Genomic DNA, 72089 nt, shown 5'->3' on the forward strand with positions numbered 1-72089 from the left:
AGATCACATCCTAATTTCTAATGTAAGATGTTAATGGCGTCCTAATTTTAAAGTAAATGCATGATATAGAGAAAATACATACAAATTAATGTTTTATGTCAAAAGTACATTTATTTTATTAATCAAAAGTGCATTGCCTATTGTAAGCAAATTTCATTCTTTTAGTCATTAGATTTATGTCAAAAGTACATTATGGTTAATCCATAAACAAAATACTAAATGTTATAATTACCATCGTTTATCTTTGAAATGGATTCTACTCTCAATGTCGGTGGCCCATTTAAATCCTTAGTGTTACCTGAGATTGCTTCTACTCCTATATTACCACTTAAAAAACACCTACTTTAACATTAGTAACACTACACCAGTTCCTTCAACGTATCTTTAACTTTTTCCAATGCTCCAATATCATCAAACGTTACCCCAATGTCACTGGGACGAATCACATCTGCTAGAAGCCTTTTCTCAAACTCATTTTCCATTACAACATCCTACATTATTATTAATATTATACAAATCAAAACTGTCAGCAAATTTCATATAAACTCCAAATCTTTTAAACAATAAGGTAAGAATAACATCACTTTGAGAGATTTCTTCAAGCTCTTGGATTCATTGTGAGCCGCTTGCAGATTTTCAATACCATATTGTATGCTGCCAAATTAATGGCATAAATTGACCCCCCTACAAAAACCGATAACAAATGAGAAAGAATTGCAAACACACTTATACACAGGGAGCCACTTTTGCCAACTCCTTAGGAATTTAATTCTTACCTACATCATTCTATCTTCTAATTACTATATATACTACTACTAAAGAAAAGGACAAAAGGGAATAACAGCTTAGCGAGGTGATATCCCCACTACTTTGAATCACTACTACCTCTAACCTGCAAAATAAATAAAAGACCAAACTGCCCTCCATACACCCATTCTGGAAGTAGGTTGCAGAAGATTAGACTTTGGGCCCCTTATACCATAAACTAAGAGCCCATGGGGCTTATCAGTCCACCATATAAGATCCAATTTATAATTACACAAAAAGTTTAATTCTTTGTACTTTTCAAATCTTTTCTTGTTAAATCAATATATTATCAAAAATCTATCCGGTTATAATTATTAATTGGTGATTTTTCAAATTAGAATGTTGTATTAAGAAAAAATGGAAGTGAAATGCTAAATAAACAAATTAATGAAAGTGAATTACGTTATTGTCATCAGATAAGCCATAATTTGAAGCTTCTCCTTCACTTATAGCCAACTCTTTTACCCCATCATGTAATATCTTTTTAACACATGACAAAATTCACATCAACATAATAGCCAAAGCATTTTCAAATTTCAACATTACAAAGATTCAAGCAATTTTTAAACTTTGAAGCGTGTACATAAACACACCCTTTCAAGTATTTCTTACTTTTATTGTCTGATAGAACATTTGCATTGATAACTGAGGTTTAGTTATGAAGCTCTCTCTTATCAAAGTTGGTTTGACCTTTGAAACAATAGTTTTATCTACCAAAAAAGTTTCTCCATTCTTAAAATAGAAAATTTAAGATAAAGATTATTGCATAATGATATGCTACCTGCTTGAAAATAGTAGAGACATCCCTGGCTCTCCCACAGGTAAGCATTTTTTTGTTCAGTCAAAGTGCAATTTCAACTCTCATCTAATACCCATGCATAAGCAAACGGATCTTTCTCCTGATTTTTAACACAAAATTAGCAACGTACTTTTGGTTATTTGTGTATTGTAGTAGCATTCTATATTCATACATGTAACTTAGCCTCCTTTTTAAAATTATGTATTTATTTCCGAGATATTTGGCCCAGAAGGTGTAGCAATCTTCCTGAAAGTGTCGATATTCTAGAATACACATGGCAAACCTGCAAATGCTAGATATAAATTGTTAGATTCATATTGGAAAATTATTCAATGAAAGAAAATAAAGTGTTACACTTACAATAGCAAGATTTAGCTGGCTCAGACAATCTTCTCTTCATTAAGTAGCATCCACTTCTCAGGTTTATACTGTGAGCGAGACATATTAGAATAAAAAAACTTATAAAGTAAAAAGAAAAGTATAACAAAAGGCAGACAACCGCTCAAGCATTTTAGCAAACAGATAGAGGGCAAAAAGTAAACACACAATACTGATGAAATAATAACCTAAACAGGAGAAACAACAATCATAAAACTAAAAATCTCGTACCCTACCAATCGATAACTTAAGAAAAAATTGGAAGAATCAATTTGAAGAAAGTATTTAACTGTAGGGAAGAAAGGGAAATCAAGAACAATTTTCAAAATATTAAGAAAGGGTACATTTGGTTGGGGTGCAGAAACAATATTACTTCTTCTAAGCTATCGGCTTTTGGAAAAATCCAAATTAAGCCTTCAATAAACCTCAAAATTGACGAATAGAAAAAAAATTCCAAAACTACCAATAGTAATCAAAAAGCAGAAGTCAACGCAAAGAAAACAAAGAAAACAACTACATACAATAATCAAATCGACATAGGAAAACCCAAAAGAACCCTAAACCAAACCAAGCATACGACACAATAGAAACAAAAATTAAACAACAAAAACCTTTAAAGAATGCAATGAAGAGCAGAGTAGTGGAAAAAAATGGTATAACAACACCCAATTTCGAAGAACGGGAAGAAAAATGTTGATCCAGAAGTCGAGCTGCCTACTGTTGTTCGTCTCTCTCACTGATAAGAAGGGTCTGAAAGTGAGAAACTGATTTCTTGGACTGAAATTAGATGGAATTCGATAAGGATTGCAAATAATGAAAAGGGAAGAACATGCTAGCGGAAGAGGTGGTCGGAGAAGAAACAAAGGAGAAGCCATTTTCAATATGTATAACTAAAATCACAATAAAGCCAAAATAGAAACCATACCTAGATGAAGGATCGGGTTGTCCCTGCCAAGTGTGACAACCCGAAATTTATTTCATCGTTGAAACTCACTTTCCGCTAATAAATTTTTTTTATTATTATTATTTCAATAAATTTTTGGGGTTAAACAAATAAAATAATGTTTTATTTTATTTATTGAAATAAATAAAACACGTGTAATATCTTTAATTTTGTTTGGGAAAAATCTAGTTTACAACGTAAGCCGGGTTACGACCGTTTAATCGGGTAAAACTTTAAACCTAGTTTAACATAAGTATCGGGTAGTTGTATACCGGGTACAACACTCAAGCCCTATATAAGGGTGAGTGGACATTCCTTTGGACCTTTTACCACCCTAGACACTCTCTCTACTCTCTACTCTCTCTCCTCAAGGCCGAATTTCTCCAAAAACCGCAAGTTTTCGCTCCAAATCATAAGTTCTCTCATCCTAGCTTGTTCTAAAAATCATTGCATGTTGATATGGCTTGGAAATCATCCAGGAAGGCCAAGGATAAGGATTTTACGGCCTAAGAACACTCTTAGGCCGTGAACCCCTAAAAGTGAGCCAAATATGCCTCAAATCTCCTCCTTGGGCTTAGAAATTAGCTTAGAACTTAGCCTTGAAGTATTTTAGACATTAAACACCAAGTTTAGGGGCTTGAAAGATGGTTTACGGCCCAAGAACATTCTTAGGCCATAAACTCCCTCAATCCATGCAAATCAAGCCTTAAACCCTATTTTGGCCTTATACTTTCACTTAGAAATTGTTAGGAATGAGCAAAGGACCTCAAAAACGAATTTTAAGGGTTGTCCAAGAGTTTACTACCATAAAACATGGGGTTTACGGCCGTAAACTCCCAAGGAGTGGTCCTAGGACCGTAAACTCCAAGGGAGTACCCTCCTTTAACCCTAAACACCCCTTAAGCCTCGAATTAAGCCCTAGAACTACCCCTAGTAGTGTATGAACCCTTTAAGCACTCAAACCCACTTCTTCCATGAGTTTACGGCCGTTAACTCATGGAGGAAATGGTCCCTCAGCCGTAAACTCACTCAAGGTGAGTTTTAGAAGAGTAAACTCCATGGTGAGGTCTTATACTCCTTTGTTTCAACCCAATAGCCTCTTAACACTTAACCAAAGCGTTTTCCTTCACATTAGGATGTCTATATGTGCTAAATTAGTGTTTCATCCACTAATTATATGAAAACATGTGCCTTCATATGTCACTAGGTTTCTAAAGTGTGTTCAAGTCCTCACTTGACACCAAACACACAACCGAGACTCCTATCCGATCCACTCGTTTCAGGTGAGTTTATACCCCTTAATTAACCTTTTTAAATGTTTTTACATGTTTTAGAGGGGGGATACAATTAAATGCAATAAGTTCTAGTTCCTGATCATATGTGATTTATAGCTTACAACCAAAAAGGATCTCTCTATACTTTTATCTAATTGTCAATAAAATTGTTTTAAATATTCATCAAACGGATTTTCTAAATTATTGTTGTTAAACTATTTTCAAATTGTATTTAAATTACTTTTCTTTTAAAACTATATCGACATCCATATATTTATATAAATAAGACTTGAAGGACTTAGGACCGATAGCTCACCTTATTTCCTGTTCTTGTTTGATTGTGGTCTTAGGGTATATTGTTATCCGTCCGACTGTCGTTGATTTCTTACTTATATATCATATATATTGTGTTGGATATGAAAGTCTTCATCTTATATAATACCTTTGTAAATCAAAGGCATGCGACTATACACTCTATATAACTATAATAGGTATAGTTAACATTACTGCTTGACACCTCTATTACTAGGATACCCGTTATAACTATTACTATCACGAGTTTAGACACGTTTAAGAGAAACCTCTCTATACTATAACTAAAAGTTACTATACTATAATCCAAGAGAATACACTAATCCAGGATATATCATACTATTCCTCTATACGACACCCTACTACGAAAATACCATGTAACCAGGGCTTCCCAGAAGGAAAGCAACACTACATGTATAGATCTATACAAGACGGACGCTATTACATCCCGACTGTTAAATTACAGTCCGAGCCGACTAGGCCCAGGGATGGCACTACAACACTACACTGCGGATGACCGCGAAGGTTATCGGAACCCCTATAATCACTCAGTTCGGTTACATAAGAAATCCCATCTATATTCAAATTAACACACTAAGTTTTAAAGTCAAATCTAATTTCCGGAAGTAAATGAATATATATATATATATATATATATATATATATATATATATATATATATAAGTTTGCAACACTACTACAGTCAACCAACAATACTTTTACTCATCTACGCTACTTGTATGAAACTTACTACTTTATTTTTAGCAATGATAGTTTCAATGAAAATACTTTTACGTACTCAAAGGATTTAACTTACACATATATAAATCTGGACAATATAGGATTTTCTAGGGATTTCTACTACTCTCAACATTCATTTCAACTCATATATTAATTAATTGTAAACACTTTTATGCAAGAAATGACACTAAAATCTTATGAACTCACCAGCTTTATGCTGATACTCTTTTTCAAAATAACTTGTATCCTCATGTCAAAGATAGACAGGTACTGGTGTAGCTTTTGAGAAGATGGAGCATATACAAGATCCATCTTTTATTTTTGTTATACTTTTGGTGTCTATTAACTGTACATGACACGTTTGTATTTAAAGCACTGTATTAATGCAATGGTTGTTGTCGCTTGTTTTTACTATTATACAATTGTTATGATATTGTACGTGACGTCCTCCACCCCAGAACGTTTTCCGCCATTCTCGGTTTTGGGGTGTGACAGATTGGTATCAGGAGCATTGTTTATATTGAATCAAGTATATCAACCCATAAAAGATATACAAACTATAAACACTTCGGGACTAAAATACTCTGACTGAGAATATATACTTTCAAATACTAAAATATTTAATTAAGTGTATATATATATATATATATATATATATATATATATATATATATTCACCAATACAAAGGGTTAGTATCATACTAGAACAGAACAAAAGTATTAAGATTGTTGAACAGCACAATTAAGCTTAGAGACATATAGTCACATCTGGGTGAATATAGCCTGATCAACTACATTTTTCCAGGAGTGACTAGCATGTGCCTAAGAATGATTGTGGTGTTGCAACAAGTCTAAAAACTTACCAACACTACCACAAGAACGTTAGAACAAGAACACTATAGGAGTATTCTGTATTCTACTAACTACATATGTGATAACTAAAAGGGTCGTTACTAGTAGGCCAATAGTTGCTAAATGGATACACCACGGTTACACGTGACTAGGAGGCTATAGACTTAGAATCTGTGTCCTTTGCTTCATTTCCTGTTCTTGTTTGATTGGGGATCTGGAGTTAGGGTCGCTTATTCGAAGGACTATCTTGCTTCGGTTACATGTAATCTGTATGCATTATGCAAGTATTGGGTCGACTAATAACGATCATCTTATAAGTATCCTAGATTAGTACGTCTATTAACCTTTCTTTCCCCATTCTCGCGTAGATAGCATGGCTGGCTTCCACCATCCTGGCGATCCGTATTATTCGAACCAAGGCAATGGAGGATGGCTCGAAGAGGAATCAGAAGATGATCACCCGATCCCGTTGGATGATCACCGTGCTAAAGGCTTCTCAGATAGCTCTGACTCCAAGCTAGAAGTCAACAACCTACCCCCTGTAGCTCCAAACCCCAACCCCCGTCTGGCATTTCAAGTTCCCACTCCCATGTGGGCAATAACCTTGAACCGATGGAGCGATGAGCAGGGTCAGCCCTTACCTTTCAATGGAGACCGAAGCTTCTACAACATAAGCAAAGGAGGATCAGCGGACCGAGTCTTGCCCATCATGGTCCGAAGGATTGCCAGGAATGTTGAGCAAGGTCAAGCAGTTATTGGCCGAGTTGTGGAAGTTGATGCCAACTCTAACCTCAACACTGTTCGCATCCGCCAACTGGAAGAAGCTATGGATAGAACGAGGAGGACCAATGAGGCTCTGCAGCAACAGCTAGCCGCATCCCGAGCCGAAGTTAGGGAACTCCGAGCATGTCAAAGGGCTCATGAACGACATCTTCAGGAAGTTATGCGCCAACTAGCTGATCTAAGGGTTCGCCCAATGGGTACCCATCGTCAGTAGAAGATGTCAAAATGTCTCACTCTTTTGTTTAAGGATTAGCCTTTTTCTTTTATATGCTCGGTAGAGAACTTGTCTGTAAACATCTCTAACTTTGAAAATACTCTAATTAGGCCTCTAGACTGCCAACATTTTCCCTTATGGTTTGATGTAGAACCTACTGTAGGGTCACTTTTCCCCGAACTTGTATTACATCATAAATAGCAGTAAAATTGGCAGTTAACTACTCTGTTGATGTGACTCTCTCTCTGATTATTGGGCTATGTTGATTTAGTCCATAAAACCCCCTTATCATACTTGCAATAGACTCTTACTATTGTCAACATCTCTATGAACTTTCAGAAAAAGATGCCTCCTCACAAGCGCCCGAATAGAGGCATACTTGCGACTCAAACCCCACCACCACCACCTCCTCCTCCTCAGTTCGATCCAGTGTTGTTTCAAACAGCTGTGACGGCAACCATGGCCCAAATGAATTATGACGATGCTAGTGGAGCCGGAATGGGCACCAACTCCAGACATGGTGAAATTCCCCCACGTACACATGGGTGTACTTATAAAGATTTTATGAACTGTAAACCAACATTTTTCAATGGGACCGGAGGAATCCTTGCTCTGTCACAATGGATCGAAAGAGCCAAATCCGTTTTCGAAATGTGCTCATGCCCCGAAGAGAGCAAAATCAAGTTCGATGCTGCCACCTTCACTGAAAGGGACCTGACATGGTGGAATGGCCATGTCAATTCACTCTCCTTAGTAACAGCCAATGCCATGGGCTGGGACACACTAAAGGACCTACTGAGAAAGGAGTACTGCCCTAGAGGTGAGGTTCAGAAGCTTGAGGAGGAACTCTGGAACCTCAAGATGAAGGGGACAGATATAGTGGCTTATACGGCCAGGTTCTGCGACCTGGTGGCTATGTGCCCTAACATGATCCCTTCTGAGAGCAAGAAAATCGAACGATAAATCTGGGGTTTAGTGCCCCCGTATCAAGGAAACGTTCTATCTTCACATCCTGCAACCTTTGACAACGCCAAGGAGTTGGCCCACAGGTTGATTGATCATGAAACTCCTTCCACTCCAGCAACAGCAACCACAACTGCCACTGCACCACCCAAATCAACTGACAAAAAGAGGAAGCGTTGGGATCAGAAGAAGGGCAAGAAAACTCAAACCTCCTCCAAAGACCAACAAATCGTGGTTGTCCATGCCACCACCACTCCTGCTACCCCAGTACCAGCAAAAACCTATGTTGGGAACCTGCCCAAGTGCCCCAAGTGCCCCTTCCATCACAACGGTCCCTGTCGTGAATTGCACTGCACCAACTGCGGCCGGAAGGGCCATACTGTCCGGTTTTGCAGATCCCAACCCAAACCCATTTCTCAGGTATCCGGTTTGGGAGTAAGCTCGGCCTGCTATGGCTGCGGCGAGCTTGGCCATTTCAAGAAAAACTGTCTGAAGGCCGGGAATACGGGAGGAACGGGAAGACTACTCGCTATTGGCCACAACGAAGCAGTAGCGGACCCCACCGTAGTCACGGGTACGTTCCTTCTCAACAACTCTTATGCGTGTGTTTTATTCGATAGTGGTGTAGAAAGAAGATTCATAAACCAAAACTTTAAACACTTACTTAAGCAAACCCCCAAACCACTAAAAGAAACATTCGTCATAGAAATGGATAACGGAAAGACAGAAAGCTCTAACGAAATCTACATAGGTTGCACCCTTGCATTAGATGATCATTCATTCCCAATCGACCTCATACCAGTTTCAATCAAGAGTTTCGATGTCATTGTGGGCATGGACTGATTGAGCCTTCATCACGCAGATATCCTGTGTTTCGACAAAGAAATTCGTTTAAATCTATCAAATAACGAAACTCTGTTAATCTACGGAGACAAACCCGATACAAGCCTTCGTATCATCTCAAGTATTCAAGCCCAGAAGTACTTGCGTAAGGAATATTGCGCATTCCTTGCCCACGTCGTCGGCACGAGTCAGAAAACAAAAGATCTAAAAGACATTCCCATGGTATGCGATTTCCCCGACGTCTTTCCAGAAGAACTCCCGGGTTTACCTCCCAAACGTCAGGTTGAGTTCAGAATCGACCTAGTCCCAGGAGCTACCCTTGTAGCTAAATCGCCCTATCGATTAGCGCCTGCAGAGATACAAGATTCGTCCGGTCAACTTAACGAGCTGCTCAGCAAGGGCTTTATAAGACCGAGCTTCTCACCCTGGGGAGCTCCGGTCTTGTTCGTGAAGAAGAAAGACGGATCATTCCGTATGTGCATCGATTATAGGGAGCTCAACAAACTCACGCTCAAAAATCGCTACCCTCTTCCCCGTATAGACGACCTATTCGACCAACTGCAAAGGGCGAGTTACTTTTCCAAGATTGATCTTAGGTCCGGGTATCACCAGTTACGAGTGCTTGAGGAGGATGTTCCGAAAACAGGCTTCCGAACTCGTTACGGACACTACGAGTTCGTAGTGATGCCCTTTGGACTGACTAACGCACCCGCAGTATTTATGGACTTGATGAATAGGGTGTGTCGTCCATACTTAGATCAATTCGTCATCGTCTTTATTGATGACATACTTGTCTACTCTCGGAGTGAGGAAGAAGATAACAATCATCTACGATGAGTCCTAGAAACCCTACGATCGGAGAAGTTATACGCGAAGTTCTCTAAGTGCTAATTTTGGATCCGAAGAGTCGAATTCTTAGGACACGTGGTTAGCGAGGAAGGAATCCACGTGGACCTATCTAAGAGTAGAGTTATCGAGAACTGGTCAGCACCAAAGACGCCTATAGAAATTCGTCAATTTCTAGGCCTCGCTGGCTACTACCGCAGATTCATTCAGAACTTCTCTCGAATTGCGAAACCCCTCACTACATTAACTCAGAAAGGTGTGACATTTAACTGGGGAGAGAAACAGGAGAAGGCATTCCAAACCCTAAAGCGATCCCTATGCACCGCACAGATATTGTCCCTTCCCGAAGGGACAGATGATTTCGTGGTGTACTGCGATGCATCAAACCAAGGGCTCGGTTGTGTCCTGATGCAACGAGTTAAGGTCATCGCCTATGCCTCGAGACAACTGAAGACACATGAGATTAACTACACCACGCACGACCTCGAGTTAGGAGCGGTCGTATTCGCCCTAAAGATCTGGAGACATTACCTGTATGGTACGAAGAGCACAATATACACTGACCACAAAAGCCTCCAACACATACTAAACCAGAAGGAGCTCAATATGAGACAACGACAGTGGGTCGAACTACTCAATGATTACGACTGCAAGATTTGTTGTCACCCGGGAAAAGCCAATGTAGTAGCAGATGCCCTAAGTAGAAAAGAGTATTCTGGTCGAAGGGTCAAGTCGTTAACAATGACTATCTATTCGCATCTAACCGCACATATTAAGGAGGCTCAGCTCGAAGCTCTAAAGACTGAGAATGTGACGGGAGAATCCTTACGTGGAATGGATAAGAACTTGGAGGTCAAGGGTGACGGAGCCTATTATCTCATGGACCGAATCTGGACGTCGCGTCACGGTGGTTTCAGAGACTTGGTTATGAAGGAAGCACACAACACTCGATATTCCGTTCACCTAGGTTCGGATAAAATATATCTGGATCTCAAAAGTTATATTGGTGGCCTAACATGAAAGTAGAGATTGCTACCTTCGTGAGTAAATGTCTTAATTGTGCAAAGGTCAAGTTCGAGTACCAGAAGCCATCAGGTCTTCTTCAACAACCGGAGATACCGGAGTGGAAGTGGGAGCGGATCACTATGGATTTCATAACTAAGCTACCCAAGACAACGGGTGGGCTGGATACCATATGGGTAATCGTCGAAAGATTGACCAAGTCCGCACACTTCCTACCTATCAAAGAAACAGACAAGATGGAGAAACTCACAAGAATATACATTAAGGAAATAGTACGGATGCATGGTGTCCCTAAATCTATTATCTCTGATATAGATAGTAGGTTTACTTCGAGATTTTGGCAATCACTGCAAAGTGCCTTAGGGACGAGGCTGGACATGAGTACAACCTACCATCCGCAGACTGACGGGCAAAGTGAAAAGACTATCCAAACCCTGGAGGACATGCTGCGGGCCTGTGTGATCGACTTTGGTAAGGCATGGGATACCCACTTACCCCTTGTAGAGTTTTCTTACAATAACAGTTATCACACGAGCATCGAGGCAGCCCCGTTCGAAGCCCTCTACGGCTGGAAGTGCAGATCCCCTCTGTGTTGGGCTGAGGTGGGTGACACTCAGTTAGCGAAAGGACGATTTCCTGACAGCGCTCTCACGGGTCCGGAGATCATTCGAGAAACGACCGAGAAGATTGTACAGATTCGCGAACGATTAAAAGCTGTCAGGGATCGACAGAAAAGCTACGCAGACAAACGAAGAAAACTTTTGGAATTCCAGGTGGGAGACCGAGTCCTTTTGAAAGTCTCACCCTAGAAGGGCGCAATAAGCTTTGGAAAGCTGAACCCAAGGTACATAGGGCCTTTCGAGATTTTTGCAAGAATCGACCCCGTAGCTTACAAACTCAACCTACCCCGCGAGCTTAGTAACATACATCCTACCTTCCATGTCTCAAACCTGAAGAAATGCCTATCCGACGAGACTCTCGTAATCCCACTCGACGAGATCGAGGTCAAAGAGGGCCTCAACTTCGTGGAAGAGCCTGCCGAGATTATGGACCGAGAAGTCAAACGAACGAAACAAAGCCGCATCCCAATTGTGAAGGTTCGCTAGAACGCCAAACGAGGACCAGAGTTCACTTGGAAGCGCGAGGATCAAAAGAAACTCAAGTATCCCCATCTCTTTGGTTAGTTGTATTGTATAATTCAGCTACCTAAATTCTAAATTTCGGGACGAAATTTCCTCTAACGGGGGAATGATGTGACAACCCAAAATTTATTTCATCGTTGAAACCCACTTTCCGCTAATAAATTTTTTTTATTATTATTATTTCAATAAATTTTTGGGGTTAAACAAATAAAATAATGTTTTATTTTATTTATTGAAATAAATAAAACACGTGTAATATCTTTAATTTTGTTTGGGGAAAATCTAGTTTACAACGTAAGCCGGGTTACGACCGTTTAATCGGGTAAAACTTTAAACCTCGTTTAACGTAAGTATCGGGTAGTTGTATACCGGGTACAACACTCAAGCCCTATATAAGGGTGAGTGGACATTCCTTTGGACCTTTTACCACCCTAGACACACTCTCTCTACTCTCTCTCCTCAAGGCCGATTTTCTCCAAAAACCGCAAGTTTCCGCTCCAAATCGTAAGTTCTCTCATCCTAGCTTGTTCTAAAAATCATTGCATGTTGATATGGCATGAAAATCATCTAAGAAGGCCAAGGATAAGGAGTTTACGGCCTAAGAACACTCTTAGGCCGTGAACCCCTAAAAGTGAGCCAAATATGCCTCAAATCTCCTCCTTGGGCTTAGAAATTAGCTTAGAACTTAGCCTTGAAGTATTTTAGACATTAAACACCAAGTTTATGGGCTTGAAAGAGGGTTTACATCCCAAGAACATTCTTAGGCCGTAAACTCCCTCAATCCATGCAAATCAAGCCTTAAACCCCATTTTGGCCTTATACCTTCACTTAGAAATTGTTAGGAATGAGCAAAGGACCTCAAAAACGAAGTTTAAGGGCTGTCCAAGAGTTTACTACCGTAAACCATGGGGTTTACAGCCGTAAACTCCCAAGGAGTGGTCCTAGGACCGTAAACTCCAAGGGAGTACCCTCCTTTAACCTTAAACACCCCTTAAGCCTTGGATTAAGCCCTAGAACTACCCCTAGTAGTGTATGAACCCTTTAAGAACTCAAACCCACTTCTTCCATGAGTTTACGGCCGTAAACTCATGGAGGAAATGGTCCCTCAGCTGTAAAATCACTCAAGGTGAGTTTTAGAAGAGTAAACTCCATGGTCAAGTCTTATACTCCTTCGTTTCAACCCAATACTCCTAACACTTAACCAAAGCGTTTTCCTTCACATTAGGATGTCTATATGTGTTAAACTAGTGTTTCATCCACTAATTATATGAAAACATGTACCTTCATATGTCACTAGGTTTATAAAGTGTGTTTAAGTCCTCACTTGACATCAAACACACAACTGAGACTCCTATCCGATCCACTCGCTTCAGGTGAGTTCATACCCCTTAATTAACCTTTTTAAATGTTTTTACATGTTTTAGAGGGGGGGGGGGGGGATACAAGTAAATGCAACAAGTTCTAGTTCCTGATCATATGTGATTTATAGCTTACAACCAAAAAGGATTTCTCTATACTTTTATCTAATTGTCAATAAAATTGTTTTAAATATTCATCAAACACATTTTCTAAATTATTGTTGTTAAACTATTTTCAAATTGTATTTAAATTACTTTTCTTTTAAAACTATATCGACATCCATATATTTATATAAATAAGACTTGAAGGACTTAGGACCGATATCTCACCTTATTTCCTGTTCTTGTTTGATTGTGGTCTTAGGGTAGATTGTTATCCGTCCGACTGTCGTTGATTTCTTACTTATATATCATATATATTATGTTGGATATGAAAGTCTTCATCTTATATAATACCTTTGTAAATCAAAGGCATGCGACTCTACACTCTATATAACTATAATAGGTATAGTTAACACTACTGCTTGACACCTCTATCACTAGGATACCCGTTATAACTATTACTATCACGAGTTTAGACACGTTTAAGAGAAACCTCTCTATACTATAACTAAAAGTTACTATACTATAATCCAAGAGAATACACTAATCCAGGATGTATCATACTATTCCTCTATACGACACCCTACTACGAAAATACCATGTAACCAGGGCTTCCCGGAAGGAAAACAACACTACATGTATAGATTTATACAGGACGGACGCTATTACATCCCGACTGTTAAATTACAGTCCGAGCCGACTAGGCCCATGGATGGCACTACAACACTACACTGCGGATGACCGCAAAGGTTATCGGAACCCCTATAATCACTCAGTTCGGTTACATAAGAAATCCCATCTATATTCAAATTAACACACTAAGATTTAAAGTCAAATCTAATTTCCGGAAGTAAATGAATATATATATATATATATATATATATATATATATATATATATATATAAGTTTGCAACACTACTACAGTCAACCAGCAATACTTTGACTCATCTACGCTACTTGTATGAAACTTACTACTTTATTTTTAGCACTGATAGTTTCAATGAAAATACTTTTACGTACTCAAAGGATTTAACTTACACATATCTAAATCTGGACAATATAGGATTTTCTAGGGATTTCTACTACTCTCAACATTGATTTCAACTCATATATTAATTATTTTAAACACTTTTATACAAGAAATGACACTAAAATCTTATGAACTCACCAGCTTTATGCTGATACTTTTTTTCAAAATAACTTGTATTCTCATGTCAAAGATAGACAGGTACTGGTGCAGCTTTTGAGAAGATGGAGCATATACAAGATCCATCTTTTATTTTTGTTATACTTTTGGTGTCTATTAACTGTACATGACACGTTTGTATTTAAAGCACTATATTAATGCAATGGTTGTTGTCGGTTGTTTTTACTATTATACAATTGTTATGATACTGTACGTGGCATCCTCTACCCCATAACGTTTTCCGCCTTTCTCGGTTTTGGGGTGTGACACCAAGAAATAGAGAAACGAAGTCGCTAAAAAGAAAACCGGAAACATGTGTTATCTGAATCTGAACATCAACGTACTGTTCCTCCGGTTACTCCGTTATAGTAAAACAAACAAAATCAAAAACCACTGTGTAATAGAGCAGCAAAATCAAATCGGTATTGGTCTGCACCTAGGTCGATGTCGGGAGAGAGAAGGGAAGCAATTGGAGGCGGTGAGATGTTGAAGATAGATGAGTCTGATATTGAAGAGGTTATGAGGCGGTGGGTTTCTGGGATAATGTAATGAGGAAGAATCGAGATGAGACGGTGGGTTCAACCGGATGAAGTGGGGGCGGTTAATGGAATAAAAACGGTGATAAGAGAGGCGGTGGGAGGATGCGATAACCATGGTATAGAGTAACATGAGGAACAGTACCTGAGATACCTGTTCCTCCTGTTACTAAGGATAGGTATTGTTCTTAAGGATTGTCCAATTTTAATATATATATATATATATATATATATATATTTTTTTTTTTTTTAATTTTGAACAAGTTATAAAGATGCCACTAATGACTAAATAACTTGTTGGACTACAATTCTCGACAAATAAGTAGTTTATTTTAAACACCAAACGTTTCAGTTAATTGTATTGTTTGATATGTAATCAATTCGACTCAAGGTACGACTCAATCCTAACGCTTAGTAAAGTCATTAGGACAAACCAATAACTGGTTTCTAACTCAAATTGGAATCGGATCGGATATTTTCATAATCCAAAATTGCATTTTTTTTTCACCTCTACCCAAATTAAATAAGACCCATTACCCAATGGCCCACCATTTCGATATATTTATTTGATCAAATAAAGACTGTGTAATATGAGCCCAGATAAGCCCATTTTATCTCGGAAACCCTAGTCCTATAAAAGTTTTCCTTTTCCTTTCAAACTCTAGTTCCTGAATCCCACACGAAATCGCCGACGATGCAGATCTTCGTGAAAACCCTAACGGGTAAGACGATCACGTTGGAGGTAGAGTCCTCTGACACGATCGACAATGTGAAGGCAAAGATCCAGGACAAGGAGGGCATCCCACCAGACCAACAACGTCTCATCTTCGCCGGAAAGCAGCTCGAGGACGGCAGAACCCTAGCCGACTACAACATCCAGAAGGAGTCAACTCTTCACCTTGTCCTCCGCCTCCGTGGTGGCGCAAAGAAGCGCAAGAAGAAGACCTACACCAAGCCAAAGAAGATCAAGCACAAGCATAAGAAGGTGAAGTTGAGCGTTTTGCAGTTCTACAAGGTCGATGATTCAGGGAAGGTGCAGCGGTTGAGGAAAGAGTGCCCTAATGCTGAGTGCGGAGCTGGAACGTTTATGGCGAACCATTTCGATAGGCACTACTGTGGTAAGTGTGGACTTACCTATGTTTACCAAAAGGCTTGAGTTTTATTCAATTAGATAAGTATCGATCTTTCTTTTACATGTTATGTATTTCTGTAGTTGATCTGTTTCTAACCTTGATTTTGGAGGTTTGTTTTTGAATTCAACATCTTGAATGCTTTACATTTTGGGTTATGGATGTGTTCTAAAATTAATAATCTTTGCTGCAGTTAGTAAGATTATTCAAAACTATAATCATCTTTAGTGTAGCTATTAAGATTTTATTCAAAAGGATAATTTAATACGTTAATAATCTGACATGAACACTAGTTGCTGCTTTTATCTATATGATCCCTCTATAGGATTTCAATGATTATTTGGCTACTATCTGTTTCGAGATATTGATTATGATTTTTAATTGAAGCTGAACACTACTCGCTGTTTTATCTACTTGAATCATGATGATATTTTGATACACTTGTTATTGCTGTTGTCGTAATTTTTTTTTTGGTTACAGTTCACACACTTGAATATTTTTTATTGAAAAACGTTTCCTCTATGAAAATGGGTGCATGCTTTTTTGTGGGTTGTGTCATGTGTGGGTTTATTACCAAATTCTAAGTTTGTTTGCACCACATATTAAATCATTTTGGTACAAAAATGTTTGGGATGAGATAGCATCTCCAACCCCAAAATAAAACATATACTTTAGTGTTAACATGCTCCAACCAAAAATTAAACCTAACATTAAATAATAGTTAAGGGGGAGTTTGGCTAAGCTTATTTATGATTTATTTTTCGAGCTTTATTTTTATAAGTTCATTTTTTCTAACTTATTTTTTACTTTATGAGCTTATTATGATTTATAACTTATTTTTTACTTTATGAGCTTATTATGATTTACACTAAGAAAAGAAGCCGAACTCATGCAAAATAAATAAGTCAGAAAAAATGAGCCATAAATAAGGTCGGAAAATAAGCTATAAATAAGCTTAGCCAAACACCTCGTAAAGTTTTTTTTGCTAGTATAAAAAAGGTAAATCGGCTCAAGATTTATTTTTTGGTATCTTTTTATCTAATAAATTATAAATTATAAACCCAAGATTATGTAATAAATCAGAATACAAGATATAAAACTCAAATAGAAAGACAATCAAACAAAAATTCAAGTTTGGAGCCGGTGGTTTTCTGGTTTGGCATTTTTGGCTGGTATTACATGTAATTTTTTTTTTATTAATTTAAAGATTAGAAAAAATAAAATGATACCACCATCTTTATCTCTGTTGTAGATGCTTCCTTTTAACCCTCTGTTTCTTCTTTTGAGGCTATATCTCCTTTTCATTTTCTTGCAGTATGTTAATATTCCGAAGAAAATATGTAAAAAATAAGGAAAAACATAAAACTAAAAGCATAGCTAGATTCATGCAATTGGTTAACTCATTTTTACAAATAAAAAAAATGCTATTTCTTTTTTAAGGAAATGTAAGGAACAACAAAAAAAATGATAATCCATTTTCAAATCGTTTTATCAGATTAAAAAATAATAACACGTTTTTAGGGACAAAACAAATTCTACCTTACCAAATATTTGATTCCCAGTTAAGTAATTTTCTAAACCATCTTTTGTGAAAAACAATTATGTTATAAGTTTTAAAGCAAAGCTAGATTACACAATAACATATATGAACTTAAAAAGCTCGACTGGAAAGATAATCACTAAAATAGATTTGAAGTGGTGGCTGTGATATTGCTTACTTTAATCCAATATCTAAAAAAACAGATCATTGCAGAAAAATGGAAGTTAAACGCTTGAATCATTAAAAGCATTCAAAGTGGAAGTTAAATCAAAGAGAAACTGATCATTGCGAAAGGGTAATATCAGAAATTGTCAAAACAGGAAAATCATCAAAATGTTGAATATAATTTTTGAAAGCGAAAATCCGTGAACCGATGTGAAAATCATGCATACCTGTTATGTATACCTACCGAGCACCCTATCATTTTCTTCCTAGCCTTCCATATCTCTATCAAGATCAACACATAATAAATCACATAAAAGTCCCTGGGACATCAGGAGGTCCTATATTCCTAATTTGGTCCATGTTTTTTAAGTCATGGGACAATACTTTGTGTATACAAAGAATCTTTTCATGAATAAGAGCATAAACATGGAAGCAGTTGAAACAATCGGTGAATGTCCTACATAAATGGACATTGAACCTTCTTCGCCTCTTTAAGCGAGTTTGCATGATATTTCGTTTTTTGCTCACCCACCAAATGAAGAGCAGCATTCGCTTGTACGCAAGGGAAAACCTCCAAAGGCATCCCGTTGGGGTCACAAATATTCTCCTACAGGCGTCTTTTAAATATGTGAAGAACACTTTCCGATGAAAACCCACTTCAATTAATCATAACCCAAATTCATTAATTACTAACACAGCTTCAATCGATCGAAAAACAAGTGTTTTGTGCTCGAAATGGACGTGTTCTAGCCTGATTGAAGTGTGTCGACTATTCTTTCAAGCATTTCATCAAGCACTTAATATGCATCTTCAAATCTGCCAAGTTTAAACAACAAAAACAATATAATAAGCCCCAAATTAATTTATTTTTAACAGAGCATGTTTGTCTGAAATTCGGAGCATACAATGGATTTAAGAAATTCATAATCAAAGTTCAGCAAGCAATCATAATTATAGAAGAAAGAAACCAATTTCAAGGAGAATGTAGAAAATGAGAACATATACGATAGATGTTTGGAGAAATAAATAGATTTCAGGGAAGAGAGTTGGAAGCTTACCTGTGACACTGTTGGTGGAGGAAGACGCTAGATTGGTCGAGGAACTCGCAAGAGTGCGAAGGTGGAGGTGGAAAGCAGATAGAAGCATAGAAGGAGGCGATGGTGAACTGATATTAATGGAAAGGAACCGAGACGAGGGAGCCGGTGAAAAGATGAGGATGCATAGAAGAGGAACACGTAGATTGCATCCTGATGAGTCGCGTTCCTTTAACAGTTGACCTTTGACCAAAGATATTGACGACACTTTTATCAGATGATTAAAAGTGATAAAATTCACTAACATAAAAAGTCCAGGGGGGAGAAAACTGAAAACAATACCAAAATGGTAAATAGAGAAAATAAGAGGACCAAAATAGACAAAAAGTGGGCAGGTTAACTGTTACTTTCCTTCAAAACTTTAATATATATATATATATATATATATATATATATATATATATATATATATATAATAATAATAATAATAATAATAGGGTTTATATAATAATTTCTATAATAGATATTCACTTATATATAATTTATTTCTTTTAGTTGTATTTCTATAACTATATATTTATGAAACCGAGTAGTAGGAAGATACGAAACATGTTTTTAAAAACCTAATAAATATAAGCGTTGTTTCTGTAAAAAAATAATATACCTAGTGTATGCACTTTAGTGTTACATATAAAATGTAATGAATTGTAGAATGTTTAATGATGCATCACTTCTCATGTCATTATTATCATTCTAGTTAAAACGATAGTGTTAATTGTTAAAGGTTGAAGATCGTTATAGGCCATACTTTTGCACATAAAAAAGACATGTCTATAAAATAAATAATTTTGCATGTTTGTTTGGCAACCTAGATATGAAATGACGATAATAGTTGATGGATCAAGGTAACTGTTCATATTGCCACGGTGCATCACAACCATGGAGAACCACACTCTATGGCTTCTGGATTGGTAATCAAGACACCGATTGGTAGTCAAGACACGAAACGGACATGACACGAGACCTAGCATGAAATCAACACGAAATAAACGCGTTTCGGTAAAATGTTTCAACTTGTTTATTTAAACGGGTTGACACGACATGAAAATTAAACGGGTAAGGTTATGATTGAGAATTTCAACTCGAATATGACTCGAAAATAACCGTTTATTTAAAAGTAAGTTTTTTTGATCTCATTAAATAAACCAGAAAGATCCAAAACCAATACTATAAGTAAAAGAAAATCATTAGGTTAAGTCATTTTCTAATGTGTAAACGATATTTTTGGCTTATCAAGACTTTATTTTCAATATTTTTATTATTTTTCAAACAACATAGTTTCATCGACCACCCCTCCTCTTCAAGATCATGTCCTCTGCCTCCCAACTATTATTTTTTCATTTCTAGCAATCCAATGCATATTTTTTCAACATGTTTAGTGTTTTAATTTCACGACGTATTTCAAGGTAAATCCCTAACCCGAAACCCAACATGAAATCGATATAAAAATAAACGGGTTGGCATGACAAAATATGTTAATTAAACGAGTTGGGTTAGGATCGAGCTCTATCAACGAGTTTACTGTTTTGACATACATGATACGGACACGACATATTTGGCGGGTCTATACTAAGCTGTGTTTTTTTATTACTAGGTAGTGTACATGTAAATGAATAATTAAAAAAGGGGTTAATATATCCTTATTTTACAAAATACAATTGTTTTAAAAAGTGTTATGAGAAGATAAGCACTTGTTTTATGTTTAGATAAGCACTTGTTTTAAAAAGTGTTTTGTGAAAATAAAAAAAATTAGTTTGATATCGTTTTTAGAACAGTATTTTATATAAAAAAAATTGTTACATGTTTATTGTATTAACCCTACAAAACTAGATCACCCTTCATTTTAAACATCATAACTAGTAAAAAGTTAAAAACTGCATAGTAATTAATTCTTTTACACAAATTTACAAACGGATTTTTTTTTAATTTGGAAAGGTTATGTCAATAAGTCATTCAGTCAGTGTATGCATAAAATTGTTCCAATGTTGGAGATTTGAGAAACTCAAGATGGGAATGGGTGGTCCATGTAAATGATTCCTTTGTTTTAATGGGCCAAGCTTGAGCTTATTTTTAACGCATTTCAAAGTCCTGATTAGTCTTGGTCTCCTAAGGATTAGTTTCTATCACTCTATTCTGTCCGGCCACCTGGGGAACCCCATGGCCCATACCATTAGGGGATCAAGTGAATTGTTTGGAGATTATTTCTTTTTAAGGGGAAAATTGTTAATACGACATGATAAACGATATGAAACGAAATTGATATGAAATTTAAATCTGAATTCGTTTTGTTTTAGGTGTAAAAAACATGATTTCGTATCGTGTTATGCTTGTGTTTAAATTTTTTCAAGAAACTGACACGATTGAACATTTATTTGTCGTGTTTTTCATGCTTATGTATGATTAAATATTAATTAAATAAACTAATTGGTATATATTTTTGTCGTGTTTGTCATTTTTAATCGGTTCGTTTGCATGTTAGTTAAAAAAACACGTCATCAAACAAAAACACGACACGACCACCCGATTTGTCACCCTTATATTTTTCTCTTTGTCTATTTCATTTTTGGGAGCCTATTAGCAAACCACCGGTCTCGTTTGCCTCATTCGGTCTTCGATCTCCGGTCTTAATTTGAATCTCCGATCATTTTATTCAACATGTCGGTCTTCACTGCAATTTTCTGATTTCTCTCTTGCTTGCTTGGGTTTTGCTTCTTTTCATTCTACCTCGATCAAAAATTGATCGCTCTTGCTGCTTGCTTTCTCCCTCTCGACCTGCTTGCTTGTTTTCTTCCTCAACAGTCGTCTGTTACCATCTCCAGGACCGGACACCTTCATCTTTCAATACCCCTATCAGCCGTTAACGTCACAACAAAATTGAGAACCACCATGGTTAGCTCTAATACCAAGTGTTGGAAATCAGCTTCTCCGGACCCGGAATCACACGCCCTGAACACCTATCAAAACAACAATTTGTACTGACACTAGCAATATTACTTTCAAAAGGAAACTTCTTCTATTAATCTTCTCTTCTAAAAACAATGACTACAACTATTTAAATAACATAAATTCCAACTTCTTATCCTAAAAAGACTGCAACTTTTACCCACTAAAAACTCTAATACCAACATGACTATTTACTTGGTCATACTCCTAACAAAAGACTAAAATGCCACTGAATGAACATGTGGCTTTGATCTGGTTTGGACTAACACCAACAGTTTGATCATGGATGACTCTTTGATAGTGAATGTTATTGTTGATTTGTGTAAGGTTTCTCATAAAAAACTAAGAATCTACAAAATAAACATTAATAAAGCCTTTGACTCTCTTGATTGGACTTACCTTGATGTCGTGATGAGATTCATGGCGTTTGTAGATAAATGGGAGAGGTGCTTCAATGCAGGTTTTACTTATTCCATGGCAGCATGGTTTATGTTTTGATCACGGGTCTCTTACTACTGAGTTCTCTATTAAACAAGGAGTCAGACAAGGTGACCATTTGTTGCTCTCTCTTTTTTTTTTTTTTTTTTTTTTTTCATTCTTGCTTGTAAATGGCTACACATAGATTACGAGGAAGTAATCATGTAAAATATTAATAAAGGGGATCTAATACGAGACTCAAACTAGATTATTTTCCATTTTTTCTTTGCTGGCGATGCTGTAATTCTAGGCGATTGGTCTCAAGAAACTTCATTCAGTTTCATGTCTCTTTCTTGCTTCAAGGCTCAAAAAATCAATTTAGCAAAAAGTAATATCATGAGTATTAATGTTTCTTTGGAGGAATTAACGAGATGCCGAATATTATTGGGTGCGAATCGGCTAATTTTCCTTCTACGCATCTACTTTTTCCGATTGGATGCAATATGTCTAATATGGATGGTTGGAAAACTATTACAGACGGATTTTTTAATAAATTATCCCGATGCAAAGTGAAGTAAGTAATTGATGGAGGTTGATCAACTTAAGCCTAATCAAACAATTCGCTATCTAATTTCTCTGTCGTGTTTATTATGTCTTCTTTAAGTTTAGTATTGTTTTCTAATGATGTACCTCTTTTATACGTTTAGGTATTCGTATTGTTCATTATGATAAATCAATAAGAATTCTATATTATTCAATGAAAATTACAAACCCTAAAATTTTGGCTTTGATAAAGTGTGTTTTAATGCAATCAACGTCGTGATTATCACGTGAATCTTCATATTCACATGATTTTTGGTTCTTTTGATAGCTCCAAATATTACGTTTGTTAGGTTAGAGATGGGCCTAACCATTAAAGTCATTAAAAGTAGCCCTTTTACAACATCCTACGATAGTACGACCAAAGTTATAATTTTTTAGGATGCAAATTTGGTTTGTTTTACCTTTTTATTAGTAAAAAAAGTTATAACTTTTGTTTTGTTAATATCACTCACAATCTTTACTCAATATATATATCAAACATATATTAAACTATCATGTTTTGTCATGTATAACAAACTAGGCTTAAAAGGAACACATGCTAAAATAGAATATTAATTCAAAGAGTATCCTACATCGAAATAAGAAATTTTGGGCATGTTTAACAAAACTAGTTAGTAGCTGGAAGTTGGAGCTTTTATTTATACAATTTTTATGATTAAACTATCATGTTTTGTCATGTTTAAGAGGAACACAACACCTTACAAGTTTATTATTATGATTTGACAAGGGTATTTGTAAGCTTTTAAATGCATAAAATTAATTAAAATGATTTTTGTTCTTTCGAACTTAAAAAAAAAACTTTCAAAAGCTATGTACCAAATATGTCGTTTATCTGTTGTAGAATGGGATATGAATTTTTGTTACAAAACGATTTCTTATAATAACTTGTAAATTTTAATAATTACAAAGGGAACTAATATTAAACTATGGAGTAAAATTTCCTCCGTATGGCTTTTTCAGTGGGTGGAATATTTTACACAAGATACTCCATGGACTAATCTAGCTCGACTTTCGTGTGATGAGATCAAGATACTACATTTTTCTTCGACCTTTATTTTGGATTAAGATCTAATATTATTGTATACTTTTAATAAAATATGTGAAGATATTTCAAGTCAAGGAAGAACAAAGAGTGAAATAACAAAAATAATGTCACATTTACCATTTCAAGAAAGGTGCCTGATAGACACCGTTTACTAACAAATAAACCCCTTGTTGTTTTTTCTTTTATTATAAATGCATCGTTGACAAACAATTGTAATTGAAACTACATTGTTTTGTATATGATCGAGCCAACAGTGCTAGCAATTAATGAGTCCAAGATGACTACATACAAACGTATCTAACAATTTTATTTATTTATGTAATAAAATGTTTTTCTAGTACGAAGTATCTAACAACATTTCAAGTTTTTACTAAAACTTCACATATTTATATATGTATATACAAGTAACAATATTTAACTTTAGTTTGTTTGGCAAAACTAACCGCTAACTGAAAATTAAAAACAAAGAAACTATAAATTTATTTGTGTAGAAAATTGGTGATGTTACATGCTGCCTACCGGGATAGGTATAATGATGAGTTGGGGGAGAGTTGATTGATTTCTTGTAAAAGAGAAGACAAGAAAGATTAAGAGTATTACCATGATGCGTCTTTGGTAATACTCTTTGATGTCTAAGTTAAAATAATTAGATCTTAATATATTACTATATGGGATGAGTTAGAATAGATATATTGTCTTGCATTAGTGAGTTCATCTCCTCCTTTTATAGCCTTGCCAAGATATTTGAGGTAATGTGTGCTTGTACTATTACTAATATTTTATATATAGGGCTTGTTCTATAGTTCTAATATTTTATATATAGGCTTGTTCTATAGTTGATGAGAGCTTTTCATATAATAATGTTACTTTTAATCCTTGCGCTTGTTTTATGAGTTTTGATTTAGTCATGCTATAATTTGATTCTGGTTAGGCGTACTCTCCTTTTCTATCTGTTACATTACCATGTTTGATATATGTTATATTTGATATTCTGTGGATGAGGTCCTCATTGTTCAACAAAAATAGTTGTTATTTTAAATGTATAAAATTATATTAAAACCAAAAAACTAAAAGCTTCCAACGAAAAATTAAAAGTAATTTTTGGGTTAAGAGATTTTTATTTAAAATAAAAGCTAAAAAATCTTACTGTCAAATAGTTTTATTTTTTCTGATTTTTCACTAAACCTAAAAACTTAAACCTCTCAAAAGTTCTAACGAACATGTCTTTTTTATATATATATATATATATATATATATATATATATATATATATATATATATATATATATATATATATATATATATATATGCTAACAACAAATTAAAATATTGTTACACATATTAAGAAACATATATATATATATATATATATATATATATATATATATATATATATATAGAGAGAGAGAGAGAGAGAGAGAGAGAGAGAGAGAGAGTTATATGGAAAATGAATGATTAGGGCAACACATATTTGAACCAATGAAAACATGACAACACATCACTTCCACGATAACTTCTACAATACATTACTTGTGAAGAAAGAAATGGACACGTGTAATTTGATTATTGGTTCCGGTAGATGTTGCCCTAGTTATTTGTTTTCCATTGAACTCATTCCTCTATATATATATATATATATATATATATATATATATATATATATATATATATATATATATATATATATATATATATATATATAGAAGCTAACAAAATAAATTACTTAACATATGTTTGACTTACATACAGAAAAATGTATGTTTTGAACTAATAAAATTGGTAGTGATTGTAGGCACACCATTCCCCCACATTTAGGTCGGTAGAGTGGAACTTTATAATTAGAAAGAAGCAAAGGCAAAGGGCAAAGGCAAAGGTGGGAATATTGATTTGGACAAATGCTAATTGGTAGGAAACCTCAACACAACACACCATTATTTAAGTATGTGGGGTGGGTGTAAATTACAAACCAATTAAGGCCCCACATCCCACCATTTATGCTATACCTTCTAATTAATCTCTTTTTTATGTGAATTTTAATATTGTCAATTGTCATTTTAATCCAATCGGCAAAGCTACCTCATAGTCCACTTTGTTGCCCAAACGTCTTTTTAACTTTTTTTTTTTTGTTTTCATTATTCGTCTTTATCTTGACTATAAGTATGTTAATACTTAATATTTCATTCAAAGCATAGTGTAATAAAAATAGCTCGCGTTAAATAAAAAATTATACCACTATCTTGACTAAATATGTTTGTAATAAAAATAACGAGCGTTAAATAAAATATTACAACATTATATACAATAAACTTGATCCGGAAAAAGTGTATACATCGTGTTAAATGTGACTTGAAGATTTGAAGCATTCACATGGAGCATTTGATTTTAATGGAACACTTGGTGTTCATGGAGCATGTGACAAAGAAACAAATTATCTCACAAATGAACGAATCAAGTGACAAAAAAACGAACCTTCTAAAAGGGTATATGGAGCACTTGGAAGTGGAATAGAGCATCATTGTAACATCTCGAAAACCATAGGGTAAAAATTTCATTTTTATTATAATCAAGACACTCACATAACTTTTATTCAAACATTTAAAAGCATTTCAAAATAAAACAATTATCAGAGTTCATTCTCAAAATCACGTATTGCGGAAAACACGAGTGTATGCGTTGCGATCAAGTCAGGTCCTTCCCTTTCGAATCGGAAGTACCTGAAACCATAAACCATAAACTGCAAGCACAAAGCTTAATAAGTTCCCCAAATACTACATATCATACATATCATACGAGTCATGCATATCATTCATATTCAGTAATCAATAAAAAGTGTTATGTGCCAACCATAGTCTTCCCATTATGCCACGAGTCGTATTGCAAGGCCGGGGGCCAAAACCCCTGGGTCTTATAGACAAGTGCCAAGAGTCACATCCTGGTAGGGGTGTTTATTTGGATGGATCGGTTCGATCCGATCCAATTAAGTAAATCCAAATTGATTTCGGTTTTCAAAATATGAATCCGAATTGTCCAAACTAAATTCAAATCCAATCCGATCCAATCCAATTACAATTCAGTTGAATCGGTTTTTATTATTCGGTTTTCAAAAAGCATAACATTTTAAAACAATATATAATTATAATATTATCCAATTTTTATAGAAGAAGCAAAAACAAATTTATTTAGTTATAATTTATAATTTATAAACAATTATTAAGATGATATATTATAATTAAATATTTAATAGATAAAACACCTTTGAGAGAAAATGCATATTAATTTTTTTATTAAGTGAAACCTTTTTGAGCTTTTTTGGAAAAAAAATTTATAAAATTAATAAATAATTATAGATATATTAAAAGTAAATAAATAATAAATTTTTATTTGGTTATTTTGGACTATTTGGTTATTTTTTAAAAACTAAAACCGATCCGAAATCCAGAATCATAATTCGGTTTTGGTGAAATCCAATCCAAATCCAAATGGTCCGATCCAGATTGTCCAATTGGATAATTCAGTTTTATCCAAATAGTGAACAACCATACCTCCCGGTCTGCCATGCAAACATCACAAAGACAACTAACATACAATCTACACTACTTAACTAATTAACTACCAGAGTTCAGACTCTGGTCTTGCAACGGTTTTCCAGGAGCCGCCTCCTGGTCTTTCATACAAAATTCAAATATCTCCGGGTCTTCCTATAATACATAAATCAAATGGGTTGGCATCGGTGCCTTCGACCCTAGAACAGTGAGGAGACTCACCTCGAATGTTGAAGCTCACTGAAAGAAATCCCTAACTGCTACTCTGACGCCTCCCCGAGCTATTAGAACAAAATAACACGCAATTAGCAATTGGGTTACCATCTATGGTCCATAATCCATACTTGGGGTAAAATGACCATTTTACCCCTGACCCAACTTGAACCAAAACTGAGGCCTAAATACAATAACCAAAAAGGCCCAAAACCAAAAGCTCCACAAAGGCCCATGTAACGAACAAATTTTCAAAAGAAAATTTTCATTTTTTATTAACCAAACACATTTCCATAAATCAAAAAATCCATGAATAATTGTTTTCAAAAATCATATCAATTACAACTTTTATTTGAAAACATCAGAGTGTCCCATAAAACGCCTAAGAGAGAGTGCACGCCGGGCCATCAAGCCTTGCCCTTGCCCTTGGGCTCAGATGTACCTGAAACAAATCCACAAACTGTAAGCTAACGCTTAGTGAGTTCCATAAAGCATACCCTGTTGGATTAGTGTCTAAGCCCATAACTATATTTGGTATGTATTTGACCCGGTTGTACATGGTCCTTTTAGGTTGCCTTCACCAAAGCAACTGGACAGGATGATTTATAGAGAGAGGGGTTATTATGGTTTATTGATATATTATATGAATAATATATTAAAAGAGAAATCATAAAGTTTAATTAATATTGGTCAAGAATTAGTTAAGAATTAATTATGTGGCTAAAAGAGATTAATTAAATAAAGGAGACTGGAACTGTTAATTATAAGATAATTGACTTTGGGCTGTGAATCATCATGGGCATAAGGGGGAAGAAATTTGGAGTGGAAGCCCACTCTAATTTCATCCAAGGGGGCCTTATTCCAGAAGGTTCTTAAGTTGCTTAGTGTCACACCCCCAAACCAGACGACAGAAATGTCCGGGGGTGGAGGACTTCATTTGTAGTATCACAACACATGCATCATAGTAATCAAAATACAAACAACCATTGTATTTAAAAGTATAAGTATTTACATGTGCTCAATCATTGTATATTGAAACCAAAATAGTTATACAAAAGAAGAAGATATGACTCATAATAGCTCCATCTTCTCAAAAAGCTCGGGGAGTACCTGTTATTATTTCCCTGAGAATACAATTAATTTGAAAAGAGAGTATCAGTAATAAGTTGAGTGAGTACATAAGTCTTTATGTTTGAAATGGTGTCTTTGTATCTTGAATATGAAAACTATTCCAGAAAATCCCATATTTTCTATTGTATATGAAAAGTAGTTTTATTCCCATAAAACTGTTCTATTTGTAAACCAATGTTCAGTATTTGTAAAACTTGTAATTGAGAGTGTGTCTGGCTTCACCAGCTGTTATTGAAAACTGTAATATACCATTGTACTTTGTACTTTGTAATCTGGTACTTTGAAGATGTACTTACGTTTAGTTGTTTATACAATAAAGTTTTGTTAATATCTTTTTAATGAGTTATTATAACCATACTAAGACATGATCGCCTGAAACACACGCTTTGTGGGCGTTTAAACTGTTGATAACAATTGCCACTCATTGGCGTGTATGCCTGACTGTAGCTAGCAGCCTGAGTGCGGGGTTGTCAATCCCGATATAGATCTACACACAACTTGTTTCGATCTCCTAACTGGAGACTCTAGTTATAATGTCAGGACTTTACCTCGGTTGTCTAAATGGATTAAACAACCTGAATTGAATGTCTCATAAAAAGCGTATAAACGTTACATGTATATTAGTCATGAAAACCGAATCATTCTAAAATAAATGATCGACAGTATGTTCTTGAATTAGTATTCCGAACATGTATTTGACATTTGTAAACCCTTGATTTGTTTTGAATCAAAACTCTTGTTTCTTGTAAAACTCTGTATTCTAGTATACTTGAATCATGAATTGTTGTTCTATGTATCATAAATTATACCTATTATAATTTATATGTACTTTATGAAATTGTATTTAACTGTTTTTGCATGTAATCCTTTGCTCAACATGTTACAAAGGGTAATTAAACTGATTAAATAACTTTTATATTTATATACATATACAATTTTTTATATAAGTAAAATTTAAACGACATTCGGACAAATAATCGGTACCATAAGTCCACATCCAAACAAGGAAAAGGACCTAGAATGAGTTATTAGTCCTAAGCCTTTTAAATCTTATATATATATATATATATATATATATATATATATATATATATATATATATATACACAAATATGAATTTTTGGAAAAAATATAAGTTTATAAAAGAATTCAATATTTAAAGTATTTTTGATGCTTTAAAATCGTTTTATCGTGATTTGAAATCATTTATTTGTAACACAAAGTTCTTGTGTTATACTTGTATTTCCCCCCTTAAAACAGTAGAAATAATGAAAATATGGGGGTATGAACTCACTTGATGAGTGGTGATTTGGACAACGTTTCGTTTCCTGGAAAGGAGTTTATTTGATGAAAAAACCGGCTTTAATTGGGCAGAGTTTCGACTGGAGAGAGGTTGTTTTTCTCGGGAATCTCGGGGCTTCGAGGCTTGCTTAGAGCTTGAGATAAGATAATGGGGCTTTAGGGGTTGTATATAAGTTTGTGGGAGTAAAAGATGTGAAAAGGGGTGAAAAGTGGGGTGAAATAGTGTAAAAATCCGAGAAGTCTCGCACTCTTTATATAAGGGTGCGAGGGTGCGGTCCGAAGGTGAGTCAGCAACACACGCGTCGGTCATGTGAAGGGTACACGGGGCGAGGCTTCAGACGTGTTGGTTTCTGAGTGGGCCGAACTTCGGTCCAATGGGGAGGTGCCACGAGGGTCCGAGGGGGTGTCTAATGCGAAGGTGTCGGTTGCTTACTGAACCTCGGCTGCGGTCCAATCAGATGGTGAAACGGCGAACTTCGGTCCTATCAGAAGGTGACACGTGGAGGCTTGCATGCGATAGTGACGTGGCAGAAGGATGACCATGCGATTTTTCTCGGTTTTTGAGCAAAAAACTTATAAAATTCATAACTTTTGCATACGAACTCCGTTTTTGACGTTCTTTATATGCACACGTAGGTAAAATTATACTCTACGACTTTAGTTTAGACTTCGTCGGCTAATTTTGACTTTATTTTTAATATTATTATTTTTAACAGACCGGGACAGGAAAATCCATTAAAACTTCATAACTTCTTCACCCGACGTCAGTTTTTGTCTGTCTTTTTACCAGTGTACTAATATTGACGAGACCTTCAGTTCTTGTTTAGGTTGTGTCGACTAAAAATCACTCGATCTTTATTTCGAGTTTTTAGCTGTACACTGCTATACTGAAACTTAGAAAAATCATAATTTTCTCATACGAAGTCAGATTTTGGCGTTCTTTTTATGAAAGTTATCGGTTTAACATAAGCTACAACTTTCATTTAGATTGTTAAGGCTAAAAAGCCTTTTATTGAAAATTTAATTTTTACACTGAATAGTGTTTTGCCGGTTTTGTCGCGGATCTTCGATTGGTCATAACTTCTTCATTGTAACTCGAATTTTAGTGTTCTTTATATTTTTGGACACCTTGTTACAATCTCTACCACTTGGTTCATCCAAATCGAGATTGTTTGATACTTTATTTTTGAGTGTCAATTATGTAAATATACACAGTATGCTCAAATTTCTCTTTATTATTTTAAAAAGAAGTACAATTGACCTACACTATTACATATGTTTGAAATAACTACACTTAGGGCCTAAGTCATCCAATTAGGGTTTTGACTGAAACCCTAGTAGCTCAGCTATTTAAGGGACCCCAGGGCTTCAGTTTCGACTACACCAAGAAACCCTAGAGTTACTATAGTCGAAATTGTGCCTCTCTCCTTCTCTTCTAGATCATCTTCTTGCTTATGGTGTTTGTAAGCCATTAGAGGTGTTACACTTGTGACACTAAGCTTCTTGAAGATTGAAGATTCTTGCAACTATTGAAAGGTATCATCTAAACTTGTTTTGTTATAGATCTCGTTTTTCAAAGTATGCTAGATTAGGGTTTATAAGCTTTGGAAAATTTGCATGTACAATAGAGAAACCTAGATCCAAAGCTTTAGGGTTTTGCATGTGCACATAGGATGTTCTTTTGCTCAAAACCCATCAGTGGTATTAGAGCCTTGCTTGGTTTCTATTGTATTTGATGCATGGTGTATTTGTTGATTGCTAAAAAATCGATTTTTGTGCTATCTGCTTGATATACTCGTCGAGCCCAATGAGGCACTCGACGAGTAGGATGAATTCGGCGAGTCCTGCTAGGGGATCGGCGAGTCGGGCTGTCAGCCATACGGATTTTTAGGATTTTTGCGGTTTTTGACTTAGGATAATTACCATAACTATTTCTAATTGATAAAATACGAATTTTATTGATTCCTTATCATTATCCTTGTCAAAATAAAAGATTTTGTCATTTAATTAGATAATTATTATCTTATTTTATAAATAATAATTTTTTGAATTATTTGATACTATCTTGCATGAAAATGGATTAGGTCAAAAAATTAGATAACCATCAAAATTAATTGTTTAACTGTTTATTTGAATTTTGATCTAGATAGTTTTGAAATGTTTCAAAACTTGCCATCAAGTTTTGGAATTTGATTTTTTGGATTAAAAGTTTGATTTTGAAATAATTAAATTCCAAACCCTAGAATTTTACAATTTTAAAATTCACCATATACTATTATAATATTATAAGAATAATTATTATATATGTATGACATAAATGCTAGTGTTACCGATCTATAAGGCGGGTATAAGGTTATGGCCTATAAAATGGTCGTTTAATGGATGTCCACTATCACCCACCGCTTCCTTGATTGATGGAGGGTCGTTATCCGTATGGGTAGGATAGGGCAACTCATTCCTCATTAAAAGTATAATGATTAATAAAGTAACTAAATGTTTTTATAAAATTCCCAATCTCAGTTACTTTAGGCAAAATGTGAATTTGATGCTATTCCATGAAATTACACTTTGTACCCTTGTTAAGACGTTAGTGTAGCGTGTGTGGTTAACCAACACACTAATTTGGCCCTAAGAAAAGGTGGAAAAGGGTGACTCGATGTTTTTCATAGATTAATGGAGCGTGTGTGGTTAACCGACACATTGATTAGTTGACTGTAACATTGGGGGCACCATGTATATTTACATGGTTATTCACACCCTATTTGTGATCCTCGGTATCCCAGTCACAAACTTGAGGGGCATATCGAGATTTAAACATGCAATTGAAAAGCTCAATGAATCTCAAAAGATCTAGGAGTTTCAATACATTTAAAACCTATCTTTTGTTTTGCTTTTCATGGTGGAAATTAGTGAATCGTCATTCACTTACCTTCAAATTATTTGTTGTTTAGATTACGACACCCCTCTTCTAAATTTCAAATAATGTTGTTGGATCCTAGCCCTAATTTCTCATTTGGGTGTTTAATTGGGGATTCTTATCTAATCAACTTTGTCTCTTTTCCTTTTCAGATGTCAAATTTAAACAAAAACGCTTTAGGCTCAAACACCTCTGCCTCATTCTCACTCATGAATTTGTGTGGGAGGGTGATCTTTGACGGAAACAATTTTAACGATTGGATCCGCAACATAAGGATGGCCACCCGTTACGAGGACAAGGAGTATGTCCTCGCCAAGGAGCTGAAAGAGCTGAACATTGACGCTGCTACTCCCGAGGAGATCGCTGCCTTTGAGGCCCATGTGCGTGATGCCACGAAAGTCCATTGCATCATGCTAGCGACCATGACTGTTGAACTCCAAAAATTCTACAAGGACTTCTATCCCTACGAAATGCGTCAGGATTTGCTTGAAAGGTACCACCAAAGTGCCAGGCAGGAGAGGTACGATATCATCACTTCGATAATCACGACCAAGATGAGAGACGGAGAGTCTGTCACTACTCATCTGCTGAAGATGCAAAGATATGTTGACCGCCTGCTGAAGTTAAATGTTAACTTCAATGAAGAGCTGACAATTGACATCATTCTTCATTCACTGCCGCCCTTCTTTAACCAGTTTCGCATGACCTACTGTAACATTCTAAAAATTCCAACCAATTTAAACTTTTCAAAAACACCAAATTTCATAAAGTTATTACAAAAAGGTTTTCAATACATTTATTATCAGAGTATTTTTGAGAAACCACATCATAAACACATAAAAACTCGAGGAGCGGTACGATCATGCCTTTGCCTTGCCACGGTCTCCTGAAGTACCTGGAACATTTAAACCACAACTGTAAGCCCGAAAGCTTAGTGAGATACCCCCAAAATACCAACGCCATACAAACATAACCATATCATATAATCGATACAGAACAGCCATGCACTTCGGGTCTACTATGTGACTGGTCCGCCGCACTGGCCTACAGTCCACCTGGTCCACCCTCCAAGTCTAGCCATATTCATCGCGTCTATAGTGTGATTGGTCCGCCCGCAACGGGCCTTCAATCCACCTGGTCCACTCTCTGAGTCTACAATATGACTGGTCCGCCCGCACCGGGCCTTCAATCGGCCTGGTCCACTCTCCGAGCCTCGGCACGTCTGGTCCGCCCTCGTGGGGCCTACATCCTATTCGGACCGCTCGCTGGGCCTGCGGGATAACCGATCCGCCCTGGGTATGTTGGCCTACAGCACAAGGTAGGACCCGCCTCAACCCAAATCCAACCCAACAACCATGTGCACATAAATATACAATCATATAACAATACGCATCCAACCAAACCGATCTAGCAGATCACATAGCATAACATCATCCTAACCAGGATACCGACCTAACCGGTCACTAGCATATACCATCCTAACTACCAGGATGTAAACATAGCAAAGCAATAACATAACAACAACACCTGGATTACAATATGATAAAGGGCCGACCTTGGTGCCTTAGACCCTGTTGATATAGTGAGGATAACTCACCTCGCAACTGCTGACTGAAAAGGATAAGATCACGATGCTCCAACCTCCGACACGAACTCCACCACTGATCAATACCAAAAGACTGAACTCAATAGATACCCATAATTACCAAAATACCCCCGGAAGTCAACTTGTCAACTCTTGGTCAAAGTCAAAGTCCTCAGTCAAAGTCAACCCTCCTGACTGACTCTACTCGCCGAGTCAACTCGTTGACTTGTCGAGTCCCCATGCTCTAAAACTCCCATAACACGACTCAACTCGCCGAGTCGCACCAAGACTCGCCGAGTCCCACAACTCTGAGTCTAACCGTACTCAACTCACTGAGTCATCCCTTGACTCACCGATTCACAGCTTAACTTGAAAAGGTTAGGACCTCACGACCAGACTCGTCGAGTCCAAGGCTATCTTCAACCAACTCACCGAGTTGTTCTTCCAACTCGTCGAGTAGCTGCCCATCTTCATGCAACTCGTCGAGTACACCCATGTGACTCGCCGAGTACCACTAGCAGGGCCGGCCTTAAGGTTGTGTTTGTAAAGGTAGGGCTTAGGGCCCCAAATTGTAAGGGGCCCCATTTTCAATTCCAATTCTCTATTAACAGTCCATCCGAATCCAATACAGCGACATTCCTCAACAAAAAAAAAATCACGCCTGCGAGTACAACTAATCACGCTGCGATTTTGAGAAACGATTCAACTTCCCTTCTTTTCTCCATTATCAGACTCGATTCTAGCCTTCTTCTCCAATCGACAATCGTCAATCGATTCTTCATTCTTCCACTCATCCACTGTTCCACAGCCTATCGATTGAATGATTTGAGAAACGATTCAACTAATACAATCTCGAAATCACGTGCCGTTCGGATTCTCCATCGTTGATCGGATTCTGCATCGAATTGAAACGGTAATGTGTTGTATTTTCCCTTTTGATTTTTGATTTTCCTATTGCCAAATGCCAATATTGACCCTAACAAAACTGTAAGCAAAATTCGTTCTTAAAGTTGTAAACATTGCCACTGGAAAGGCCGCTGGATTTCATATTGTCATCGTTAGTTGTAAACATTTTTTTGCACTACACCTTCATCCATTAATGTCAAACATATATGCTTCCACTTTTATGGTCATGGCTTTATAATATGATGATATTTTCTTTTAATTCAATTTAATACTTTCCGGGATTATTTAGATTCTTTAATTCCTTTTATGTGAGTTGTTTTAAGGATCACATTGATAGATTGATGTGTAAGACATTTATGGATTTTGATTTCCCTAGAAAACAATAGAAGACACCATAATAGATATTTGACTCTCCCATTATGTGATTATACCACTGCTTCAATTTGTTTTGTTTGGTGAATCATTACTCAAAAAGGTTGATGCTTTTTGGCTCTTGGTTTGATTGATTGGCCCAAAACTGAATTTTGATGGAATATACCCATAATATAGAATGATAGAACAAGCTTTTTTGATCAAATATACGATATTTGATTTGAATTATGTGGTTTGACATCATAATTTATTTTGTTTTTAATGAGATTCTTTTTTGACATGTAGTTATATAATGTCTTCTAATTAAAAACAAAGTTTTATTATTAAGTTATGTAATTTGTATTCTAATTATTTTTGGCTTTTTCCAAATGGCATGAATGATCAAATTTGTTAATCTTTTCAATTTTCTGATTTTTTATTTCAGATTGGTAGATTCCATTGTTCATCATTCCAGATTGGCAGATTCCATTGTTTTTGAGTTTTCCATTATTTTAAGGGCGGTATAATCCTAATCCATATCTTCTATACTTATAGTTATTATTAATCAAATAATTAATAAACATGTCAAAGAGAAAATACGAATCAGGTGCTTCAAAAAGGAAACGGAAAATGCAAGAAGAAGCTTTTATAGATAAACAAAAAGGTTCGTTTTTAAAATATTTAACTACAAACAAAAATGTTGATAATGAACAAGAACAAATTAATATTGATAATGAACCAGAACAAGCTAATGTTGATAATAATATTGAACAAAGTAATATTGAAATTGATAAAGCACAAACTAATAGTGAAAATAATAATGAACAAGCTAATATTGAAATTAATAACGAACAAACTAATAGTGAAAATGATAACGAACAACCCAATATTGAAATTAATAACGAACAAACTAATAGTGAAAACGATAACGAACAACCCAATATTGAAATTGATAACGAACAAACCAATATTGAAATTGATAACGAACAAACTAATAGTGAAAATAATAACACGCCTTTAAACATATATGATCCAAGTAGATGGAATAATATTAGTACTAATTTAAGAGATTTAATTGTAGAAAAAGGTCATATTAAAATTTATGATTTTAAATTTCCAAAAGATCAACATTTAAGAAGCTTTAGTACATCTCTTTATATGCAAAAAATACCAAATGGAGAAAAATACGAACGAACATGGTTGATTTATTCCATAGATGTAGATAAAGTTTTTTGTTTTTGTTGTAAATTATTTAATGTGAATACATCTACATGTTCATTAGCACATAAGGGTAACAATGATTGGAATAATATTTCTAGTATACTAAAAAGACATGAAGCAAGTAACGGACACATTCTTAATATGAGGTCATGGATTGACTTACAAACTAGATTAACAAATAATAAAATAATTGACAAGCAAATCCAAGAACAAATAAATAAAGAAAAAGAACATTGGAAAAATGTGTTAATAAGAATCATTGCTGTAGTAAAAACTTTAGGAAAAAGTAATTTAGTATTTCGTGGAACAAATGAAAAAATTTATGAAGAAAATAATGGTAATTTTTTAACTATAATTGAAATGATTGCTGAATTTGATCTTATTATGCAAGAACATATTAGGAGAATTAATGACAAAGAAATTCATAATCATTATCTTGGACATAATATGCAAAATGAACTTATTAGTTTATTAGGAGAAGAAGTTAAAAATAAAATTATTAAAAAGGTAAAAGAGGCTAAATACTTTTCAATAATACTTGATTGTACTCCTGATACAAGTCATAAGGAACAAATGTCAATTATCTTACGATGTTTAGATCTTTCAACAACTCCAATAGAAGTTAAGGAGTACTTTCTAGGATTTTTAGTTATAGATAATACAACCGGTAAAGGCTTCTATGATACTATAGTTGATGAAATTAAAAATATAGGACTAGATATAAATGATGTTAGGGGTCAAGGTTACGACAATGGTTCAAATATGAAAGGAAAACATCAAGGTGTACAGAAACGATTGTTAGATATTAACCCTAGAGCATTCTACACTCCTTGTGGTTGTCATAGTTTAAATTTAGTAATTTGTGATATGGCTAATTCGTGTGAAAAAGCTAGTGAATTTTTTGGAGTTATACAACGTATATATTCGATATTTGCTTCATCAACTCAAAGGTAGAAAATATTACAAGATAATATATCAAACCTAACACTTAAATCATTATCGCAAACTCGTTGGGAACGTAGGGTAGAAAGTGTAAAAGCAATTAGATTTCAAGCACCACAATTAAGAAAAGCACTTTTACAATTATCTAAAAATTGTGGAGATCCAAAAATTAAAAGCGAGGCTAAATGTTTAGCTACATATGAACTTGAAAACTATGAATTTTTATTAGGAATGATTATTTGGTATGATGTTTTGTTTGCTATTAACACTGTTAGTAAAAGCTTGCAATCAAATGATATGTGTATCGATGATGCTATAGATCAACTAAATGAACTTTTGTGTTTCTTTGAAGAATATAAAGAAAACGGATTTGAAAAAGCTTTAGATTATGCAAAAGAATTGGCTTTAGAAATGAATGTAAAACCAGAATTTCGTGAAAAACGTATCATTCAAAGAAATAGACGATATGATGAAAATGTTGCTAATGAAACTATTAAAACTCCTATTCAGTTATTTAAAACTGATTACTTTTTATATATAGTAGATAAAGCCATTACTTCACTTAAAAGTAGATTTGAGCAATTTAACGAGTTCAAAAATATTTTTGGTTTTCTATTTAGTATAGAAAAATTAAAATCATTTGATGAAAATACTTTAAAAAAACATTGTTTAAATCTTGAAAAAACTTTAAAGCATGATGATAGCTTAGATATTAATGGTCTAGATTTGTTTCATGAACTAAAACTTTTAAGACATATTGTATATTTAGAACATGATACAATTATTAATATACTTAATTACATTAAAAAGTTTAGTTCTTTTCCAAATGCATATGTTACCTATAGGATTATGTTAACTATTCCTGTAACTGTTGCCTCTACAGAAAGAAGTTTTTCTAAATTAAAACTATTAAAAAATTATTTAAGATCTACAATGTCACAAGAAAGATTAAATGGATTAGCAATTTTATCAATTGAAAAACAGTTAGTAAAAGAAATTGATTATGAAAATTTTATTAAATAATTTGCATCTAAAAAAGCTAGAAAAATTAACTTTACGTCATAAAATATATTCAGAAAAAACATATACATAAAAAAAAATTTAACTCCGCCATTTGTAAACTTTTTAGTTTATTATTGCCGGTCCCAATCCCGGATAAAGGATGAGGGTTTATAACATTAAGTATAGTAAATGTCAAAGGGCCCCAAATTTTTGGTTCGCTTAGAGCCCCCAAACTCGTTGAGCCGGCCCTGACCACTAGTTCTTAGCTCATACAGAGGCTTTCCAAGCCATGCAGGGTCTCAAATCCATAGATCTATTCTTATACAAGCCATTCATCACGTAAAGTAACAAACTTTACATGAATCCAAGGAGATCTAAGCATAATACACTCTTGGCTAAGGTTTGGGACTAAAAGGCTTCATCAACAGCTCTTGAACAGGGACTTTATGCTCTTTTGGATCATCACTACTCTAGATCTGAGGTAGCAACCTCAGATCCAACCTCCAAACTCAAGATAGCACTAGATAAATTCCCAAAAATCCCACAAATGATATATCTAGAAGGATAACAGCTCAAGCAACGAATGCTTACCTCCAAAGAAGACTCCGACAGAAGAATAAGCCAAAACCTTGCAAAGCCCCTTGCTCCAAACCTCTTAATCTTCAAAGATTTCTTCAACCAACACTCCTTCAAGACCCAAATGCTCTCTAATTCTCTCACACACGAAAAATTAGGGTTTCTGGACTTCAAGGGGGAGCAAAGAGGCTGGGGAGAGGATATTATGTTCTTTATATAGGGCTCAATCCCTGGGATTAGGGTTTTCTCCACACAGCACCAACTCGCCGAGTCTAGCCACCGACTCGCCGAGTTGGACACTTAACACGCGACCAGAATCGCGACCCTACTCACCGAGTCCACCCATGGACTCGCCGAGTTGACCATTCACATTTTCACTTTGAACCCTGAACTTACACTCCTGAACTTGGGATGTTACACCTACCATATGAACAAAGAGGAGGTCACGTTGAGCAAGCTTCAAGGCTTGTTGAGGACTGCTGAGAGCAACCTCAAGGACAAGTTCGTTGCACAAACTCCTACTCCTGCCCCAGTCTTGGCTATTGGGCAAGGAAAGGGTAAGAATAGGAAGGCTCCCTCAAAGAGCCACCATAAGGGAAAGTCCCACGATGGCACCTCTTCTAGTGGAACCAAGGTTGGTCCCGCTGTACCCACCTCAAACCCAAAGGATTTAGAGTGCTATCACTGCCATGACAAAGGGCATTGGAAACGAAGCTGCCTAAAATATCTGCAAGATATCAAGGATGGAAAGATCAAGTCGTCCTACGGAAGTATTTACACTATTCAATCAAATGATTCATCAGATGCTATTTCTTGGGTACTTGATACAGTATGTGGTTTTCACATTTGTTCTAATTTGCAGACCCTAAGAAGAAATGGGGATGTGGAGCATGGGAAGATAAACTTGATCATGGGGAACAGAAGAGCGTCTCCTGTCACCAAGATTGGAATTTACTCTTTAGTGATTAGTAGTGGATTAGGACTAGATTTGAATAACTATTGTTATTCGCCAGAAATGGAAATAAACCTCATTTATTTTCATGGTTTGTATAGACAAGGATTTATATTTTCATTTGATAATGAAAAGGGTTCTATTAATGCTTATCTTAATGGTGTTTTCTATTTTGAAGCATTGCCTTGTAATGGATTATATGAAACTATGATGGTTGTAGACAACTTAGGAAATGGTGTATTGCGTATCGACTCTTCCAATAGTTTGGACAAAGAATGCTTGTGGCATTGTCGTCTTGGACATGTCAACAAGAAACGCATAGCCCAACTCCAAAAGGATGGAGTGTTGGAGTCATTCGACCTTAGGGACGATGACGTGTGCAAGTATTGTTTGCTTGGAAAGATGACCAAGTCACCCTTCACTGGTACTTGTGAAAGGGGTGAGGGTTTATTGGATCTCATCCACACCGATGTGTGTGGGCCCTTTAGATCCACCACAAGGGATGCAAGCCGCTTCTATGGGTATATCTACTTAATCAAGCACAAGTCAGAAACCTTTGAAAAAGTTAAAATAGTTTAAACAAGAAGTGGAGAATCAGTTAGGCATGAAAATTAAGATGCTTCGATCTGATCGACTGTTGGGTTTTGAGCATTTTAACACTCCTATGTGTACATGCAACTCTAAATACCTTGGATCTATGTTCTCACTATTATACATGCAAATATGAACATCCAAGGTATTATCCTAATCTAGCATATAAAATAATGGATATAACAAGATATAATACATACCTCTTAGATGTAGAATGTCTTCATGAAGCTTGAGTGCCTAGTGCCCCAAGTGTGACACCTCAAATGGTTCACACAATACCAGATACACTTGGAATAACTTGAGAGAATTCTACACTTCATGAAAATCGGCTAGCCCTTCTATTACACACTCTAGTGTATGATTTTGGTCAAGAATAAGATGCATATATAGTTAGGGTTACACCATGTAAACCCTAATTGACATGGCCTTTCATTTCCATGATCCATGGGTACAAAAACACCATGGAGCATCCATGGAGCATCATATGGGTTTTAGCCCAACTAGATAATCCATGGAGCATTAGCCCACTATATAAGTATGGATGATTTGCACAATCAACCCATATATTTAATTAGTCTTCTTTTGATCGCTTAATTAATCCTAGATTAATTCTTGATCAATACTAGTTAAATAATCTTATTATTCTTATTATTAATATACTAGAACTTATAATATATTAATAACCATAAGTGTCTTATTTCTCTCATTATAGTCTATCCAAATGCATGATGCCATGCAACCCAAATGGACCATGCCGGGTCGGGTCAAGTCTTACCAATTATAGTTATGGACTTAGAAATTAATCCAACAGTCTCCCACTTAGATAAGTCTAAAATGTCACACCCCAAAACCACGAACGGTGGAAACGTTCAGGGGTGGAGGACGTCATGTACAGTATCACAACAGTGTAATATAATAAACAAGCAACAACATCATCCATTGCATTATAAGTAAAGTTTTAATACATGTGTGTTCTTTCATTGTAGTAAGACACCAAAAATATACAATCAAAATAAAAGACGAGACTTGTCTGCTCCGTCTTCTCAAAACCTGGCCATCGTACCTGTCTACTGTTGACTTGAGAATACAAGTTATTTTGAAAGAGAATATCAGCTTTAAAGCTGGTGAATTCATAAGTATTTAAGTGTCATTGTCTTGCTTACTAAAAGCTGTTTTAAAAGTCATGTAAACCTTTAAATGAAAATGATGATGTAAGTATGAAAAGCCCTAGAAAATCCCTTATTTTCTATCAGTTTGAGATGTAGTCTTCTACCAAGACCCGAATGTTTTGTTATGACTATGTAGTCTTCGACCAAGACTCGAATGTTTTGTTATGACTTTGATAGTTTTTCCTTTGATTGTTTAGTACTAAAGTACTTAGTCTAACTCATCGTTTATGTGAAAGTATCACAAAATAAAGTAAACAGGAAAAAGTACTAATGTAAGTGTTATCCCGAGGTACCAGGGCTAACACGCCATATATAACCTAATGAACATCCGAAGATTGTCCAATTGTCCTCTGTAGCAGCAGCAGGGCGGAGGAAGGGTTAGTCCCTGTAAAGGTACTCCTAGTATAAGTAATAACCTAATGATCATCCGAAGATTTTCATCTCATCCTCTGTTGCAACAGCAGGATGGAGGAATGGTTAGTTCCGATATCGATCTATCTATGATAAGTGATAACCGTTGACATCCGTAGATGTTCATCACCCACTGTTGCTAACAGATGGGTTCCGGAATGGTTAGTCCCGTCCATATATCCCGAGGTACTGGGGATAGAGTCCCGACTAGATATCCCGAGGTACTAGGGATATGCAGGAAGATTTACACAGAAGGTACTAATAAATCATCCTCGCAATTCGAGATACAAGTTGATGTGTGTAAAACGCACTAGTTTTAATCCTATTACTTCAAACACAAATTAAACACACGAAAGGCAGTGAACCTATCGATTAATAGTATAGTTTAAGCAAGTAGGGTATCAAACACAGGGAACAGTAACAATCAAATTAAGTACTAGTATTACCTAATTAAAAACAATTAATAAAAGAGGGGGGTTTCTCTAGTTTTGCAAGACTAGAAACTTAATCAATCAATTAACTTTCAAACAAAGACAATTAACAACTAAGAAGAACAAGAAAGGACAACTAGATTCAATGATAAAAGAGACTTCTATTCAGATTTGATTCACTTATTCCTATGGTTGATTTTGTGGCAAGTGCAATGGATTAATATGTCAATGTTTACCGATTCCTAATGTGATTGGGTTCATGTTCATTATTACCAATCCTTTAGTAGACAAGTTAATTCAAACAATGGCCAGTTGATTAAACCAACAAGTTTCCTAGTGTTTAGTTCGTATCAAGTAAGACTTGTAATAATAGCTAATCAAATTTGTTTAATTCAATCAACTCATATGTGGTTGTTCATCACACATGCTCACACATTGATTTACCTATTTTCTAGTTAACCCTAGTTTCATGTTCACTATTCCTAGGCATACAATCTTGTATTCACAAAACTATACGAATCAAGTAATCAAGAAGATGTTCATGCAACTCAATAACTTACTTAATAACAGAAAACATTTATCATCAATACATGAGGATCTTTAACAAGCTTAACAAGATGAATAACCAAATTAATATTAATCCAACCACTCAATCAAACCATGTTCATAAGATTATCTCATCCAAACAGAAGTAAAAAGCTTTTAGCTCATATCTACAGCAAGTAATAATCTAAAATCAAAATCTAATGATTCAAACATGGTTCAAAACAAAGATTAAGAAAAGTAGAATGATTATTTTCCTTTGATTCTCTTCTAAATCGTCTCTTATGTTGCAATCTCGAAAATAGCAGCTCCAAGAACCCTTCTGGTCTTCAAAACTCGCAGCTAGCCTCCACAAAAAGTTAGGGTTCGAATGAGAAGAGTTTCTATATATAAATTCTGAAAACAGCGTCAACTCGACGAGTTTGCACCAAAAACTCGTCGAGTTATTTCGATAATCCGCGTATACAGCGTGTACGGCAAGGCATCTTCGAATTTGGAACATTCTAACCAACTCGTCGAGTTTGTGCTAAAAACTCGTCGAGTTTCTTTTGGAATCAACATTTTCTCAAAACAAGAAAGTCGTCCAAATTGTGTCTAGTTTTCATAACATTTTGAATCTCGTCAATCAGAGTTACGGTTCATGAGATATGGCTAAAACACTGATGATGGGTCAAACTGTCCAACAACATCCTTCTTTCTTTAGTCTTCAATCTCCAAGCTTCCAATCACTCAAATCCTCTTCCTTTTTCACCCGAGCATGTCTTTTATTGCTGAAATTGAAATATTAAGCTAATTAAGTACCTTTTGTCCATTAAATGATATAAAATCAACAATAATTAATAAGATAATGAATGATTTCTATGACTAAATAAGCCCTTATCACAAGTATTCATGTTAATATACACAGGTAAATGTATCTACGTAAAGGTACTCATGTAATGTGTTCATGTAAGCGTGATCATGTATCATGTAAGTATATGTAAACGTACTCAGGTATCATGTAATCAACTGTAAATGTACTCCTGTATCAGGTAATGTACTGGTATAGACTCATGAATGAACCGACTCTTGTGTGATTCCTTGTAATAGGAATTATGTTTGATATCTTCAAATTATCCCTATGATAATTAACTGAGAGGTAATTGGTTGATCATGTAGGTTTATACACTCTTACTACTCAAGGGTGTGGGAAACCGAATGAAAGGTGTAAACTATAGCATCAATACATATATAAGAATATAAGTGTATATGCATAGTTTAGTTCAAGAATGTAAAAATGGTTTTGTAAGACATCTAAGGGTTTTGAACAAATATAAAAGTGACTTGATGTCATTTTGATAAACATTTCAAAAGTAATACGTTTGATAACAAAGTATTTTAAAGATAGAAAACCATTTCATGCATCACATTTTGTAGTATGTGAAATCTGTTGAATGAAAACACAGTTATAAAATACATATAGTTGATTTTAATAACATGCTATTTTCTACTTGTATTCCCCCCCATTAAAGCATTTAAAATCATTTAAAACATTGATTAGGGGTATGAACTCACCTGTAGATGGTGATTCGGATGAACCGGACGGTATAGGATTGCTAGGTGTCAAGCGAGGACTTTTACACACACTACGATCCTAATGAACATATAATCACACATATATGCACTCAATTAGTCTCAAATTACTAATTGATAATGTTAAGACATCCTAGACATAATAAACACTTTATATAAGTGTTTTAAGCCCTAAGGATTGCATCTAAGCTATTGTGGGACAAGGCACTTGTGTTTAGGGTTCCAAAGGATCCCATATATGAGTTTACACCTCATATACCAATACACATGGAGTTTACGGTTGTAAACTCTTGAGTTTACGGCCGTAAACTCCCAAACATGGGTGTATTGTGTGTTTTGAAGTTCCAAATGATTCCTAGAATTATTCCAACTTGGTGGTTCAATTCTTGAAAGGGTTTAAGGCCTAGAAACACTCCCTAGAGGAGTTTACGGCCCCAAGGCCATTTCTTTTGGAGTTTACGGTCGTAAACTCCCTTGGAATGGTGTTTTTGTTGTTTTCAAGTCTCTTGCATTTGAAGGATAGGTTCTAGACATTTGTTTAAAGCTAATGAGGACCCTAGGCACACTTTGGTGCCCTTGTTTGGTGTTTACGGCCTAGGAGCATTACCAGGGCCGTAAACTCACTTCAAGAGGTGATTTTGATGTGTTTTTGTCCTTCAATTAAGTGGGAACAATTCCTAGTAAATGTCCAATGCTTTAGGTGTATTAAAAGCACCATTTTGAGCTTGAAATTGGAGTTTACGGCCTAAGAAACTCTTGGGCCGTGAACTCCCAAACTTGGGTGGTTTTTGCTTGATTTCATGTCCCTAACACATTTATAAATGAGTCTAAGGCAGTAGCATAACACAAGGGTCGGTCTAGGCTTCGTTTCGGGAGTTTACCGCCCAAGAACACCTTGGGGAGTAAACTCCTAAATCTAATGATTTAGCCATCTAAATCATTTTATAACTGCATATAAAGCTTTCTAACACTACTAGAAAGAGGTACTCACGATTTGGGATAAAAACCCGAAGATCCGTGAGAGAGAAAATGACTTTTCTCTAGTTGGAAATGTGAATAATGAATTAATTTGGTTCAGAATTCAATTTATAGTCCTAAGATATTTTGGCAGAAAATATTTTTATTCCTGAAATGATCTCTAATATAATAGAGTGTTGGAATAACAGTGTTGCACAAAACCCTAGTGCACCCACTCTCCTGATATTTCCTGAAGTGTAAACCCTGAATTACTCAAACTTACGCGAAAAGTCTGAAAATTAACTGTGACTGCTATAACTTCTATTGAAGTGATATAGTTTGTATAGAATGGAAATTTCGGGTTGTCACATAAAACTATAATTGCGTATGACTTCAAGAACCGACCGGCAATCGTAGCTCTCAAAAGCTTTTGTCGAACTCTGACCTTGTAGATAAACTTTGACCTTGTCAATGACTTGTCCATTAGATAAGGGATCATATATTCCTCCATTCTAGATATCATATGGACTGAGACATGGATTATAATCATTCTCTCTGTCCATTTGTTGTTTCCCGATTTCCGATTTATGATGACTGACTAATTGAACAAATCAAATCAGTCCTGGCCCGGCCGAGCACTTCCATTTGTCATCATCAAATCATCGAGGGGCCCACAGATATCGCTTTTATCCCGAAGGTAAAAGGAATGGATAAACTTCGACTCATATGGCTTGTTCTACTACTTGTTGAATCATACACAAAGGCATGTTTTATAACACCGAGTTATCGAATGCGTTTTCGTGCAATCAATGTACAACCAACTCATAGTAACAACTCATATCTCTAGGTTTGAAGAATATAAGATATTATCGTCTCATGATCACTCTTGATAAAATCCATGAAGTGATTCCAATGAGCGCGGGTTTAATCCAATACTCAAAACTTATGAGCACTCATGAGTGTTGTAGCCCTTTATCCAACACCTTAGACCTCTACAAGCCAACCCATGACAGTCTTAATTCATATCTACTTCCAACATATGACCGACTGTGGATGGTTTGAATAACTTAGTCATTCCGGAAGAATAACCTAGTTTATTCTGGAAGTCAAAACATGCAAAGTGAAACACAAGAATAATTGAATCCAATATGGTATCAAAATCTATGAACATAAATAAAACACCTTTTATTTATCACCATATGATTACACATTATTCATTGTATACTGTTTTAGCTATCAACTTTATTATTGAATTTAAAACAATAGTTGTCCCATGCTCCAAGCATGCACACTATGTTTTCTAAACACTAGTCATGTCACACACCAAGTATGCATACTATGTTTGTCTATGATCTTTACTTTGTGAAATAGATCAACTGAACATAACTCCAATGATCCTCTTTTCACAGTCCCAAATCCTTACTGCAAATGCAAGAATTCCAAATTCATGCCATTTACTGAAATCTGTTAGATTCTAAACTTATATGCATTGATCCTCTTGTAATGATTATGCACAAAGTCTGAATGACTTGACAACAACAATTACAGAGCATTAAGTTTCCTAATCTTACACAAATTGAATAATTTCTAACTTTGAAACATTTCCATATTCCATTTTGACTATCACTTCTGAACAAGAGTTGCCTCCTTACAGATTATGTCAATATGGTCCTTCCAGAATTATCACTATAATTCCAATTGTCCTTGAGCAACCAATCTTTGGTAAACCATAGATTGTCCTCGACAATTGTTTAATCCTTTTAGTCATATGCAGTTCTAAACCGTTTCCCTTCTTAATGCCCCAGGCATTTGAAATTTTTTAGAAAGGATGAATATAGCACATGTAATCGATCCTATATCCGAAGCATATGGGACACGATTCATGATATCTCACATAAAGACTAACCAGTCTTTTGCTATAACATTTCCATTTTTATTTGCCAAGTTCTCATAATTCAGATTATGAAAAGGGATGTCGTAATCGTAATCGAATTTTAGAACGCAAATAATGGACCCATATAAAGAATTGTCTTATGTTGAGCCATTCCAACATGAAATTCATATATATATCCTTGACTAAATACGATTAAAACCTCAATCTAAGCTTTTAGATTTGAGATGAAGTATAATTTCCTCTCCCTTAATTATAGCAAAACAACTATTTCCCAGTTGAAACTTTTGTTTTCTATAATTAACATTGCTAACTTGCAACCTTTATCATAATTATCATGCTCCCACTAACATGATGATTATTAGCATAACACTTATGCTCCCACTAGCTTTGACATGTACTCAGAAATCAGCTGACTTTCTTACTGAACTTCATATTTCTGATACTAGATTGTTTTGATAAAACTTTATTAAAATCATACACCTTCCCTTAGATAGCTCAGAGGTATGTCCAAACAGTTATGAAGAGGGATGTCGTAATCATAATGGTTAGACCTTTTTTCCATTTCTCACAAGTCCAGGTTAGTGTGCCGGTTAACCACACACGCTCCACTAACGACTTTGAGAATGCAAATATCGCAATTGCTATCTAGCTAAAATCTACTTAGTGAAAGTGTTTCCTCACCATCATTTTCATGAACCGGAGAGAAACCTTATGAAACTTAGATTTTTATGGTGTATGAGTTCCTACCCATATGAATTTGTCAAAACCATAATCACAAGACAAGGATAATTACAAATCCAAACTCATTTGGATTGAAATCAATCTTAATTTCTTGCCACCTGGCGGCTCAAGGGCCTGCCATTGCTTCCAAGTTGTTGTGCAACCAATTGAGAACTCTAAGAACTCATATGCAAAGCCAACTTTAACTGGAATGGGCACAAAATATGTCAACATGATAGGTTATAAACCTCAAGTCGTGTGCTAGTGAAGAACTTCAGGTTTTATTCTTGATTAGTTCTTGAGACTTTCAAGACCTTTAAGACTCACACTGTCCTCTTGACCTATAAGACTCCCTTGTCAAACATCCAAGAGATAGTGTGGATTCTAATCAAGACAAACACTTCACATAATTGGCCTTAGTTGGTCTTTGTTTTATCCAAAACATCACAACTTACCAATTTCAAATGTAAAAGAGTAGAAAACTTTTACTCTTACATTTGATAAGTGTTTTAAACCTTCTTTAAGACATGTCACTCAAGTTACAATCTTGGAGTATGACTCTAAGACTTATATTTGAACGAAGTATGACTCATCTCCTTGATTTAACCATTTCAACAAATCAAGTTCCTCTTCTTAGTCATAAGAATGCACTAAGATTTCCTTAGAGAACTAATTTTGATATGGTTTCTTAATCATTAAGATGGTCACAAAACTGATACTAAAGTACTCTCCCATCTTTTCAGATTTGAGAAACTTTTATCTTTCTGCCTAAGTTGATTCTTCTTATTCGCTCTGCCTTACATTGGAACCTTTTCCAATGTCTCAGAATTACACTTAAGCTTGTAAGTATAATCATATTTACTGAGCTTTAGTAAACTATGGCGAATAGTCTTATCGATCTATTGTGGTGGAGTTAATCAGTGCACAAGAATATGTACTCGATCCCTTAGTCCATTACTTGACTCACACCTCCATGTGAACAAGTAATTAGTCTTAATTTTCCAATACTTGAAAGTTCTCATTCATCATGCTATACAACTTGCATGATTCCAAGTTCCGGTCCAATTGAAACTTGGGTGATGAGAATCTTTCCTTATTTGGTAAATTTAGACATTACCACAAATGAAAGAATCAATTTCATATTTCCACTCTTGCTATTAATGGAATCTTATAAGCAACAAAAATTTTCACAGATGCCATTGTAAGGATATTTTAGAATAAATAAAATCAGAAATTTTCCTTTTATTTTAAAAACTTTGTGGAAGAACTTGTCCTTACAATCCATATGAAAACTTGTTATCTATTCCTAAGAAATATCTCATAACTCCTAAGAAGTATCTTAAGAATCCAATCTTCAAACTATGCGATAGAAATCCATCTACGCGATCAGATTCAGCATATCCTTTCTTTAAGTTTCTTTACTTTTCTTTGATTCTTAAAACATCAACATGTGACCCAGTCACATCCTGTATCAAGAATCTCAGAATAGAAACTTAGCAGAGTTAGATAGTGGACTTTACCTGAAGTAGAGTCAAACTTATTGACTTTAACACCCTTAGGTAAATTTGGCAGCTTCGTAACTAATGCCCCTTCCTTTGGCAATATAAACATATGGATCCTTTGGTAATGGTACACGAGACTATCACAGACTTAGCTTTTCTCTTTACCATTTGGTCAACCGAGTTGACTATGGTCGATCCTTTTCCATTGGGAAGAGAAAGCTTTACTGGATATCCAATGTCATCATTGTCAATGTCCATAAAGTTCTAGGAAGTTGATCTTAGCAAATAGATAAGATCATTAAGGGTCTTGTCATATTCTATTTCATAGGAGTCCCAAAGGAACTCACTATGAGACTTAGAAAGTAGTTGAGCCACCAACTTTCACAGGACTTTGACACCCAACTCTCCTGGCTTGTCAATATGTGACTACATCTCCAAGATGTGATCACACATAGAACTTTGCTTGCCAATAGGGCTTGAGTGACCTTAAAATTTTCAAGAACTTGTGGGTTAGGGAGAATAATTGGAGGAGGTGAAAGAAGTATGATTTCCATGGGACATCATCTTCATTTAGGAAAGCTTGTTTCAAGAGATTTGGGAAGATCATAAATGTCTAAACCAGACATCTTTTGGGAGATATTCAAGATAGTTGATTTAAAGTCCTTAATATGACACCCAATATGAAATATTAAGGCTAGGACCCAACAAACTATTTTATAACTTTGAAGAGGGATGTCGTAATCCAAGCTATAAAATATTTGAAGGTAGGTGAATGACGATTCACCAATTTCCACCAAGATAAACGAAATGTATTATTAGGTTTTAATTGGATTTGAAACTCCTAGATCTTTGAGATTCATTGAACTGTTCAATGGCATGTTTCAATCTCGAGTGTGCCCTTCAGGTTTTGTGATTGGGATGCTAAGGATCACAAAACAAGGTGTGAATAACCATGCAAATTACTGGGTACCCTTAAGTGTTTACCCCTCAATTGATGTGCCGGTTAACCACACACGCTCCATCGATACTATGATAAACATTAAGTTACCCTTTGCCTACCTTGTTAAATACAAGTTAGTGTGCCGGTTAACCACACACGCTCCACTAACCGACTTAAACAAAGTGCAAAGTGTAATTTCATGGATTAGCACCTTATTCACATTTTCCTAAGTAACTAAGATTGGGTATTATTAAGAGTTTAGTTACTTAGTATTTATCATTAATACTTTTAATGAAGGGAGAATTATAGTCCTCTCAAACCCGTTCGGCTAACGACCCTCTACCGGTCAAGGAAGCGGTGGGTGAGAGTGGACACCCATTAAACTGCCATTTTATAGGTAGTAACCTTATACCCCCCTTATAGACCGGCTTCGTGAATGAGGCCTACTAATGGTAAGATTGACTTTAGTCTTATACATACATATATATATATATATATATATATATATATATATATATATTATTAAATTATAATATTATAAAGTATAAGGGTTGAATTTTAACTTTTAAAATTCTAAGGGCTAACTTGGAATTAAAGTATTCATAAGTGAAAACTTTTCGAATTCCAAAACTTGAGGGCAAGTTTTGAAACTATTCAAAACTAATTAATTCCATAACTTATGTGTTTAAAGTAGTTTTAATCCAAAAACTCTTCAGGTTCCATAACTTGAGGACAAGTTATGGAAGACTTTAAACTAATAAAAGAATTAACTTTTCTTTATTTTATAACTTATGGAATTAATTAAGATTACACTTTTTATTTATTTATTATTTAATGAAGAGACTCTTGGTCCTCCATAACTTGAGGACAAGTTATGGAGTCATAAAACCATTTAATTAGAACTAGACTCTTCATTTTGTAACCTTTGCCAACTTTTATGAGTTTTATGAAACTTAAATGTGACTTTTCATATAACTTGAGGACAAGTTACAAAAACACATTTTAGAATCAACTCTTAGATTAATTTGGATTGAAAACAACTATTTCACTCAACTTTTCTATTAATCTAAGCAACTCATAAGAACAAGATAATTCAAATCAAACTTTTTCATGTAATTAGTCTAAACCTTAAACTAATACAAAACATGAATCTATTGACAATTATCTTTGAAATTGGATTAGCATGAACATTACCACATAAAAAAAACAAGTTTCTAAGTCCAAAAACATCTTAGGGTAATGTTCCTGGTCCAATTCCAGCCAAAAAAGTCGAATTTATGCTGTCTGGGGTCCAACTCGTCGAGTGCACGAACCAACTCGGCGAGTTGGATGCATTTTGCCTTGGACTCAGTGAGTCCATTCATGGACTCGGCGAGTCTGCTGGGCAGACAACATCAAAACTCGATTTTTTAGTTACTTTTGCAAGTATAACAAGAACACAAGCCTAGGCTCTGATACCACTGTTGGGTTTTGAGCATTCTAACACTCCTATGTGTACATGCAACCCTAAATATCTTGGATCTATGTTTTCACTATTATACATGCAAATATGAACATCCAAGGTATTATCCTAATCTAGCATATAAAATAATGGATATAACAAGATAGAATACATACCTCTTAGATGTAGAATGTCTTCATGAAGCGTGAGTGCCTAGTGCCCCAAGTGTGACACCTCAAATGGTTCACACAACACCAAATACACTTGGAATAACTTGAGAGAATTCTACACTTCATGAAAATCAGCTAGCCCTTCTATTACACACTCTAGTGTCCGATTTTGGTCAAGAATAAGATGCATATATAGTTAGGGTTACACCATGTAAACCCTAATTGACATGGCCTTTCATTTCCATGATCCATGGGTACAAAAAAACCATGGAGCATCCATGGAGCATCATATGGGTTTTAGCCCAACTAGATAATCCATGGAGCATTAGCCCACTATATAAGTATGGATGATTTGCACAATCAACCCATATATTTAATTAGTCTTCTTTTGATCACTTAATTAATCTTAGATTAATTCTTGATCAATACTAATTAAATAATCTTATTATTCTTATTATTAATATACTAGAACTTATAATATATTAATAACCATAAGTGTCTTATTTCTCTCATTATAGTCTATCCAAATGCATGATGCCATGCAACCCAAATGGACCATGCCGGGTCGGGTCAAGTCTTACCAATTATAGTTATGGACTTAGACATTAATCCAACAGGTGGAGAGTAACTTAGTCTTGAATTCCACGATTACCTCAAGGAATGTGCAATCGTTTCGCAATTGGTGCCGCCTAGGACACCGCAGCTGAATGGTGTAGCTGAGAGGCATAACCCAACCTTACTAGACATGTTTCGTTCCATGATGAGTTGTGCTTCACTACCTATCTCATTATAGGGGTACGCCTTAGATACTGCCGCCCATATCCTTAACTTAGTCCCTATAAAGAAGGTTGCCAAAACACCTCACGAGATGTGGACAGGGAAAGCTCCCTCGTTGGCACATATCAAGGTTTGGGGTTGCGAGGCTTTCGTAAGATGAAAGACTCATGACAAGATCGAACCTCGCAGTGAGCGGTGTATTTTCATCGGCTATCCGCAGAAGTCCTTTGGATATCTCTTCTATAGACCGAGTGACAATGTTGTCTTTGTTGCGAGGAGAGTGGTCTTCCGAGAGTGAGTACTCATAAGCCAATGAGACAGTGGGAGGCAAATCGATCTTGAAGAGCTTCAAGAATCGAATGATGAAGGAACCTCTGACACTGGCGCTCAAATTGAGGAGGAAACTCCTGTTGAACCGATTGACGAGTCATTACCTCTTAGACGTTCTGAAAGGGTTAGCGTTCCACCACAGTTTTATGGTTTCTATATTACTACTGAAGGGGACACGTTTATTAGTGATAGTACACTAATAAATTTGGATGAACCTAACAACTATAAGGAAGCCATGGCAGGCCCGAAGTCTGCGAAGTGGAAAGAGGCTATGGACAGCAAGATTCAATCCATGTATGACAACCAAGTTTGGAATTTGGTTGACAATGTGCCAGGTCGTAAGACGGTCGGGTGCAAGTGGATCTTCAAGAAGAAGACCTAAATGGATGGGAAAGTACACACTTATAAGGTGAGATTGGTTGCGAAGGGTTTTACTCAAACTCCCGGAGTTGACTATGATGATACCTTCTTACCGGCTACGAAGATAAAGTCTATTAGTGTGATGCTAGCCATTGCTGCATTTCATGACTATGAAATATGTCAAATGGACGTCAAAACCGCTTTCCTAAACGGGAATTCGGCTGAAGATGTTTACATGAGTCAGACAGAGGGTTTGGTCGATGCGAAGCATCCCAATAGAGTGTGTAAGCTTGAGAAATCCATTTATGGATAGAAACAAGCGTCTCGAATATGGAATCTTTGTTTCGACGAGAAAGTCAAAGAGTTTGGCTTCCTGCGAAGCGAGGATGAATCATGTGTATATGTCAAAACCAGTGGGAGTATAGTTATCTTCCTCGTATTGTACGTCGATGGCATACTACTCATAGGAAACGACATCCCAACCCTGCAGGAAGTTAAGTCCTAGTTTGGGAAGTGTTTTGCTATGAAGGACCTCAGAGAGGCTGCCTATATTCTGGGAATAAGGATAGTGAGAAACATGAGTAAAAGATTAATAAGACTTATTCATAATACTTACTTGGACAAGGTACTAAAGCGTTTTAGTATGGAGAATTCCAAGAAAGGGTAGTTACCAATCCAATGTAATGCCAATTTGAGTAAGACTCAAAGCCCAAGTACCGAAGTCGAGATAGCAGAGATGAGTCGAGTACCTTACGCTTCCACAGTTGGCTCGATCATGTATGATATGATTTGTACTCGCCCTGATGTGGCCTTCGCTTGGAGCATGGTCAGCAGATATCAAGGGAACCTTGGCAGAGCACATTGGACCGCAGTCAAGAATATTCTTAAGTACCTTCGGAGGACCAAGGAATGGTTTCTAGTCCTCGGTGGGAATGATGACTTAAGGGTGCGAGGGTATAGTGACGCCAGTTTTCAGACCGACCGGGACAACTACCATTCTCATTCGGACTGGGTATTTTAACCTGAATGAAGGAACAATGACTTGGAAAAGTTCCAAGCAGTAGACCGTAGTTGATTCAACGTGCGAATCAGAGTACATAGCGGGGAGAGAAGCGTCAAAGGAGGCGATATTGTTGAAGAACTTCACAGGAGACCTTGGATTTGTGCCAACCATAAAGGAGCCCATGGAAATTTTCTGTGATAATGAAGGAGCGGTTGCCTTGACCAAGGAACCGAGGGATCATTGTAGATCTCGACATATCGACATGAAATATCACTTTATTATACATCGGGTGGAAGAGGGACTCCTCGTAGTGAAGAGGGTATCGTCAAAGGATAACCCAGCAGATCCCCTTACGAAGGGACTGAGTAGGGTTAAGCACTTACAGCACGCTAGGAGCATTGGGCTGAAGGAAGATATTAGTTTAGATTAGATAGCTTCGAAATGTGTAATAGATAAATTGTAATTAACATTTGATGATTAAATAAAGGAGTATTATTTATAAGTAAAGTTACTGCCCGATATTAATTGTTTACTTATTGTTTCATTTTGCATGTTTTGACTTCCTGAATAATAAGATTATTCGAACAGTCCACAATCGCTCATACTTTGGAAGTAGGTATGAAAGAAGACTGTCATGAATTGGTTTGTAGATTGTCTAAAGTGTATTAGACATACCAAAAGTTTGCTGCAACATTCATGAGTGCTTATGAATAAGATTTGAGCAGTGGATTAAACCCACACTTGCTGGTATCACTTCATGGAATTTATCACGAGTGATCGCAAGACGATAATATCATATGGTCTTGAAACCTAGATATATGGTTTATTGTTTGCAAGTTGGTTATACATTGATAATGCATAAACGCATCAGTAACTTGATGTTATAAAACTCATTTTTGTGAATGATTTGATGAGTGAATAGTAAATGCATATAAGTCGAAGTTTATCTATTCCTTTTATCCTAAGAGGGTAAAAGCGATATTTAGGCCCCTCGACGATTTGGTTTGACTTATGTGTCGGGCCCGGTCATGACTGAATTGATGTGTTCAATCAAGTTCTATGTCAGATGAATCATAGATCGAGAAACAAACTGTTGGACAATAAGTATGACTATGTTCCATGTAATTGTCCGCACAATATCTTGAACAGAGGATTATACAATCCCTTATCTAAAGTACAAGTTACTGATAAGATCAGAGTTCGACAGTGTCTTTGAGAGCTACGATTGCTAATCGGATCCTGAAGTCATACTTGCATTTATAGTTACTAGACTTATCCAAATGGGAGACTGTTGGATTAGTGTCTAAGCCCGTAACTATATTTGGTATGTATTTGACCCGGTTGGGCATGGTCCTTTTGGGTTGCCTTCACCAAAGCAACTGGACATGATGATTTATAGAGAGAGAGAGAGAGAGGTTATTATGGTTTATTAATATATTATATGAATAATATATTAAAAGAGAAATCATAAAGTTTAATTAATATTGGTCAAGAATTAGTTAAGAATTAATTATGTGGCTAAAGAGATTAATTAAATAAAGGGGACTGGAATTGTCAGTTATAAGAAATTTGACTTTAGGCTGTGAATCCTCATGAGCATAAGGGGGACAAAATTTGGAGTGGAAGCCCACTCTAATTTCGTCCAAGGGGGCCTTATTCCAGAAGGTTCTTAAGCTGCTTAGGGCCTAAGTCATCCAATTAGGGTTTTGACTGAAACCCTAGTAGCTCAGCTATTTAAGGGACCCCGGGGCTTCAGTTTCGACTACACCAAGAAACCCTAGAGTTATTATAGCCGAAATTGTGCCGCTCTCATTCTCTCTTCTAGATCATCTTATTGCTTGTGGTGTTTGTAAGCCATTAGAGATGTTACACTTGTGACACTAAGCTTCTTGAAGATTGAAGATTCTTGCAACTATTGAAAGGTATCATCTAAACTTGTTTTGTTATAGATCTCATTTTTCAAAGTATGATAGATTAGGGTTTATAAGATTTGGACCAATTTGCATGTACAATAGAGAAACCTAGATCCAAAGCTTTAGGATTTTGCATGTACACATAGGATGTTCTTTTGCTCAAAACCCATCATACCCCGCACACAACCACATAACACATAACATATTAGATATAAAAGCTACATATATAACTACATAAGCCATGCATACAAAAATTAAGGATGTCGTGGGCTCGTCCCCAGGGTCTTACTCCAGGATGCCATGGGCTCCCCACATGGTCTAACACCTAAGTGCCATGGGCTCTCCCATGGTCTTGGATAGGAAAGCCATGGGCTCCCCACACGGTCTTACATCCAAGTGTCATGGGCTCTCCCATGGTCTTCCACACATACATATCACATATATCATTAGCATGCTTCCTAGCTCAACAAACTATCATACCACATAAGACAGTTATAGCTAGGATGCCAAATATCATAAAATGGGTCGGCATTGGTGCATTATACCCATTGGTATGGTGAGGAGACTCACCTCTGTCTGAAGAATCCGAAAGCTGCTCATCTAATAGTCAGTAACCACTTGCGCTGAATAATAATAGCATTACTTGATGTTAGAATCAAACCCCATCTAAGTGGAAAACCCAAATCTCCAAGGCATTTCACAATGGCCCAAAGAGTCTTCCTTAGTTAATGGGCCCAAAGTCCATATCCATAATCATTAATGGGCCCCATGGCCCAATAAAGCCTAACCATAACATTCATGGCCCAAAATAGATAAACTGGCCCACTAACCCCCAAAACGTGACCAAGCCCAATGACTAATTGGGCCCAAAAGCTCAAAGGCCCAAAACAAGTCCAAGTCCAACTGTTGAGCGTACGCCCGACATACCTCCCTGGTACGCACAGCGTACTGAATCCTTGAGTAGTATGCACGGCGTACACTAACTTACGCCCAACGTACAAACAGATTAAGCACTTCCTTCCATTAAGTGCTTAATACTCAAGGTTCTAATGTCCAAAACCAGATATGAGCTCATTAAGACGTCCTAGGGCATAAAGTTGGCAAGTTTATGCCCTTGCATGCTCTATGGGACTTAAAAAATTCATTATTCACATTAGGACTGTTGGATAAGGTGTCTAAGTCCATAACTATATTTGGTATGTACTTGACCCGACCCGGCATGGTCCATTTGGGTTGCATGACATCATGCATTTGGATAGACTTAATGAGAGAAATAACACTTGTGGTTTATTAATATATTATAAGTTCTAATATACTAATATTATTATTTAATTAGTATTGATCAAGAATTAATTTGGAATTAATTAAGTGATCAAAAGATAACTAATTAAATATATGGGTTGATTATGTAAAGCATCCATAACTTGTATAGTGGGCTAAAAGGCTCCATGGATTATCAAGTTGGGTTAAGCCCATAGGATCCTCCATGGATGCTCCATGGGAGATACAAATCCATGGGTTATGGAAATGAAGAGTCATGCCACATTAGGATTTACATGGTGTAACCCTAGATGTGACACACTATATAAGGAACATGATACTCACCAAAATCGGCTACACTAAGAACAAGAGAGGGCAAGCCGATTTATACAAGTGTTATACATATTCTAAAGTTATTCCAAAGCATTTGGTGTTGTGTGAAGCATTTGAGGCATCACACTTGGGGTGCTAGGCTCTCAAGGTTTTTAAGGAATCAAATCAACTACAAGGTATGTAATTCTAGCCATCTTTTAGATTAAAAGTTCACCATGTATGCTAGATAAGATTATGAACCTTGGAAATCATATTTTGTATGTATTTTAGACAAACATAGATCCAAGGTTTCTAGGGTTGCATGTACACTTAGGGGTGTTAAAATGCTCATAACCCATCAAGGACTTCATATAAGGCTCCAAACTCTTGCATGAAGTCTAGATACTCCCCAAGTTAGCACCTTTATGTATCTAGCATGCTCACAAGGCTCAGATCTAACCATTTCAACCTCTGGAGTTGCTCAACTCTCAAGGGGAGGTCCAAAACCACCAAAAGGGACCATAAAGAAAACCCTAACTAGATATAAAGAATAAGAAGGAAAGATCAAAGCTTTATACTTCCAAAAGCTCCTTAAGGCGAACTAGATACAGATTCTTGAAGCGCAAAGCCACTCCAAGCTTACTTGACAACTCCTTCTTGAATGGACACTAAAATGGCCACAAATGCACTCCTTAAGCTCAAAATACACTCTCTATTGGAATTAGGGTTTTCAGACACGTTTAAAGGTGAAAGAGGCTGATTAGGGTGAGGCTCAAATGAGATAAGGATGTTTAAATAGGCCTCAAGTCTGGGAATTAGGGTTTGGACATCCGCCATGTACACCCAACGTGTATGATGGCCCTCCCCGATCATTTTTGCAAAGTACGCTAAGCGTACTCATGAGTACGCCCATCGTACTAAAGGGACTATTTATACAATAATTAAAATTCTCAAGGGATTCAACGGTAATACCTTATTTGGAGTGTTACAGCCAACTAATGTCCCAATTTTCCAAATTGGGCCCAACCCCCATACCAAAAGGCCCAAAGATACAAAGCCCAAAAACACAACAAGCCTAAAGCCCAACTGACCATCGTACGCGGGGCGTACGCTCAACTACGTTGGGCGTACTCGAAGAAACCTAGTCGCAACCAAATCCAGGTACGCTAGGCGTATGTCCAGTTACACAGGGCGTAACCTGGTTTATTCCAAAACTCATTTTCTGGCTTAAACACTTAAGCACTTTGCACCCAAACTTCAGACAACCTCAAAATAAAGCTCTTAATGCATAAAGTCGGCACATTTATGCATTTGCATGAATTATTGGGACCCATCAACCATCTTAATCCATTAAGACCCATTCTAACCCAACTAGAACATGCATGTTCAAAAGCAATGATCAAGATACCATTTTTACGAACTTATAAAATCAGAAAGGGAAAGATCTAGCAACATTAGATTCAGGAGTGGCTCAAACTCACAAGGAGGACTCAAAACCCATAAATAAGCACAAATCTAGCCCTAAACCCATAAAACATAACAAGAGGCCAAGGTATGAACTTGATACCTTAAATGAGCTGGAAATGAAGCCAAGAGTCTGGATCTATAAGTCTTCATTTGAACCACAAGCTAGCACCAAGCACCCTTTCCTTGAAAATGAGCAAAAGCACACCAAAATGCACACGTAGATCTCTCAAACACTCAATGAGAGGTTAGGGTTTCAAAAATGAGGCTAGAAGTCAATGGAGGCTGAGAAATGAAAGAGCCTTGAGCTCATAAGGATGCTTAAATAGTGCCTAAACCCTAAAAATTAGGGTTTGGCACTCTGCTCATTACGTTAGGCATACCCTAGCTTATGATGGATGTACTCACCCAGGAAAGCGCCCCCTTACCATGCACACATGGGACTGCTTTGCAAAACTTTTCCTTTAAGGGCTATTTCTACCAATAATTCAAATTGCTCTAACTTCCTCATCTTAGGTCCGTTTTGAACGAACCTTATATCCACAGAGAGGTGACGAGAAGCCTTACGCATCTAACAACTCACCATCGCCTTAAAACTTCCTAAACAAAAACCCAAAATTGATAAAAGACCGAGTTATCAAATTATGATTATACCTGTGGCCTCTGAAGACACCATCGAACACTTGGATCACTTAAACCATAACACCCATATCCGAAAAGGGCTAAATCCTTTCTTCCCCTAGGCCCTAAGCCTCATGAAAACTGATGATTAGGCTGCAACCCCGAATAATGAAGCAAATCCAAAATCGAGTGTTGCAACTCTCCCCCACTTAAATTAGATTTCGTCCTCAAAATCGCTCCTTACTAACACTCAGATTATACCAAACAACCCAAGGAGCGCAACCGGAAATTATGCGCATAAAACAACCTTCCCAAGACAACCGTACCCAAACAGAAACTTCCAAGCCGAAGAAGAACAAACCCTTAGCCCCCAAAGAAAACCACTTCTACATTTCCGAAACCTGGAATCTACATTGGTCTGACTCCCCAACAGACCGCCCACACATAATCATTACCATGAACAGTCCTCATCGAATAACAAACTAAACAAAATACTTCCAACCCTGATTATCTTGATACGACCAATGGAAACAAAGCCATTGACCATAAACAGTTGCATATCACTTATGCTTGACAGAAGGCTCATATAATCCTTCGAGTAGAAGATTCATCCCCGCAATGGTTAGACTCAAACGAGAGCTGCGCAACAGGGTCAAATCACTTACTCTAAGATTATTTAATCCAAATTGCAAGTGACTTAGCATTTCCCGAACAACAAGCTACTTTACACATACAAATCCTAAATCACTAATACTGCCCGAAACATCACGCTACCTCCTAACTACTTTCCAAAAGAAACCGATACCTCCCTGGTCCCAAATTTTCTGCCAACTAACTGAGATACCGGTTTCGTGCCTGGTTGTCGAGTCAAAATACACTCACACAGTCTCCCCACGTGACTTTTGAAAGGAATCCTCAACTTGAAATAATTACCCAAACCATATCGTCACCAAACCCAATGCTAAATTGAACGCTATAAGACCAATTGTAGTCTTACATCATACCCGGTCTCCTGCGACCTACCATTTCATGATTCCAAACATGTTGTTGCCCTCCCACAGCCTTGCGAACAGACCCACCATGGCTTAAACCATCTGAAGAATCCAGGAGAAAATCATAGATTTGCCACAATCTCGTTGTCGCATAGGGACCGGTGAATTCTATGGGCCACCCCGCAGTCTTACAACACTCCCACACTAACTGTCCACTAGTGAATGCTACTTGCCACCCCGCAGTCTTACAACACTTCTACACATCTGCTAACCAGTGAATGCTACGAGTCACCCTACAGTCTTACAATGCTTCCACTTTTCCACAACAACCGCCCATGGTCTTACTGCTAATCTATCAATCTGAACACATCCAGAGTCGAGCATGCACTCGACCAAACACCCAAGCTGAACTCAGGTCATGACTGGAACCCCAACCTGGGTCCACCAAGGCCTGCTATCTAACACCAAGAAGGCGCGAACCAAATGTTGGAAGGTTTCCCGAACTCCCAGCTCACACAATCCTCAATCCAGGCGGCCATTCGGGCCACCTTCTCTCCGATGGGGATGAAAAAATCATCCTAGTTTCACACCTGCTTCTATTCCTGAATACGTAAATGATTCTTCCCCATTTTGATTCGACTCAACTCTTACAACACACAAGATTTGAAGGATTTCCCAATCCTTCTTGCCCTCCAATGATCAAACTGCCGACAACCTGCGCTTACCAATGTTAGTGATCCATCACTAACCAAACCCAAAAGACCGCACAACTAGGGTTGCTCACTATTCGGATAAAACCAAATTGTCCAATTGGACAATTTGGATTGGACTATTTGGTTCGAATTCTTGGATTTTTGGATGGGTTTCCAGTAAACACGAATTATTATTTTGGATTTCAGATTCGTTAGGGTTTATAAAATTAAAACCGAATAGTCCAAAAAAACCGAATAAGAGATTATTATTTGTTTATTTATATATATTTGTTTCAAATATACATCTTTTAGTTGTTTTTTTAATTTACTAAATTGTACTTTTAAATAGATTAGAAAGTATTATCCAATAAAATACTTCAATGTAGTTTTTTTTTAAATAACTCTTTATCTATAAAATATTGAATTATAATAAATTTTTTAATAGTTGTTCATAAATTTAATTCTCACCAAACAATTTATTTTAAAGTTGATTAAAATTAGGTTATATATATTTTTAAATGTCCTGCTTCTTGAAAACCAAATTATAAAAACCAATCCAACCGAATTGTAATTTGATTGGTTTGGATCGGATTTGAATTTTATTTGGACCATTCAAATTCACGTTTTGAAAACCAAAATTAATTTGGATTCCCCTGATTGGATCGGATCAAACTGATCCTTCCAAACGAACACCCCTACACACAACCCCTGAAGACCAAATGAACACTTCCCGAATCCCAGGGAAACTGATAACCCCAGATGCTTTAAAATGATACCACACTAGAATCTTGAAGTCCAAAAAACAAATGCTTACTGGAGAACTAGCCCGCTGAATCCTGACCATAAACCTTCCACACAATGCCCTTGAACCAATCTCGACCAAAAACTAGAATAACAACCGAACACTTGGGACCCGTTATATGAGAAACAATCCATCACTAAACCATTAATGATTCATGGCATGCAAATGGAATATAAAAATTCTTGAAAATATAAACCAAACATAAATAGAGAATTAAACCAAAGATACACTTACCCAAACCGATGCAAGATTCCAAAAAACATAAATACTGATAAAAACCACGAAGAAAGAAAAAGATAACATACCCACAATGTCTCTTGCTGGAGTCTTGACCTCCCCTGTCTGAGACTGCAATGCCTAGCTCCTCTGTGTTGGGGCTCCTGCCCTACCCTCTCGTCCATCGGTGATCCTCAAAGTAGTCGGACCAGGCGCACTCACTGCTCCTTCCTTCAACATCGATCAGTCGGCCTTCATGTGTCCTACCTGGTCGTAGTGAAAACATAACGGGCTTTCCCCCTGAGGACAATCCTTGCTGACGTGACCAACCCTGCCACACTTGTAGCAGCCCATACCCCTGGAACGACAAACTTCATCATGCAATTTCTCGCACGTGCTGCATTGACTTCGGCCCTGCTGGCCCCTCAAACGCTGATCAGAAGTCTTGGGTCTCTTCCCGGGAACCTCCACTGTATGCACCTGATCTATCCCCCTCTTCCCAAGGTGCTCCAAATCGATCTTCCCCTCTCGGAGTTTAGAAATCATATCATTCATGGTCTTGCACCCTAAAATGCACACAAACTCCCTGATATCATCCCGCATCATATCATGATACCTCACCTTCTTCATTTCCTCATCTGCTGCATACTGTGTAACCAATAAAGCCCTCTCCCGGAACTTGGCAGTGATCTCTGCTACAGTCTCAGTAGTCTGGTGGAGATCCAAAAACTCCCGCGCCAAGTATTGCACCTCAATCACCGGTGCACACTCAGCTTGGAACCTGGACAAGAAGCCACCCCATGACATAGCATCGATAACATCATCACCCATCTTACTACCAACCTCTTCCCACCAATCCCATGCCCCTGTCCTTCAATAGGCAGGAAGCACATCTGACCTTCACCTCCTCGGGGCAGAAATTCGTCCTGAACGTGTTAGCCATATCCGCTAACCACCTCCTACTGGCAATGGGGTCCCTCTCCCCATGGAACACAGGAGCTCCTCACGCACGGAATTCATAGAAAGAAAGAGTGCGGGCTTCGATGATAGCCATAACCTCAACACGGAATGCACCCAGGCGCTCATCCAAGATCTCCAATATCCCCTCCTTGACCGAACCAAAGATCATAGGAGTCTACTCCAAAATACTACGAGTAATATCTGATGAGATGAACTCCCGCATCTGCTCGCTAATCGACTCAGTACCTGGACCTGAGCCGAAACCCGAACCAAATGCAGAACCAGAACTAGAACCACCTCCCTGAGTGCTCATCTCCAAACTGAAATACAACATGCCAAAGATCAAAACATACCCAAGAATCCTCCTCCCATAAGCTTCTTAGATTCTCCAAGACTCTCCCTAATTCAAGTATATATTATGTGCTTTTAGTAGTAAGGGACCAATACTAACTTCCACACCTATCCATACCTTCCTCAAGGATCATCCCGAATCCTCTAAGTCACCTTCTCAAACCAATGCACCAAAAACTCACTAAACCTCACCAGTAAACCCACTGAAGCATATCCTAGGCTCTCCTAGGTTCCTGACCTTACCCAACCCTCAGCTGCTGAAGGACTACCACCAATGTCAACTAGCTTCCTCGTGAATATAGTCACATGCAACAGAGATCAGATAATCCTTCGAGTAAAAGACTCAACCCTAGAATGGTTGGACTCAAACAAGAGTTGCGCAATAGGGTCAAATCCATCACTCTAATATTATTTAACATGTGCCACATGTAACTTAGCATATTCACTTAGTAGTCAATTCACATCCCTAAAAGTCCACAAAGCACAAAGCAAGCATCATTCATGCAACGGAAAATCTAACCAACATACACTAATCAATCCATTTTATCCACTTATCTGGAATCCATACTAGCATTCAATTCTAAAGCTCATACAATTAGGCATATAAAGGCATCTCTCCTATCATATAATACAGAACAGGTCCTTAGCCCTAATCTAGCATGCAATTCTCATATTCATATCTTATATCATAATAAACATGTATTGGTATTCTGGGAACCACTTACTTGAGCTTGGCCGATTACACACATCACACCCCATTCTTCGATTAAAATTTCTTTTTAGTTAAATATTTATTTATAAAAAAATTCACCGAACCCTCGGTTTGAGTTCAGGTACACCCGAGAGTATGCCCGAATCCCTTTAACCAAGGCCCTCATATCAACTTGTAACATCCCAAAAATCATAGGGTAAAATTTTCATTTTTATTATAATCAAAACACTCATGTAACTTTTATTCAAACATTTAAAAACATTTCAAAATAAATTAGCAAAGTCTTATCAAGGTGAGCACCTGATAGGCATATCATCTATGAGCTACAACTACCCAAGTAAGAGTAAGTCAACCAAGCCTTAATGAGGTGAGCATTAAGATAGGTATGCCATACAAAGTATGTAACTTTCGAAGCATCGGTAAGTTTAGCTAAGTCTACTAAGGTAGGCATCTAATAAGCATGATATCTAGAGGATACGACTACTTAAAATAAGTACAAACCAGACCAATTTATATATACATACGACACAATTACATGGCATACAAAAAGGTGGAATAGGATATAAAGAGCTAGTAACAATATGCCTTCACATAAAGGCAATAACTACCAACCAACTAACGACGATGCACCACAAAAACCACTACAAATGGATTCACATTCTTCTACTATGTTCATTACAAACATTATGTTTAGTGAGTGTTATATCTTATAGGTTAGGATTTAACTTTAGATCACATCAGGTTAATTTGCTCGTATGTTGAGTTGATTAACAAAATAGAGAGTGTTACCTTCTTCTTTATTTTGTGAAAACACATTGTTTTCTGGTTTATACAGCCCATAAACTCATGCCAAATGACTTCTAGCCTAGCGGTATCAGGTGTTGCCCTCCCTCCTCGAGGTCCAGGGTTCAAGTCTCGTCTTTTACATAAAGGAAATTAAGGAGTAAATTAGATTTGTCATTAAAAAAACTTATAAAACCCCATATTCGGTTAGAGAAATATTTTTTTATATAAATGTTGGTGAAATAACAATATAGCAAAAAAGATACGTACACTACTAGAAACAGGGGTTTCAAAGACGGACGAATTTGTCGCTATCCCGTCGCTAAAGTCCGTTTGCGACGCATCAACAACAAACATACTCTATAGCCAATTAAAGTGTGGTTGATAAGCCAGCGACATATTTAGTGACGGATTACTTTTTCCTTGCGACGATCTTAGCGACAGATCATCCATTGCAAAATCGTCACTTAATTAAGTTATTTAGGACATGGGCGACAAAACTCAGTAACATAAATCCGTCGCTGATCCCTCACAAAACTCTATTCTATGTTTTTTTTATATTCCGTTGTTGATCCTTCGCAAATTTAATATATGGTTTTTTTTCTTTTCCGTTGCTGATCCTTCGCAGATTTAGTATATGATTTTTTTTTCTTTTCCGTCGCTAATCCCTCACAAATGAGTAATATCAGCTTTTTTATTTTTATTTGTATTACAAATCGAAAACAAAAAATAATTATAAAATCCCATATCAAACATTAACATTTAAATACCAAAAACATCAAATGAATATAGAATCCAAAACCAAACATTAACATTGAAATACCATAGTTAAAAACATTGATTGTTATTTGATTTCAATGAATAATGTACCATAATTCTTTATTTCCTCTCATAGTTTGCATTTCCGAATACATCTTTCCCATTGTTTCATATCTTGCATCCGAAAGAAGGATTGGAATGGAATTGGATTCCGATTCCTATTCAATCTCATTGAATTAGACGAACCAAGTGTCACTTACTTTTTCTTGTAATGGAAGGAGACTTGCATACATGATGTCCTCCTAGTTGTTGGTAGATTAGGGTCTTTGTTGGAAGCATTTATTGCAAGCAGAGTTTTTCTAGTTGATGGACAGGAGATTAGTGTCTACTCATCTGAAACCAAATGTTGGACTGGAATGCAATTCCCATTCCGACTAAAAAGTAAATGGTAATACATGTTGGTGAAAGAAAATACCATGTTTGCATACTGGTCTTCGGAAATTGTCATCTCTCCTGGCATTTGATTCTTTAAACATTTGTGTTAATCATTACAGAGCATTTACTACACTAAAATTAATAGCATCTTAGTATTTATAAAATTGGATACAAGATTTTTAATTCGGAAGGAAATTATAGAACTACCCTTCTAAAGCTTAAATTCATGAAAGATTATTTCATAAAACAACAAAAGTACCAAGCATGGATCATTTCAAGGAGCTGGTTTCAATATTTTCTACCCAAACCTACATGTAAATAGAGTCATTGACTAGTCAAGTCAACGATCTTTTACAAAAAAAAAATGGAGTTCTCTTTTATGTCAAAAAATGAGAGAACTTACATGAACTTTGCTAGTAGTCATTGGATCAAAGAAGGACTTAACTTTGTTGTGTCCAATGGATGCATCACAAATCATTTATCACCCCTCTCCAAGAAGCCACTATATTTTAACAGGTTAAAGTTTGATCTACAAAAAAATTACATTTCACAATTATAAAGAAAGTAACAAACTATGTAATATGCATCTAATGCACTCTCACATGATGCCAAAATAAGCTTAGAATTGAAAATCTACTCAAGAAAAAAAAAATATTAATGAAAAATATTTTTATGCAGAAAAAAAATTATATAAGTTACTACTATAAATTTGTACACATACATTCAACCTCTTGTTTTCCATGGCTCCTTTGCAAATTTAAAACCAAAAAAATGTAAGAAAGAAATTAAATCCGGACAACAAAACAAAATAGAAAAAGTTTTGCCAATTTGCCTACATGTTGAAATCCGGAACAACCACAATGTTGAAGAGATCAAGATCGTACTCTCGACCGAAAACCTAGAATCAGAGATGAAAAGACAAAAACACCCTTGAGTCAAGATGTAAGAAGAAAGGTGGAAGGAAGTGAAAGCATTGATATTTTCTTCTAAAACCATATGTTATTTTATTTTTAAAACATATGTTATTACATCTTTTAAAACATATGTTATTTTAAAAAGGTTTTAGAACAAATCTTTTAGAGACAAATGAAAATAACATACAAGTGCCAAAAGGTTGTATTTTAAAAATGTAAAGGCACCATCAATGCCAAGAACCATATATTTTAGAAGAAAATAGAAAGAGTTTTCAAATGATATGCAATGAGAAAGAAGAGAAAGCAACATATGTGTAACAAAGGTTATTTGTGAGTGACTGCAGGTCATTAGCTGAAAACTTATTCTCGTCCTGCAACATATGGTAATGAGCTTGACGACTTGTACCTTGTTTTTGTTACACAAACATAATATATGCCATAATACACAATTCTAGAAAATTTTCAAACGTTTTAGTTATTACCTGAATGCCAGCATGGCTACACGGATAAAAATCAAACTCTGTGGGATGATAGATCTTGGAAACAACAATAGTACCTTAAGATTTTATTACAAAAAGAAATCAACTTACGTTCATTCAAATAAAGTTAATATATAGCATACCTGGAAGAATATTTCCACTCCTGTCAACAAAATTATGATCATGGTGATTGTTAGCAAACAATCTGGTGTGATGAAGTCTCTGCACCACCACAACTGTCACTGGAGGCTGATAGTTTGCCTCCAATGATGCACAAGCCTTATGGATTGCATCAACCTCATAAAGAAGAACTGATAAACTGCCCTTCATTCACACCATCCCTGCATCATCAATAAATCAATCATAATATTTCTTTATAGACATAATCAACTCATGAATAACAAGTTCAAATGTTCCATAACTATAGAAGATGATACTCTGTGGTTTTTGATCAGTTGTTCTTTTGAATGATATCAGAAGCTCCCTGTTTTTTTCGATCACAACCAAATATTAGAGACTACTAGGTAATAAACAAGATGAAAAAAAAGAGAGGCTTTTCTTACTTGATCATGCCACCAAATACTTTTCCTGTATTAGAATCCTTCCATTCCTTGAGCAAATCTTGAATAAGTTCTTGGCGATGTTTAAATGTTCATAATGTTAGTCCCACAAGTTCTATGATGTTGTAATTAGGGAGTCACCAACAAACCCTACACTATTCAAAAGTTCATAATGCTAGTCCAATTCCCATAACAACATATGAGTGTTGGTATACCTGCATATCTTGAAAAGTGAATATATATATATATATATATATATATATATATATATATATATATATATATATATACACTTACTTGAAGGTGAGTGTTGGTATAACTGCAAAAACTATCACACAAAACAAAATTGCTCCGTATGTAGGGATATCTGAATTCAATAATAATAAACATAAAAAAAAGACTTATTCAAGTAATAAGTATTGAATGTCGGTTTTTCCTAAACATGTTGAAAAACTATAACTTTATTTCCAAAAATTTCAATAATAAGCCATTGAAAATTCAAAATTTTGTGAAGGAATACTGATAAATTATGAACATGTATCACAATGTCCATCTTATAGCACTTGTTCATGTGTGTGTTACGTGTTTCTAACTCAATAGTTATATTTTTGACCTAAAAGTCAAACATGGATCCTACAAAGAAGATATGGATATAGAAGATAAGAGTATTGGAACAAAAATACATACCAACAATATCAATAGGTTCGAGCAATAGATATAGGTCGAGACATTCTGAAACTCATGATTGTTGTCGTTTGAAATTGAGTCCCTTGTTAAATGCCTACACTCGGTACCAAATTCATATCGGTTTAATTGTAGAGAAAAAATTGTATGCTAATTTATATAATCTAAAAAGCAGAAATTTGAGTCAAGATGATAATCAACATGGAAGCTCTAGGATAAATAAAATTAAATAGTTAAGAAAGGTAAAACTTAGAAAAACGAATGGTGATATGAGCTAGAAATAAAAGAGAAGTAAGAGAGATCCATGGAAATGCAACTTACATACTACTAGAAACCAGAATTGGAAGCTGATGAAGACTAATTTAGATTTGCTCGAGTTTACGATCTGAAGCAACAGAGGAAGAACAACCAGATCAAACGTCATTAGTATGGAAACAGCGAGTCATAGAGGAAGGGAGACAGACCGAGAGGAAATTTAATAAGGATGTGATCTATGAGGTTTTCCTTTGAGAGGCTTAAGTATGCTTCAAAGAGGCGCACTGCAGGTGGACAGTGGTGGAGGCGATTTCTTGGGCGGAGGAGGGATTTGAGTGGACAGAGGGTCGATTAGGGCTTTGTGAGGAAATCGTTTAGGGCTTTGGGAAGAAATTAGAGGGAATGGAAGAAAAACGAGGGAACTGAAAAGACAGAAAAGCGGGAATGAAAATAAAACGAGGGAAGGAAAAAACAAAGAAAACCAGGAAATAAAAAAAATGAGGCTTTTGAATTCTACAAGCGATTGGCGAGGGCCAAGAAAAAAAGGCCACTAATTTTTAGCAATTTGTCATTGTTCCCTCGCTAAAAAGTTTTAATTTGCAACGGATTAACGAATGACTATTTTTTGTCGATAAATTCTCACCATTCCGTCGTTGATCCATCAATAACACCTTTCCGAAATTCAATAAGTATTTTGGTCGATATATTTATGCTTTCTGTCGCTAATCTCTTGATGAGCCATCACTGATTAGCTACGGAATGAATCCGTAGCTAATTCCGTGGCTGAAGATCAGGTTTCTAGGAGTGATAAATATTTCAAAGATAAGGCCACCATGTAAGATCGTCATTCATTAGGGATGAAAGTGGGTCCAAACCCGGACCGGATGGACCCGGACCCGGAAAACCCAGAACCGGTTAATGGGATTTTCTAGAACCGGAAACCGGACCGGTATATAGGAACCGGTTTCTGTTCGGTTCCGGGTACGGTACCGGGTAAAGTGGGTCTAGAACCAGAAAAACCCCGAAATATCAAAGTGGGTAGGTTGGAACCGGATAAAGTGGGTTTAGAACCGGAAAACCCAAAAAAACCGAATTTTTAGGTAATTACTTACTACTTAGTGGTTTGAACTTTGAAAATTTTCATCTTGATATCTCGATTTTGGGGGACTGTAACTCATTGAATATAAAACCAAAATTGACAAAATTATAGTTTAAAATCATGTACAAACTCTAAACTACACTTTGGAAAAAACCACATGTCAATCCGACTTTAAGCAAATGAGATATGCACGTGTTAACATTTTCGTAGAATAAGAAGTACAAAAACATATAGCTAAAAAGTTGAAAATTTTCAGTTTTCATATCCCGACTTCGGGGTCTGTAAATCATTGAATATTAAACCAAAAATGACAAAATTATAGTCTAAACTTATCT

At 36.2% G+C, this 72089-nt stretch overlaps 2 protein-coding genes and 2 long non-coding RNA genes across 4 annotated transcripts; 1 reads left to right on the top strand and 3 right to left on the bottom strand.

Annotated features, from left to right (window-relative positions):
* The first annotated feature begins 15745 nt into the window (after positions 1–15745).
* On the top strand, positions 15746–16391 carry LOC145100991 (ubiquitin-ribosomal protein eS31 fusion protein). Its single transcript, XM_079038148.1, has one exon. The coding sequence runs from the start codon at positions 15798–15800 to the stop codon at positions 16257–16259; it is 462 nt and encodes a 153-aa protein (XP_078894274.1). The 5' UTR covers positions 15746–15797; the 3' UTR covers positions 16260–16391.
* A 1707-nt stretch (positions 16392–18098) lies between these two features.
* LOC145100992 (uncharacterized) lies at positions 18099–19313 on the bottom strand. The gene is made up of 2 exons (XR_013705395.1): positions 18997–19313; positions 18099–18754 (listed from the first exon to the last, which is right to left on the bottom strand). It is a non-coding gene; the product is annotated as an uncharacterized LOC145100992 (long non-coding RNA).
* Positions 19314–21412: 2099 nt separating this feature from the next.
* On the bottom strand, positions 21413–23108 carry LOC145099931 (uncharacterized). Its single transcript, XR_013704702.1, has 2 exons — positions 22375–23108; positions 21413–21986 (listed from the first exon to the last, which is right to left on the bottom strand). It is a non-coding gene; the product is annotated as an uncharacterized LOC145099931 (long non-coding RNA).
* A 45841-nt stretch (positions 23109–68949) lies between these two features.
* Positions 68950–69799, bottom strand: LOC145098017 (protein argonaute 1B-like; the record flags this gene model as incomplete). Its single annotated transcript, XM_079035702.1, has 5 exons — positions 68950–69088; positions 69164–69233; positions 69300–69480; positions 69559–69640; positions 69720–69799. Coding segments are annotated over 5 exons (552 nt in total), but the record flags the coding sequence as incomplete, so codon positions are not given.
* Between the last annotated feature and the right edge of the window lie 2290 nt (positions 69800–72089).

The sequence above is a fragment of the Lactuca serriola genome, chromosome 4 (assembly GCF_051521515.1).
Source record: "Lactuca serriola cultivar US96UC23 chromosome 4, Lser_US96UC23_V15, whole genome shotgun sequence".
In the NCBI taxonomy this organism is placed as follows: Eukaryota; Viridiplantae; Streptophyta; class Magnoliopsida; order Asterales; family Asteraceae; genus Lactuca; species Lactuca serriola.

Coding starts and splice junctions, on each gene's coding strand:
- LOC145100991 (XM_079038148.1), top strand. CDS start 15,798: ATGCAGATCTTCGTGAAAACCCTAACGGGTAAGACGATCACGTTGGAG.